The sequence below is a fragment of the Ambystoma mexicanum genome, chromosome 4p (assembly GCF_040938575.1).
Source record: "Ambystoma mexicanum isolate Mex_15411 chromosome 4p, UKY_AmexF1_1, whole genome shotgun sequence".
NCBI lineage: Eukaryota > Metazoa > Chordata > Amphibia > Caudata > Ambystomatidae > Ambystoma > Ambystoma mexicanum.
Window position 1 is genome coordinate 433,551,364 of NC_090927.1, and position 72,089 is coordinate 433,623,452.

A 72,089-nucleotide genomic window follows, 5' to 3' on the forward strand; every position below is an offset into this window, starting at 1 on the left:
AAAGAATAACATATGAACTTTGTTTCCAGGGAGAAGGAAAAACCGAAATGGGAGTAAACAAAAACTGCAACAGGACTCTCACCATCCCAGACATGAGGAAGGGGACAGCAGCACTCATGGACACTTACTGGGTGTGTGGTAGCAAGGCATACTTGCATCTCCCATAATCATGGAGCGGCAGTTGCTCACTGGCCACACTACATTCTGCTCTAATGGTGATACCGGAGAGCCAGATAGGTGGGGGCAGGAAAGGGCAAGATGCCCCTCGTGAAAACAAGGCCAAACCGACAGAAGATCCGCGAATGTATGTTTTGTCCTCTGGCACCAAGGAACAAATGCTGCCCGAAACAGACGATCATCCAATTACATATCCAAAGCATCTTCAGAACTACTGGCACAGATCCCAGATATCGATTGTAAAACTCTGCAGAGACTTTCTTTGCCTCACTCATTCCAAGCATCCAGGCACGGGCAAACGCTATGTGGCTCCAAATAACCCGCTGGGAGCTGATCCAGTTAGCAAACAACGCTGAAGAAGGTTTCAACGTCATCAAGGTAGAGCTGAGAGCCCTGCGGCTAATGACAATGCAAAATAGGTATGTATTAGACCTATTAACAGTGATGGACGGAGGTGTTTGCCGAAAAATAGGAAATGCATGTTGCACTTTTGTACCTTCTGAAGATGCAGATAATGGTACATTGTCCCATGTGATCGCAGCAGTGCACAACCTAGGAGAAAGAATGAAAATGGAAGGCGGGGCAGAAGCAAGCACGTGGTTCGACAACCTCTTCTCCTGGGTCCCATCATGGTTGGGAATGACTGTTAAACTACTGATGCCCACAATAGTGTTTTTACTTCTAATTTTGTGTGTGTGCCAGATGGGCCTTCGATGTTGTGCAAGCACAGTACCAAATGGTACATTGATGATGGTGACAATAGGCAATGCTCGAGGTACAGTGCAAGCTATGCAGGAAGCTCAAGTGCAAACAGGTGAAGAAGGTGGGCCCAAATACCAGATGGTGCCAGTGTACCGCAATGGGGATATAATAGACAGATTATGGCACACAACGATTAGAGAGCCCCGGGAACTTGAATGGTATAAGGAGGTGTGGGTGGATTTGGAAGGGGATAGGGACTGCATATACCTGACTTGTACACCAGACGAATATGCTAGAAGGGGGGAAAGTTTGAGGGGGGTGTGTAGGGCATGGATGCCCATAAAGGGCACCCCAACATGGGACGAAGCGGTGGCTGATGAAAAGGAACGTCAGAGGTTGGGGGAATTACAGTATTCGTTACTTAAGTAATGAAAGGGGGGAAATGTATGGGAGGACAGGTCCAAGAGACCCCCCTACCCTGCAGTCCCCTCCTTGTGACGTCCATGGGTCGTCTGGGGACACCCTGCCACCAGGGCCCAGGTGGTGGGTGGACCACTGGCCGACACATGGACCAAACATACTGTATTAGGCTAGGTCCTGGAAACCATTTTGAAAACCAGAACGCCATTTTAAGACATGATTCCTCGTGCACTGCAGCACAGCCCCACCTTCATAGAGTTCTCGCCTGCCCCTGTTGCCTCCGCTTCCTGGCAGATCTGCTGAAAGCCCGTTCCCACAAATAGTCGGACATGAGCTAGTGTTAGAGCAAACACTGTATCTTTCACCTTACACAGTGCATCATTATCCTCAGCGTGACCCGGGTAGCGGGGCTGGTTTGGAAAATAACTGTACATTGTCATCGATGAAAGAAAAGCCTCAATCTTATACCAAGAAACTGTGCCTCAATCTTATACCAAGAAACTGTTTATACATGATATTCCTTCTGCATGACCCCCTTGTCAGAAACCTACAAACACTGTAAGAATAGAAGAATGTGTTATTGTGTGACAACATGGTCACAATACTCAAGCCCCCTCAGTTATGTGCAACACTCAGTGCCCCTGGCCTCCTACTATTTGCTTCTCTAGGGGTAATGTAAAGAGAGAGTGATACCAAGTCCTTATGCCATGACTACCCTGATGCTGCTAGAGTGCAAAGGAACACAAGTGCGACAGTATTGTGAGCTCATGTAAATTGTTTAAAGAGATACATAGAATGCCATCAAATGTGAATGTACGAGTTTAACGTGTATTACTGCTGTCAACCATATTGGTCTGTTGCTCCTGCGTGCTCCACCAACCCTAATGCTACCTCACGTATCGTGTTTACCATATAATGCAAGAGCTGCTTATTTTGCAAATACTTACCCTGTAGTGATTAATAGAAATGTCGGTATAGTTAACATGTTTTGAAATGACTATGTAATGGTGCAAAAAATATATACGAATCCCTTCGTTTTCAATATAATTTGCAGCATACAAGAAGAATATCATCGTGGGCATATCCAAGGTCACTTCCCCTCCCTTCCCATTGAAGCCTGCAAGAGAAAGCAAAGGCCCGAGCTACACCGCCTCACCTCCCCCAATTCAGCTGGAGCCGCTTCAAGCATTCATGTTCCCCCGCAGCTCACACGGCCACGACCAGCCACCGGAATTATTTACAGCCCAGCAGTAAAACCCGGCCATAACCGAAGGCCAGAGGTGCCCCCTTATAGGTCCCATGACCAACCAGTTAACCCCAGATTAATGGCGCTTGTAAAACAAGACACCTAATATTGCACCAACATTGTGTAGAAACATCTGTCATTACTTATAACGAGACCTAAAGCTCAGACAGCTTACCCCGTGCCCTGAGACCCGACCCCATGGCCCATGATACCTAGTCAACAGGAAAACAGTAACCATGTATTGATGTATCATCAAAGTATTCCACCTAATGTGCATTCCTCCTGTGTTGTATTAACCTATATAATAACCTATTGTAGGATTTACAGGACAACTGACATTGCAGCATTGAATGAATGGGGTGTGCCTGGCCATTAGGGCAGAAAGCCAAGAAAGACGTCCATCAAAGACACTGACCACGCCTGGCCTGACAGCACCTCCTGGATGAGCCCAGCTGACCTGCCCACCCCACGTTGGCACCCGGCGATGTCCACCAACCACGAAGCGACGCATCACAGCTGCACATATAGTTAGTCGACGCCACCCAATCCCCAGGCATATGTGTCCCCTATAGTGTGTAGGTGCCTATGACACTTTTTGTAAATATAAACGCCTGTCTTTGCGATTGTCAGACAGAGGGCTCTCAGAGTTTGCAGAGTTCTTTGCATGCCCTATTTGACTTAGATAAAACTTCCATTAAGATCACCCGCACTTGGTCATAGCCTTATTCCCATTTTGGGAGAATCCATTATTACCTACCATTGCGGGGAGGGTCGTGCTATCTGGGGACGCTCGCTTTCACCTTCAGTAATGTATTGGATAATGCTGTGGACTGGTAATGGCATGCTGTGTGCCTAATAATATGAGGAGGAGGCCCTTCAGTTCTTTTGACTTCTCATATTTATGCTTGGTGCCAGTGCAAATGGGACCACATAGGTGTGGTGCCAGTGTTGTTTGCGATATTCCTCCTCAGAACATAACTTTCTGTCACAGTGTTCAAGTGGCCGAATTCTGTGTATGATGTGTGAGATAGTGCCACACTTCATTTTTCATTTATGGCTAAGAAAACGCAGACTGTGCTCCACTCGGCATGATGATTGTGGCAGCTGTGAGTTGGTGTTCTGGAAACCATGTTACGTGCTCCTTGATCTGTGACATGAAGGCTTTTTTCTCAGAGACTGTACACAGGAGTGGGGTGAGTCTTTACTACTGCAAGAATGTATCTTACTTCTCATTATCACTGGAGTTGGATGGATTGTAGTCTAGGTCTTGATCATGGTCCATGTCATTGTCATACTTATTATCATTAGTGTATGGTTTATCAGTGGATGGGGAAGTGGAGAAAGACACGTCCTATTTCAATTTCATACCACTGTTCAACTATACTGAGTGTTCTGTCCTGATCTTTATTGCATATAGGTTATGCCCCCCTCACGCTTCTGTTCCTGTGATAATAGGATAGACTGAACAATCAACTTTTGGTCCCAGGGGAGATGTTCATCATTGTGGTGCAAAGTCCATTCATGTACTTTGTTGAAGTGAAAGAGTCAGGAGTGTTTCCTGTGTTGGGATTATCAAGACTTTTGGAGAAATTATTCCTTCGTTCCTACATTGAAGCAGTAGGCTTACCCTGATAGTTGCTGCACAGAGAAGGAGTCATCTTTAAAAACACCCTCCACGACTCGGAACGTTGCAGAGTGTCATGAGTGCTTCCTGTGTTCCATGTGTGACCATGAGACCTGAAACCGAAAGGAAACTCTCCTCCTCAGGCTCCTTTAACATAGATGCAGAATCCGGAGTGCCATCTGAATGCCTGTAACGCCTGGTCACGCTGGAAGCCTGCTGGAAGACTGCTTTAATTGCTGCTGGAACGTGTGCTAAACAAACTCCTTTTTTGTGGATCCCGGACTTCTAAGTACGTGAACTCTGATCCTTAAGGAGACTTATATTATCTATTCCGTGTATTAACACATATCCTTCTTTCTATATTCTATAAATATCGGAAAAACTTTACCGGCTTGAGGCCACACTCCCCTGATGGTGCCTTCCTCTATCTAGGCACCGGGCCGCAAAGTGCGCACCCGGAGTGGGTGTGCAGTGCCCTGTTTACATCTTCCTCTGTGATTTGCTGTGTGTGTGCATCCACCTACTTGTAGAGCATGTTAGGAGGGTGTCAGCAGGATTGCCATTATGAAACCTTAACCACGGGCAAAGAAGTGGAAATCTGGGGGGTGTGGATGTAGTATTTACACGCGAAAAACACAATGAGGATGGCGCTGTGCCTTCCCCTCCCGCCCTTCAGTACTTATTTAACCATGTTGGACATTGAGAGAGGAGAGCTCTCCCTTCTTCTCATTGGGACTGGAAGCTCCCCACCTGAACTGTGAATTGAGCAGAGATGTGCTGATAATATTGTGCCAGAAAGTGCATCTCTAAATGAATGGGATCCCCCTGAAGAATGATAACTCCCTCCTGGATACGCCGCCTATATTTTCCACGGGTGAGGTCTCCCTGTCTGAACACTCTGAGGGAGTGAGGGAGGATGAGAAGGCGGGGTACTGTCTGCCCAGCCCCCGGCTAGTGGTGGGTAAGTGGGGGGGTGCAGGGGAAATGCTGTCCTGCCCCGATATGGACTGAATTGAATGAGCATACAAAATGCTTAAGAACCATAATGATACTTTTGACGAATTTCCATAGTGTTGGGGGAGGCAGATTCCACGTGTATCCGTGCATGAAGAAAATTAATACTGAGATTGGGACTGAAGAGAGCGCTTTACGAGTGGATGTTTCTGATCTGTCAAGTGGTGCTGAGGAATAGCCCCCAGTCATATCTAACATGGGGATGGGTGATTGGTTTAAAAATAGTGGTGAACAGGGAGGGGGTGGAGAGGAAGCCCAGACTCGGGCAGGTGATCAGCCTGATGAGCAGGCTTTGCTGAGCATCCTAAAAAGGGGAAGAAAAAGAATACAAATCAGAAATTGATCACTGGAAAAGAGTCTAATAGGCTCTCCCATAATTCTTGGAGGGAGAAGGTGGGAGCAGCACATGATCTTGTTTCTGCCCAGGGGCAGGAAGGAGAGGTGGAGGTTAGTCAATTGCGAGTGGCCCTACTTCCTAACAGGGGAAAAGTCTTCCCAGTCAAATGCATGAAATAAAACATAAGGGAAATAAGTACAATACAATTTTTAAAAAAAAAGTAGTTAGGAGATGAACTGTCCAATGTGACTAAAGGGGCACATTGTATCATCTTTTTAATAAAAAACAAGGAAAAGATGTTAGTACAGGGAGGTGTACTAATCTAAAAGGCGATCAGTAAGCAAACTACGGAAATGGCTCAGTCCACAGCTCCGGCAGATATTGAAGCCTTTGAGACAATTGACCTATCCTGCTCCCCTAAGGGGCCAAAAGAGAGTTCGAGCAACTTATCCCCGGCAGCTGACTCTGTTGAATGTGTGCTGAATGCAAGTGTATCTGCATGTAATGGACTAGTTGTCCCTGCCAGTATCGGGGAAAAAAAAGAATAGCTGTATGGTCTACTCACTAATGAGCAATGGGTGGAAGTAATGGTACGAAATACCCTGTCCAACTTGTTAGCTATTGATTCCCAAGGTCCTCTCTTTATTGTGCCACATGGTGGAAGAGGTATGCGGACAATCAATTTAGATCTTGTGGAAAAGACCCCAGGGGCAGATATGAAGACTCCCTGCACCGCTGGCACCGTAACCGATACCAATGTGGGAGAATACAAAGCGGGGGAGGGTAGGGAGGTACCCAGGGGGAGATCAGTGCTGATTGGGTTCAGGGAAAGTAATCCCACTATAGGGGTCACAGTACCTCAGGAAGGTGCAAGGAATGATTTGCATCTGAGGGGGTGGGGAGGTGGTGACGGAGGGTATAGGAGGAATCACATGTCTTTCTACAACATTAAACTGAGTACCGTACCATGGAGACAGTCACACTTCCCGGATGACCCTAGTATCATCCTTCATTATATGTTTAGCTATGGGGGTCCGGATTCACTGAACAGATGGAGGGTTCTGGCCCTCCTGAATGCAATTTCGGATCTGAGACTAATTACCTCGGCTGACATCAAGCTGGTGGACTTTATCCACCATAAGCACTATGACCATGTCCTTGTCGTCCTATATTTTCGAACTGTCTATGAAGCCCTCTTACATGAGGTGGATAGTTTTAATAAGATTGGGTATGATATCTTAAACTTCAGTGCAGGCTTTGTCAATCCATAGGTAGGAATACACACTGAAAGATCGGATAGAAGGGATCAGCAGGCCCCGAGGGCGGGTAGGAGGGAAAGCCCAGTGAAACAAGAGGCAGAGGACTCAATTTGGAGGTGGCTTGCCTTAACATTGCATGATTCGTTTTTTTCATTTGCAAGCTATGAACTCCAACCTTTAACTAGGGTGAAAAGCATGTCCTTTTATCATGGAACTCTCGTGGATTTCGGAAACTAAGTAGCTTCCATGAACTTCACTGTACCCTGAAGAAAAATTCCATCATTTGTATTGAGAAAATGTGGCTAACTGTCCCCTTTTTTCTGGATGGCTTTGAGGCTCACTTTCAATTGGCCTCCAGGGGACGTTGTCGAAGACCGTTAGGGGCCTTATGGTAGCTATCCATATGGGGGATAACTTGAAATTAAAGGAAAGTATAAATGTATCAAGTTGTTGTTTAGCTGTAGTGGTAGGGATAAAAGTCGGTTCCTCCCATCAATCTGTGATTTTAATTATTATCTACTGGAACCCAGAACTAAATTTGCAGGAAAACCTTGACCTTATTAAATCTTTGATAGAGGATTGGGTGGTGGCTATATCCGGTCTGCAAATTAGAGTTTTGGGAGACTTAAATGCAGAAAACAGGGTTGGGGGGGACTGCTATGGTTTACAATTTAACTTGGGAATATTAACATCAGTAAATGAGAACCATCAAAATCTTATAGTGGGGGGACACCCCAGTTGCTCTAGAAAGGAATTGCATGGACCACTGTCTTATGATCTCTTCTTTAGCTGGGTCTGTACTCAGTGAAGGATCTTATAAAGTAATCTGCGGATTCATATGCATGGACAGGTGGGAACCGGTTCTCTACAATAGATTACATTTTCATGTCCAAGTCCCTGATTGACACAGTTCAAGCCTTTAATTTAAAGAAGTCAGCATGTAGTGATCACCTGATGCTTGAAGTAACCTTATCAGGTGGGACTGCAAATCTTTCCCACAATTTATATGACTTCCCCCTTCTTATTAGTAACACCAATTCGAGAATTTCTTGGCACAAGTAGAATGTGGTGAGACTTAATGCATTTTTCCTGGCCGATTTCACTGTTTCTCGATTCGATACCAAATTGGTCCAGTATTCACAAACAAAGTTTGGTACGCATATAAAATCACTCATAAACAAAGCTGTAAAAACCTCTGAAACCTCATGCAGGAGAACGTGTCATGGGAATGCTTTCAACAGCTTAGAGCAAGCAAATAAAAATCTGAGTCTTAAAGTAGTAAGGAATATATTAAAATCTTCTCTGGTTTGGGACTTGAAATCAAAAGCTATCAGGAAAGAAAAAACTAGATAAAAAACTGGGTAAGGGGCAATCGGGGAGCCATGTATCAAGCGTACAGTGAAGCGTTATTTAGGGCATTGGGGGATGGGACATCCAGACACTTCTGGGTTCTAATAAATGCATTGGAATGCTCCCAAATCTCAGCCCAAACCACTGTCATTTCTGAGGAAGTGTGGGAGGGTCATTTTATTTTCACTTTATGCGGTGAACAGGTGTACTGAGAAGGGGTTGGAGGGTTTAAAAGACCATCCATGGGATATTGAGCTTTCCACTGAAGAAATCAAAGATCAAACTGTGACAGCCAGCCCTTTGAGAGCCACAGGCCCGAATCGGCTGTCTAATTATACCTTGAAAGAAAACCCAGATTTATCAGCAAAGGCTCTTTATCTGCTGTTTTCTGATATTATCTCAACCAGGTCTATACACACATCATGACAGTTCTCTCTTGGCATGCCCATCAACAAAAAAGAAAATAGGACTTGTCCTTCTATTTATAGACCTATAGCTTTGCTGGATGCAGAGTCGTAAATATTCGCTGTCGTAGTATTAAAATACATAGAGGATTGGGCGGAGAATTGTAACATTCTATCTTGCCAGCAAATTGGTTTTAGAAAAGAGGTGGGTACTGAAGTGGGTGGCTTGCTATTAACAATCCTGCAGGAAAAGGTGTGGAAGGATAAGTGTACCCCTACGTCCGTTGCAGCCATGGACTTGTCCCTGGCATTCGATCTTGTATATAGAACAACGTTATGGTGACCATTTTCCAATTTGCGCATTCCTACAGGGCTTTTCTCTATTCTGATCCAACTACATGAGGGATCATTGATGCGGGTTCACTTTAATAAAGGAGGAGCTTTATCTCATCCTATTAACATCACCAACGGTCTGTGCCAAGGCTGCATTTTTGCGCCTATGATGTTTAATATATATATATATATGGCGGATGCAGGAAGAGAAATGAAGAAGGCAGCACTAGCTTCCCCCAAGATAGTGTTAAATTCTGATGGACAGCATACGCGGACGACTTCTTGCTCTTGGATTATACTCTTAGAGGACTGCAGCACCTGTTAAATGCTTTCAGTGATTACATTGTAAGAAATGCCCTTAAAATAAATGCAAACAACCCCAGTAATCATGAGATTTAGTAGTCACACAACTGTCTTGGGCTCTGCATGGTTCTTGAATCACGAGAGATTAGTGGTTCGAACCCCTATGAAGTATTTGGGGTTTCCCATTTTTGCAAATACCAAGAAAGCGTACTATCCGCAGTATCTAGAGGGAAACGTTGCCAAACAAATTACCCAGATACAAAAGTGACCACAAATATGGGAAATTCTCATTACACCCAGCTTTGTGGTATTATAATTCAAAGATATTTCTGCAACTATGTTATGGCCTAGAATTCTTTCCTTTGTGGTTAGGAGCAGAGTTGAAGAAGTATGAAGCACAAACTTGGAGGTCTATTATTTATTGTCTGCCTAGATCCGTCCCATACATAGCCATTTGTACGAGCTCCAGTAATACTCTCTATGCTAGATTAGGGAAGGGGCTTCGGCAAGGACTGCTGGAGAGGTCTTTTTTTTCTGAGTTGATGTTAGAATGTAAAGTCATTTGAGCTAATTTGGACCAAACCTTTGAATCTTTGATAACTAACTCTGGAAGAGTAAAAAACCAGTTCCAATATGCAGATTGGGCGAAAACAACCAAAGCTGTTTCAAACACAAAGCTCTGTTACCAAATGGTCTCACATTACAAAACAATAGGAAGTTTGGAAACATATCTCATGCGATTTCCTGACAAGAAAAAACGAGCTGGGTTTATGTGATTTTGGTTTAACGTTATTAGGACGGGGCGATAAATGATATGAGTCAAGCTTTTTTCCTGGTTTGTCTCCTTGTAGATTGTGTAAATCTTTCGAGTGTATAGAAACACTCTGTCATTTGTTGATAGAGCGTGTGGCACTGAGAAATTAGCATTTTATTTGTTGGAATACATTGGTAACAAATCTTGCAAGAGTTTATTTGGATCTATTGTGGGTCAAGATTTTACACAGAGATTCAGTTTCATTGCAGATCGCTGTGTTAAGATTCCTCTCAGACACCAGTCATGTATTAGAATAGGATGAAATGAATTTCTATCTCTACCTACATGTAAAATATACTTGGTCCTCTGCTATACAGATCTTCATGGGAACCAATGGAGTAGGTCATAAACTGAAGATTTTCCCCCCTTTTGTTATCATTACTTATTTATTTTTAATGTGATATAGTTTTTTAAACAAAAAAACCTTACACATGATTTCATAACATTGTTATCAAATTACACAATACAGTAAATAAAAATAAATATTTTCATCATATGCATTTATCAAGTTACACACATTTCATCTTCATCTATTCTTTCATATAACTTCATCAAATACTCAGTTCAAATTTCATACAATTAGATACAATATAAAAGAGTACACTATCTTCAATTTTATATAAACCTGTGTTGAATAAAATCCATAAGTAGAAAAGAAAATGTTTTTAACCATGCAAGGAGAATGTAATTTATCAGTCCATCCATAATCCATTGATCACTAAACAGTCCCTCCCTTAATTGTTCTTGTATATTGGCTAACCCCCAAAGCCAAAAAGTCACCATCCCCATAAGCAACAGATACTAAGCATCGATCACAATCACCTGTGATTCTTAAGCGAACTTTAGGTGGAGGAGTAACTATTCTTCAAGTTTTCCTTTAACCATATGCCATACTCTGTATAGAGCCAGATGTAAACTTGCATTCAAAGTATTAATACACATATGCCAAAAATCTTTCGTCTTGATGTGATCTAGATTATGGACATAACTACTATAGTGTTTTATATAAGTTAGACTCAGTCTGGGGCATAGCATAAGGACGTGTCTCGCAGTTTCGGGTGAGATTACATTTTTACACATCCTACAGAATCGCTCATGTTTGGGGATGGCCCGTTCAGGTCCTATCACAGTTAAGACAGGTAGGTGATTAATACGCAAGAGTAGTATAAAGCGTCTTAAATTATCCGAAGGGCATAAGTTCAAATATCTGTGTGCCCTTCTATAGGTGTAAAGTAAATGGGATATAAACCCGTAACTGTGTAGGTTTTCCAGATGTTTAAAGTTGTTTTGCCAGTCCCAAATGTTTAGTCTTTCCCCCATTTGAGCTTTCGAGTATTCAAAGTTATCACCCCAGTTGGGTGTCCACTCGATCATCTCAAATAGAGTGGTCATTTCTATCACAAGCTTAACCTGTTTATTCCCAGTTATGTCCTCTTTCATCGTCATCAAGAGTTGATTGGTGTTGTTCATTTGCGTCTTAATGAAAAGGTCAGGTCTTTTCCTTAAGACCAATGCTTTTAACGAGAGTAGGCCTAATTCTAATCTCAGTGTCGCCATCGATATTCCCTGTGGTAAACCTAAAAGCTTACACCAGAATTTACCCTCCAGTTTTTGGAGCCAATCAAGGTTAAGATCGACCAGGGCTTCCAGTCCATATATCACCATAGGGACCCAACTTTGGATGTAGAGTTGGCGAGCCGCCCAGATAGAGAAGCCACTCTGGTTGCGAGAGAACTTACAGATCAGAGCGGTTAATTGGGCTGCTTTTATTTTACGGTTTTGCACAAAAGATTGAAAATTCCCACTAGCATCAAATTCCACTCCCAGGTATTTGTAGCACTGTGTGTATTGAATTTCAGTTCCTCTCAACATCATTCTCGGGCGGCTCACCTTACCATGACTATACAGTATCAATTCTGTTTTCGTGTGGTTAATAGTGAGTTCATTCTCATTTGCATATTCCCAGAGCCTCTCAGCCGAGCGGAGGATTCCACTGAACGTGTGGTCAAAAATAACCACGTCGTCCGCGTAGGCCATAACTAAACAATGTTGGCTACAAACTTTCGGTGGACAGTTACGTTCTGTACGTAAACGTTCAGGGATATCAGAGACAAACAGATTATACAGTGTGGGTGCGGTTACGCATCCCTGCTTCACCCCTCTAGTTTGTTTGATCGCCCTGGTGATTGATCCACCTCCATCAAGCCTCAACTGAACAGAAGTATTCTGGTGCAGGAGTTGTAGGTAATGGATCAGTCCTTCCGGGCATGCCATTCCCCTCAGCTTCATCCACAATTTTTCTCTATTAACTGTGTCAAAAGCTGCCTTAAAAGAAATATATAAGGCATACAAAGGAGGGCTATTAGCGGACAGGGCTTTATCTCTTAGGCTGTTCATAATTAATAAATTGTGCGTAGTTGAATATCCCGTTCTAAATCCACTCTGAAAGCGGTCCAGGATACCAGAATTTTCTGGCCAGGTCTGCAATCTCTGTAGAAGTAAAGATGCAAATAATTTACCTGAACAGTCTAGCATCGAGAGCAGACGGTAGTTTCCTGGATCGGATCTATTTCCTTTTTTAAATACGGGTACCAGAATTGCTTTTTGCCAAGTCTCCGGTATTCTCCCCTCTTGAAGCACTTTTTCAAAGAGTATTTTTAAGAGGTTAGCCCAGAACACTGAGTTTTTCTTCATAAGCAGATTAGAAAGCCCATTCGGGCCAGGATCCCTTGAGGCTTTGAGTTTAGAGATCTTATCTATGAGCTCTTCCAAATTCACCTGGAGGGGCATCGGAGCTATTATAGGTACTCCGGTTATTTCGGAATTAGCAACCCTAGTCCCATTACGTTTCTCAAGGAAATTCACCCATTCCTCTGCATCAATCGGGTTTATTTGCAGAGATTCTCTGCTACCCCTCGCATCCCCCAGAAGTGCCCAAATATTACGGGAATTTCTTGAGCAAATAATCCTCACAGTCTTTTGCCAACATGCCAGTTTTTTCGCCCTTTTCCATTGTTTCAGCCATGATCTATGCCTATTTTTTATCTCTTTAATCCTGGCATGAATAGTAATAATGGATTTTGTGGTAGCTCTGATTTTACGTATCTCTCTTCTAAGTGTGCGTTTAGCATCTCTTATTGTCTTATCATAGGTCTCGGTCGAACCCTGTTCTCTAATAACTAATAAGAATTGTTTGGTTTTATATTTACCAGTGAAGTTATAAATCCACCCTTCCAAGTCCTCCATAGATAATTTAACAAACCTATTATAATGATTATTATCCCAATCACCACAATCCCGGCAAGCTCTAGAAATGTTTTTCTCTGACCATATTAGTCGAGAAATTGAGTGATTAACAAGAAGGCTTCCCGTCATCGTTTTAGGGGGTGATTTGATATAACTATTCAGGGTTAAACTGAGACCATTGTGATCACTCCAATCATTCTCAATCACTCTCATATCACTAACCACAGATGCCACCTCTGCACTAGTAAAACAGTAGTCCAGGGTACGATACGCTACACCCGCTCCCCATGTGAAGTGACCTGGACGGTCACTCATAGGTCTTCCATTTAGAAATTCCAGCTCCCAACTCTTCATGAAACATAACCATTTCTTTCCTTCCTCATCACTGTTATGTTGCATAAGAGGGTATGGGTATAGTAATTTATTATTGGTCGTCCCTCCTTCTCCCTTGATAAGGCAATTAAAATCTCCTGCAATAACAATGAGATTGCTTTTACATTCACTCTTCCAATAGCTCAGCAGATCATGCAATCTATCTTGAATTTGGTCACTCACAGATGCGTCATGGGGGTTATAAAGGTTAACCAGCAATAGCTTAGCCCAGTGGTCCTTAATTAATGTGACCACCTCCACCCCATTAATGTTATCCTCTAGTTCGGTGGGTATTTCTCTTGATGTTATAAACTTGGCCATCCCAGTCATCAGTCCACCAAATGGTCTTCCCATTTGCCCTTTTTTAGCAGGAGGTGGTATAGTTTAAAACCGTCTATCACAATCGGAGCAATCAACCAAGTTTCTTGTAACATAAAAAAAGAATGATTCATAATGAAAGGTAGTGACCCATTAGTTGCAATAAAATGATTAAAACCCCTTGTGTTCCAAGACAACAATGAGCAAGTTCATGGTTTGTTTATAGCCATGGGCAAAGCTTCTGCTAACCACTTAAGTGTATTCTGAATATCACTCATTTGTACTTGCTTACCGGTAATAAGGGGGGGTTTGATTTTGTCATTAATTTTAGTAGATTTAGATTTATCCTTAATCAATGGGTCTTCATCATTAGGATTAACATCCACCCCCAACCCCACCTGCGCCAGGTTGCCTCTATATTTACAGATCAGCTGAGCGGAAGCCAAAACCGTGCAATGGAGTGCCGTTACATTTGGATTGGTGCTGCACAGTGGTTCCACAAATGAGAAGTCCTCTGACCTAATAACTCTTAATTGAGGTATTAAGTGGAGTTTTTCAAGCATAGCCTCTCGTGGTAACCACTTGCCTCCGCATTTTTGATTCAAGTTCTTCACGATGCAGATCCTATTTTCATCTTTAATTTCATCTCTGGCTGGGATTGGACATGCCTTCTCCGAGTTCCTGCTTTCATAGGTACTGTTTAGGCTATTCCTTTGCGGGGTGGAAAATTGGTTATCCTTAGCAATAGGGCTGTCTATAGGAATAGAGTCTTGACTGTCATTACTCACTGCAGATATTTCTTTGGACTTCTCTGGCAATATCCAGCTCGTGAGTGTTGCCGGGCCCTTACCTCGGTTCTTTTCAGAGCCCTTTTTTTTGCTTTTTTAGATTTCTGCTGGGGATTCGCTGTATTAGGAAGTGGAGAGGCCACCTCCACTGGAATGTTTCTTAAAGCCGCTCTCTTAGCCATTCTGCGCTGTTTTTTAGTCAAGTGAATATGATCTTCTTTTGGAGGGGGCTCTCCCCCTTCTATATTAGTTGGAATTATCAGTATATCAGGCTCCTTAATTCCTTTAGACTCCACTCCATGGGATGGGCCTGAGCCAGGTAAATTTAGCTGCAAGACTGTATTTACATATATTTTCCCACATAATTTTAGGAGGATTTTTAACGCAAATTGCAAGGAAGTTAAGGACGCCTGTAGATCGGCAATCGCGGCAGAGTTCAACAGTGATAATTCATTATAACGATCAGCGTCATGTTTTCCAGGCTGATCTATATCAATCAAAAGATTTGGTGATTCCGACAATCGGCCCGAGCAGAGAGACCCCAGAGCGGTATTTTCTGGTTGCAGTACCTGTGCCTCAATTGTCATACTTGCTGCCCTCGTAGTGGGCACCTTCTTGGGATTTCCCAGCACCTCAGAGTTTGTTGGGGGGGCCATTGATTTCTGTATGGACAGACACAAATCAAGTAATTAATTATTATCTATATCATCAAAATTCGTAAGATCCAGGGGACGGCTACCATTGTGAATTATAGGATGAGTCTCCTCCATATGATCTGTAGGACGTACTTGTGGAATTTTTTCAAACAATGCCGGGATAGTGCCTCTAGTCTTGGCTGCGGAGTTCGAACTGACCCCTCCAGGCAGATTATTAACAGGCATCTTTGAATTATTTGTCTTACCTTTCCTCAAATTGTAAGAAGTTTTAGCACTGCTCACTTTTGGCGGCATAATAACTCAAAAAGAGTGGGCTCAATAGTCAGCTAGTGGGATCAAAGGAGAATTTATTCCCCCGCAGTCTCCCCTAGCTTATACGTATATTATGTAATGGCAGCACAAGCAGACTAGACCCACCACAGCAGTCGAGATGTAAGACTTTATGAGTAACTAATAATGCCCCACATTAAGCTATAATTTGAGGATGAGTAGACCCGGCCAGTATCTTTGCACCAGCAATTTTAACCTTCCACGCTTAGTGCCAACAATCAGATACCCCACTGATTAATATATCAGGCAATATATCAAGCAAAGTCAGGCAAGGTAAGGTCAGGGGGGCACCAATCTTCATTCGGCTGCACTTTACTGCTCTTTACCGTGCTTTACCTCCATGTAACGAATGGAGTCCCGTTACTGTAAGGGCCAGTCAGGAGGTCGCGGTGACAGCAGGAAACTGGCTGCAACGCGGCCCGCGTCGGTGGTGAGCAGGTAGTAGGAGCGGCGGGTCAAGATCAAACGCAGGCGCTGACTCGCATCGCTCCCTGCATCTCTCCAACGCTGCGACGCTGCTCGTAGTTCCTCTGCACACTCTTCGTCACGCTCCACGCCGTAGTGGAAAGGACCTCACAAGTCTCACAGATCTCACCAAAACGAAACGAACGTCAAGCCGCACCACGTTCGAAGCTCACAATCTAAAACAGGTAGCCTTATCATTACGAAATGTTGGATCTATGTATTTTGTGTACCTAAGAATGTCTTTTCTCGTCTTGTGTGTTAAACCTACTGGATTTGCTTTTAACTGCTTGCAACATTAACGTAATCAGACATAATTATTATGGTTTTATGGTCTGATTTTGGGTCCTATGTATTATATTAAGTATTTTTTTTCTTTTTAATCCTGTTTTCTTTGCTTTCTCCTTCTTTTGTATGTTAAAGAAAAAGTTCTTGATTTAACATTTTTGTAAAGGTTATATTTTTACTCAAAACAAATAAATAGCATAAATGAAAATATATGCAGAACCGAAGCCGCAGCTGGAGAAAAAGACCTTGATTCAAACGAGATGGCAGGTTCAGCATTGCTTATCCAAACCTCTGCCCAAATCCACTGAATTAACACGTGTAATGATACATCTTAAAAGTGAGACACAACAGAACAAAGAAAATGGCAGCAGAGGTGAAACAGAGGTAAGAATCTGTCCGTCTGTTATCCCCGGGCGTTCATCCCCCGGCCTGACTCTAAAAAGCAGGCAGAATTGGGGGGAGCGCTGCATGATTGACAAATCGTCTGTTAAATGAGCAACAAAGCAGGGGAAAAAAACACAACCCCACTGGCAAACATAAAAGCGGGGTGTACTCAAATAACTGCTCAAGCACAGGCACACATACACTCTGTTCAAACAGCTATGAGGACGAGAAAACAAACACACATCTCCCTTTGATGGAAACTATACTGATCCCCAACTAGACACTCAAGGCAGATTCTCAACCTCTTGAGCCATCCTCAATTGGTGAAAATACTAATACCCCAATCAACGAAGAGGGTGATTATGGTGACGTGAGAGGGGCTAATACAAGATATAATACAGGAATAGATCATTTGCAAGAAAACAGCACAGATGACTTTATATCATCAACTGTTGAAAGCGATACAGAGCAAATTTATAACGTAAAACATGCAAATCAAACTCAGGACCTTGTGGCAAGCAACGCACAAGACACTACTGTGCATGAAGCTGACATCGAACATCAAAGGCATAAAACATCACTGAATCTGATAAAAGGAGCTAGTCAAAATAGGGGCCTTGTAACACCAACATCATCACCTTTGCCAAGTCTATCAAGAACGAACTTGGGAACTATAGTGCTCAATATTCTTGACAAAAACTTTGACAATTGAAAACATGAATATCAAGGAAATCAGCAAGATCAGCACAGCGAAGTGGCTCAGCCCACAGTGGGAGTTCTGGGTTCTCTTACCGTGGTGGAGAAACTGTCATGAGGCATTGCTGGGATCTCTCTGCAGCTGGAGATTGACAGAGCGAGCGAATTGAGGCAGACCTTGCAAGTTGACATTCGTGCATGCAAACAAGTAGTCAATAGCTCAAGTAAACGTAGGAGATTGGACTTGTACACTCCCCTGGAATCAACTGCTCACAATCTACACAAAGAGTTGAAAGAGCAAAAATAATTAATGGCTTGATGTCTATTTCACAAACCAACATGCTACCCAACCTCAATCCTGAAACATCAACAGATTCTGAAGAGTCAGCGACAGACTCTTCTTTCATACAAAGAGAATACCTAAAGGTGAGAAGACTTACCACCACTCAAACGCAAGTTCATGAAAGTACAAAACCCCACTTGCACAAGTCAACACAGGAAGTACATTCAAGTACAATCTCGGCCTTAACAATATCCTTGGACCCATTCCTAAAAATGTACGAAAATATCAATAATAACTATAAAGATCAATCAACTCTTACTGCTATGAAGCACTCAAAACTACTGCAAATAGAATATTTTATGGCTACAATTCAAGATAAATTAAAGGCTAACTCTGACAGAGGAAATGTGACCCAAAAGATGCTGTCAGAACAATTAAAAACAAATGTGTCCTCACATTTGTGTCCACACAATGTGTCCACCCACCCAACAAAGGCTTGTTGGGAGAATGGAACGTTTACTGGTCCTGGGAGCAATGCACCGTCCATAATTATTTTGGCAATTACTTTCTGCAAAAGTTTGTTTTATGCTTTTACTGCATTTTCTACTGCCTCTTTGTCTTTTTCCTGTTTCCTTTTGCAATAATGTACAATAGTCGCTTGTATCTCAGGCCATCCCTTTGCTTTGATCACAGCCACTTTTTCTTAGGAAGCTTGTACATCTGTGGGGATTACCCTCACTAAGATGTGATCAAATAGAGGTAATTTATCATCCCACAATTGTTTATTCTCTTGGGTACACATTTCTTGGATTGATCATATGTACTCTGCAGGGTCCTCATCTGGCTTCATTCTTCGTGCTAATATTGATGCCATATTTGATGTGTATTGGAACTCTCTCAGAGCCTTCCAGACGTGTGTCGGTAATTATTAAATGGTGCCCCATCATGTATGTTGGACCTTAACTTCACCCCTGCATATCCCGCTTGCTGACAATTCTTGTCACTTCAATCCCCCCACCAATACTGCCAACAAGCCCTTAATATCCCCTATGGCTAATGGTATCCCTTCCGTCTCCTTCTCAGTATTTCCACTTGCTGGCCCCTGCATTAGTGAAGCTAGACTGTACACCAGATTTTCCCTATCCATGGTCTGCCGGGTATGTAATTCCCTTCCCCTTTTGCCTTAAGTAGAAGGGGCAACTGTGTCCCCGCTTGGTGCCTAGCCCCCCGTTCTGGTCTTTTTACGTCAGCCATCCCTGCGTTCCTGCTCCGAATCCTACTTCCCCAGTCTCCTGTGCACTCCTCTCTTCCCTCTTCATCCCCCTCTTTTCTCCTGCTACCTCTACTCTCACTCTGTAACTCACATGTGTCAAATTCATAATCCCTGCTGTCATTGTCACTACTCTCTTCCCAGTCTGATGTGGTATGATCACCCTCAGTTGTGTTTAGTTTGTCTTCTTCCATGTTCATGCCCCAGCCATCAATTTTAAATTGTATGCGTCCTGCTGTCCATCCCTGTTTGTCTTCCCTTTTCCCACGTCCTTCTTTTTTCTGTCTATCTCTCTCTCCATTACCTTTTCTGCTTCTCTAAACATTGAGTCAAGGTGTATTTTTCTTAATGTCTCCCCTGAATTAGTTTCTGGTTCTGCTTCTGTTTTGTTTTTCTTTGTTTTCTCCCTCTCCAGGAATACTCGCTTAGGGTTTATGTATCCTGCTGCTGGTTTAAATAATAGATATAACGCATAAGGAAGGGGTGGTCTGCTTACTTTATTTTCTTCCCCCTCTTCCATCTTCATCTCTTCGTTAGTTTCTTCGTACAGTTTCCATAGACCCAGGATATCCTGTTCTTTTTAAGTTTCTCCCCTTTATATGTTGCAGACATGTATGAGTACATATGATATGACGTGATGCAGCATTTATAACGCACCCATACACAAGTGTTTCAGGGCGCGACGAGGCAAGGGAGGGCAACAAAAGGGACGGACAAGGATCCTACTAGGCCAAGTGTCATGCAGATCCTGCAAGTGCATGGGAAGGGAGGATGGGAAAGTGCAGTACATGGGAATATATAATAACAACAAGTAAGTAACGGCCAGCAAGCGGCAAGTGCATGGGTAAATGCGGACATCGGCTATCGAGGTCTGGTAGGGGGACTGTAGGGATACAGAACAGTCCCCAAGTGCAGGGGTAGCCAGGTGGGCAGTGCAGGTGTGTGACGCTGGCAGAAGAGGGACCTGGGCCCGGGATCAGAGAGAGTCCAGGTAGCCAATGCAGTATCAGTTTCAGCCAGGAGGTTACCAGAGGAGAGGAGGAGAGAAAGAACAGGCAAAGAGAAAGGTTTTTAGGTGTTTCCGAAACCGGAGATGGTTCTCCTTGAGTTTAAGGGAGGCAGGGAGGCTGTTCCAGAGGGAGGCACCAGTCGGGGAAAGAGACTCGTTGCTTGGAGAAGCGACTGACCCTGAGGGAGTTGGAGGCAGATGAACAAAGAGCTTGAGAAGGAAGATATTTAGGAAGAGCGAGTTGGAGGTATTGAGGCCCCAGACCCCAGAAGGCCTTGTGGATGATGCAGAGGGTTTTGAACTTAATCCTTGCAGCCACTGGGAGCCAGTGCAGAGATTTCAGGCCTGGAGAGATACGATCCCTGGGCATGAGGCCAAGGACAAGTCTTGCAGTCCTGTTCTGGATGAGTAGCAGAGGGCGGAGAGTAGAAGCAGGCATATTTAGAAAAGAGGCTGTTGCAATAGTCCAGCCTAGAGAGAACCAGAGCTCTGGAGACAGTGAGCTTCTGTTGAAATAAGAGGAAAGTCAGAATACCTCTGAGGAGGTGCAGCTGGTAGTGTGACTTCTTGGAGCCGTCAGAGATGTGAGGAGAAAAGGAGAGTGTGGAGTCGAAGATGACCCAGAGGTTTTTGGCCTTACAGGTGGGAGCGGGGAGAGGACCAAGAGAGGCCAGCCAAAGACCAACAGGAAAGGAGGGAGCGGGTATGCCAATGAGGAGAATCTCAGTCTTACTAGCATTAAGGCAGAGGTCATTGGTGGCACACCACTCCTGGATAGCAGTCAGACAGTAAGAAATGAGGGAAGGAGAGGAGGAGGCAGAGGGTAGCCTGAAAATGAGCTGGGTATCATCGGCATAGCACTGAAATTTGGGGCAGAGAGCGGCGATGCGATGGGCAAGGAGTGCCAGGTATTGTTTGAACAGCCAGGGAGAGAGGTTAGACCCCTGGGGAACACCACAGGTAGAGAAAAAGATAGTGGAGAGGAAGGACCCAATTTGGACCTGGGCGGGTCAGTCAGAGAGGAAAGAAGTCAGCCCCACCAGAGCCTGACCAGTGATAGCCAGGTTATCACGCAGATGGTTGAGCAGGATGGCATGGTTGATGGCAGATGATAGATCAGGCAGGATGAGGACACAAGGGGTGTTAGAGTCAAGGTTGGAGAGCAGGTCTTCACGGATGTTCAGGAGAGCAGTTTCTGTACTCTGGCATCTCTGAAGCCAGACTGATGGTCATGAAGACAACCAACATATTCAGTGTGGCGGTTATGGTGGGAGATGGCAGTTTATCCAGGAGGTTGCCCAGGAAGGGAGTGATGGAGATTGGGTGATAATTAGCCGGGCATGATGGGTCAGCAGAGTGTTTCTTAAGAAGAAGGTGCACAAGGGAGCACTTCAGGGGGGTTGGGAAGACTCCATTGGCGAAGGAGTGATTGCAGAAATTAGCCAGGGCAGGAGCCAGGGAGTCGATGTGGTCTTTGATAGTTTTGAAGGAACAGGGGTGAACCTGTTTTGATGAGAATTTCATAGATTGGACTTGTCTAGAAACCTCATCTGTGGAGAAAAGGGGAAAGGAAGAGATGGAGGGAGGAGGGGGGCTGCAGAAGGGCCAGAGTATGAGCAGGGAGTAGGGGAGGTGAGGGGATAGGAGGAGAGTGAGGACAGGTTGTCCTGAGTTTTAGGGATGAAATGAGAGGCCAGTGCCATGCAGAGGGCCTGGGAAGGAGCGGGAGAGACTTTGGCAGGATTGGGCAGTTCCTTGCAGATTTTAAAGAGTTCAGCTGAGTTGTTAGATGCCGCAGGGACGCAGGCTTGGATATGAGCTCCCTTCTTGGTTAAGACAGAGAGCCAGTATTGCCTTTGTAGCAGGCGGCAGGCCAGTTTGTAAGAGGATGTACATGAAGCACACCATTTCCTCTCGGCCACCTTGCACTTGCGTTTTAGGGTGACAAGGTCGGAATCGTACCAGGAGTTGCACTTGGATTTGGGCTTCAGGCGGATTCTTATAACAGGGGAAAGGATATCAAGAGTATCAGAGATAGCAGAGTGGAGTGTGGAGAGGGCTGTGTCAGGGTGAGAGTCAGCCAAAGGGGAGAGGGGGGTGAGAAGGAGACAGTGATCACTCCAGGAGAGAGGAGTGGAGAGAGAAACAGAGAGAGGAAGGTCTGAGGAGATCAGAGCATCCAGACTGTGCCCTACAGAGTGAGTCGGGCCAGAGGGGAGAATAGTGAGTGAGAGAGAGTCACAGAGGTCACGAAAGAGTACAGAGGAAGGACAGGATGCATCCAGGTGGATGTTGAAGTCCCCAAGAAGGAGGAGTTGAGTGAGGAGGAGAGGTCCGCCCACTCCGAGAGGAAGGAGGAGACCTGACCAGGTGGTCAATAGATAGTAGCCACAGTAAGGGAATGAGAGAGAGCCTGCAGATGAGGCATTCAAAAGAGGAGTAGGCCTGCGTAAGAGTGACAAAGGGAGGAATCCACTCTGGGAAGATCAGAGCTACACCCCCACCAGCGTGGTTAGACCTGGGTGCAGAGAGGATCTTGTAACCGTTAGGTAGGAGCGTGTCAAAGCTAGTAATAGTGCTGGCCGTGAACCATGCCTCAGCAGTGAGATCAAGGTCAAGTTCTTCGAGAAGGCGGCAGATATCTGAGGAGTGTTTGACAGCAGAGCGAGAGTTAAGAGTGGCAATATGGAGAAGGTTGCTATCCTTGAAGGTCTTCCGGGGAGGGTTAAAAATCAGACGTATGCCCTTTGGAGGTGTAGAAGGAGCCTGAGAGGGGGCCGAGAGGGAAGGAGAAGGCATGGTAGCTGAGGAGGAGGAAGAAGTGAGGTGGTTGCGGACAGGGGAGAGGGGACAGCAGGAGAAGAAAGGAAGTTGATGAGGCGCAGGAAGCTTCTATCAAAGAGGTGAAGGTTGGCCTGAGGGCCTTGGACCCAGTCCCATTAGAGTAAACATTAGCAATGACCTTAGAGGAATGGAAGGAGGCCAGGAGGGCGTCTCACTGGATGCAACCATTAATGACAGAGGAAGAGAAAGGCGAGAGCACCAAGACCATATTAAGGGTCCATAGATCTGGCGAAGGAACGACAAAGAGGATGACAGTGAGAGTTTCCTTGGAGGAGGCACTGGTGCAGGTGTCAGCAATAGGGAGGCCTGGGTTGGAGACCAGGATGTCCTTTTAAAACTTCTTCCGACCAGATTTAGTGAGGAGAGCAGGATAGTAAATAGAGAAGCAGTTGGAAAAGATAGGAGAAACAGAGAGCACCATAGAGTAGGTGGGAGAGGAGAGAGGTGGAAGGGAAAGCGGTAGACCTTAGAGCAGGCAGACAGCCAGCATGAGTCAAGCAAGTTGAGCAATGGGACAAGTCAACGACAATCAGGATTAAAAAGAACACAGAATGCACATTGTAAGACAGGAGAGAGAACCCACCTAACTTTGAGAGTCCTGAATAGAGGGAGAAAGGCCTAGGTTACACGAAGCAATTTAACATACTCAAACAGTCATATTAAAAACACCCAGTGGAAAACCACCTAAGTTTGAGAGTCCTGAATAGAGGGAGAAAGGCCTTGGTTACATGATGCAATTTAAGGTACTCAAACAGTCCAATTAAAAACACCCGGTGGAAAACCACCTAAGTTTGAGAGTCCTAAATAGAGGGAGAAAGGCCTAGGTTACATGATGCAATTTAAGGTACTCAAACAGTCACATTAAAAACATACATACTGTCTATTTTTTTGTATTTAACTGTGTCAACAGTTTTTACAATTATAGCCATGTCTTCTATGAATTTGGTTTATTTCTTCATTTTGTTTCTTAAAAAATGTCTTTAGGTCGAATGGCGAGGGCTAGGTCCTTTGGTGTTGCACCTTCTAAGTTCGAGAGTCCCCCTCGAGGCTATGCAAGAAGTTTCCCATTGCTATGACTGGTCTTCGACTTAGCCCGTTCATCAAAAATGTCCACCAGTAATCTTCGTCCATCCTTGAAAATTCTGAGTGTAGTTGCCTGAGATGGATTTCTCTGTTGGAGATTAAGCCTGGGCACTCAAGGGTCAGGTACTTCAAGGTTTCTATTGTATCAGGCGTCACGCAGAGCGACAGAAGTTATCCTCTGATTTACCACAAATTCCCAGTAGTTCATTTGTTTTCAAGATGTTAAGTCTTGCTCTTAGGCAAGTTGAGTGGGTTTTCTTGTTTGGGAATTTCAGTAGGTAACCGACGGGCTCATTTATTTTTTGCGCAAAGAGAGGTAAGTGAGCTGCGGACTTATAGCTCAGCGCTTTCGACTGTGTGTCACACCAGTCTATTACTTTATACTGTCTATTATGTCCTTCTAAATTGTTCCCTCCCAAGGCAATTCCTGATAATACTTTCCCACTGTGTTTTTTACCCACTGAAAATTATATTTCAATATTGGGGCAATGTTTTACACATATGATCAAGGGGGCATCCATAAAATATTATGTCATTATCGCCAGCTTTTCCTAACCTCCTACAGTACCCTGTTTACCCCCTCTAATTCTCTTTGCTATATCTCAAAATCCTTTCACCCATCCCTTGTTCACACTCGCTCATTCACTCTTATACTTACCCTTTTGCTCGTTCACCCTATTTCATTCACACTGGCTTTCACCTCAGACCCTGCCGTTTCACACCACATGCACAATGGCCTTCTCCACAGGCCCACAGTGCTAGTTCAGTAAGTATATCAATGGCTTTCCTCACCATAGGCCCACTACCGTAATAATTATGCACTATGTTAGTGGGCTGTGGGTGTGGCTGCTCCGCCCCTCGTTCAGCCGAACCCCTTGCATGCGCTACTCAGTTCCTTCAATATTTACACGTTAGTTCGGCTACGGACCTTCTTTCTTGCCCACAGTCACAAATAACTAAACAACACACAATCTGCCCTTTGCTGCAACAAACAACTAACTTTTAAATGAAACACCCTATCACACGCCTTTTTCTCTTTTTCTTCACAATACTTTAATACTCTTTTCCCCATAAAAAACAATACATGACACAACTATACCAATTGCCTGCACTACATGCAACTCTTGTGTAGCAAGGCCCGCCACCTTACTACGCAACCCTCTGTTCTAACGCAGATGTGCTAGCACCCACTCACTCCCTATTTGGTGAGTGGACTTAAAATCTATGACTTCTATGGTCTACTGCCCTCCACCTCTTGACGGAGCATCCTATACACCCTACAAATAATCCCTCCCTCTACCTGCACGTTCGTGCATGGGTACACTCATGTTTACTTTTTGGTCGAATTTCGAGTATTCTCGACCCCAGAGTCTCCCTTTAAAGGCCAGTACCCCCTTCCGAGAGCAGGGAGAATTCAGGAAAGGTAGACATTTGTGAACTCAGTGTCTGCTGGGTCTCCTCAGTGTTGCGCTATTAAGACTGGTCTACACTCTGTCCCGCACCTCTCTGGGTGTACGACTGGAATCCCCATGTCTGGTCGGGAAAGCTGAACATCTCCCTGTACGGGCCACCAAAAATATAATGCAGGAGAGTATGCTAGGCAAGAAGTAATACAATTTATTCTTGTAACGCTCACCTGACTCCCATGGAGGCGCTGGCCTGGTTTGCGCTGCTGTGACCTCTTCTAAGGTGATACGCAGGGTTCCGAAGACGGACTGGACCGGGCCCCCAAATCTGGCTTGTCTGGCTCACTGAAGTATCCTTCTGTAGGCGAAAATAGGGGATTAACTGTCTGCGGGGTAATGCAATCAGCCTCCCACTTTCCCCTCTCACCCTCCTCGAAACCCTTCTGTGATTCCTCGTAGCATCTCACCTTAGGGTCTGGAAGGACGAGCTCTCCATCCTGCTTCTGATGCAGGGGCACGTTGGTATCCAGTTACTTCACTGGATTTTCGGATTGGTGAGAACCAAACTTGCTTGGCCTCCAGGTAAGTTTTTTGATAAGAGGTTCCCCTTGTGTCCATGCATTAATGTACTAATGCAAGTGTCTTTTTCCCCATAGGGGCCGGGGTACGGAATGCGGCGGAACAGGCACCGACCCGAGATGAGAGGTGAAATCCTTGTAGAAATCAGGTAAGTCTTTAATGAACGTTTTTGGTAATGTCTTTTCATTCACTCATTAACGCTGATGTCTCTTTTTACCCTTAGGGGTCGGGGTCCGGAAATGCCAGGATGCGGCGCGGACCCGAAATGAAGAGGGAATGAATCAACAAGTAAGTCTTAACATGGAGATTTAGCTTTCCTTATTCCCTTCTCTCTCTCACCTTTTGTTCTGGCTTTTTCTCCCTAGGCGCTGGGGCGTGACTGGGAATCCAGATGATCGCTGCTGAACATGGAGGCGCCCTGTAAAGGTGAGTGGAATGCGGCGTTGCAGCGATCGACGCGATGAGCTTTTAAATAAAAGTCTTCCTTTTCAGGATTGTCGGCGAGATGTCTCCGGGATGCGGATTTAGCAGGTAAGGACTTTTCCTTCTTCTGTTCTCTTCTTCTCTTCCTTTGCAGGTGATCCAGGATGCTGGCAAGCGTGGCAGAAGTCAGGATGCAGGAGCAGACATGGTGAGCGTCCAGCTGCTAGATGCAGAACAACGCGAAGCACGTGTGGCTGTTCGGGTGGGGTTTAAATAGCCTTGGAAGAAGTTCCAGGTATGTATCCTTCCTCCAATCAGGTATGTATCCTTCCCCGACCACGCCCGGATGGTAAATTAGTCCCACAGGTAAAGTAGTTCCTTTCAGGCCTCAAGGAGGCCGGGATCCTGCAGCATGGTCTGCATCAGGTAAGTGCACCCAAGCACTTCCATAATGAGCGGCGCCAGGACTGATGTCTTTTATGAGCCTGGCGCCATAGGTGCCAGGACACTGTCCAAAGGGCCCCTATATGGGGTTGCTGGGTCCTTCCTTGGGGACTGGATGTCTGCTTTCGGGGATGCAGGGCTTGAACCGGCTCCCCGGGAGCGGGCATCATAACAGCACTCCCCCCCAAGGCCCCTCCCAAGGTTGTTCCCTCCGGGGGTTTTGGTTTGTCTGGGAAGAGTTGGTGGAATTTCCTGACTAATCGAGGTGCATGCACATGCTCGCTGGGTTCCCATGAACTCTCCTGAGGTCCGTACCCCTTCCAATCAATTAGGTAGAACAATTTTGACCTAAACATTTTTGAGTCTAAAATGTTCTTCACTTCGAATTCGGGCTCCCCATCTATTAGAATAGGTTCTGGAGGTTTGAGTAGTCGGGTTCCGGGTACCACTGGTTTCAGAAGTGACACATGAAAAACAGGGTGAATTTGCATACTAGCTGGTAAATCAAGTTTAACAGCCACTTGGTTAATTATTGCCGTAATAGAATAAGGTCCCAGATATTTTGGGTTAAAAGTTCGAGGCCCTTTGAGTGGTAAATGTCTGGTAGCTAACCACACTTGATCCCCAATCTGATACGGAGGTGCTTCACTCCGATGTAGATCAGCATTCTCCTTGTATTTTCTCTTGGCTTGTTGTAAATGCGTAGTTGCCTCTTTGAAGGCTTGGGTAATTGTAGAATGCAGATGTTCTACTGCAGGCATTCCGAGGTTCTGAGGTGAGTCAAGGTTTGAGGTTCGAGGGTGATGCCCAAACAAAGTATAAAAAGGACTGTGGCCAGTTCCAGAGTGTACCGAATTATTATATGCGTATTCGGCTATCCAAAGAATGTCTTTCCAGTTGCTTTCAGATTGCTGTAACATACACCGTAAGTATTGCTCAAGGGTCTGATTTGTCCTCTCGGTCTGACCATCGGTCTGAGGGTGGTGACTGGTCGATAATCTTACGTCGATCTGCGCCATTTGACAACATTTGCGCCAGAAGTGGGAAATTAATTGGCTTCCCCGGTCAGAGATTAGTATAGATGGGAATCCATGTAGCCGAACAATATTTTCGAGGAATTCTTTGGCTAGGACAGAAGCTGAAGGTAAACCTTTCAAAGGAATAAAGTGGGCCATTTTGGAAAACAAATCCACAATTACCAGAATAGTATTGTACCCCGAACAAGGAGGCAGGTCCGTAATAAAATCCATTGATAGGGTGTGCCAGGGTGCTGGCGGTATGTTTAGAGGTTGAAGGAGACCAGCTGGTCTTTTCTTTTGACTTTTATTTTGGGCGCAAACACCACAGGACATCACAAAAGATTTAACATCTTTTCGCCAAGAGGGCCACCAAAATTGTCGTTTCACCTTTTCCTCTGTCTTGGCAATATCGGGGTGTCCCTCTATTAATGCATCATGATAACCGGAAATAACTAGTTCGTGTAATTCCTTATGTGGCAGGAATAAGCGTCCTTGGAAATAAGGTAAACCATTATCTATGGTAAAGTCTGATCCCTTTTGTATCCAATCCTGTAAGGTTGTAGGGTCCAGGAGTTGTTTCACTCTGGCTTGAATGTCTTCAAGCGTCTGTAACGCAGTCATGCCTAGAATCCTCTGTTCGGGAATTATTGGTACTGGTTCTGAGTTTGTATCAGATTCTCCCATTCCAATTCGGGATAAGGCGTCTGCTTTGCCGTTCTTGCAGCCAGGTCGATAGGTAATCACGAAATCAAATTCAGCGAAAAACAAAGCCCATCGGAGCTGCTGTGATGACTGAGCCTTGGCGGTTTTCAAATACTGTAAATTCCGGTGATCAGTGATCACTGTGATGGTATGTCGAGCGCCAAGCAGATAATGCCGCCAGGCTTTAAAAGCGGACTTAATGGCTAACAGTTCTTTGTCCGTGATTGCATAATTAACCTCGGGTGCTGAGAATTTTCTGGACCAAAATGCTACGGGATGCAGTTGGTTGGTTTCGGGATCTCTTTGGGACAGGACAGCTCCCATGGCTAGGCTGGATGCGCCAGTCTCGACAACATAAGGGAGATCTGGATGCAGGTGTTTCAATATAGGTGCGGAGGTAAACTTAGCTTTTAAATCCTGAAAGGCCTGCTCGGCTTCTTCAGACCATTCAAAACGTTTATTTTTCCTCAAGAGTGCAGTAATGGGTTGTACCACGAGTGAAAATTCCGGGATAAACCTGCGATAGAAATTGGCAAAGCCAAGCATGCTTTGAACCCCTTTTACACAGCTAGGTGATGGCCATTTGAGGATGGCATCCACTTTTCTTGAGTCCATTCGGACTCCTTTGGGTGTCAGGATGAAACCTAGAAACTCGACTTCTGTGGTATGGAAAACACATTTCTCCAATTTAGCAAATAGTTTGTGTTGGCGCAGTTTTTCAAGTACTGCCCTGACGTGTTTTCTGTGATCAGATTCCGAAGAGGAGTACACCAGAATGTCATCGATATATACGACAACACAAACATCAATGAGTTCCCGAAGGACATCATTCATGAAGTATTGGAAGGCAGCCGGCGCGTTACACAATCCGAAAGGCATCACCTGGTACTCGAATAATCCGTATTTAGTACGGAAGGCAGTTTTCCATTCGTCGCCTTCTTTAACTCGTACCAGATGATAAGCCCCCCGGAGATCTAACTTGGTGTATATGCAAGCGTCCTTCACCTGGTCAAGGAGTTCAGGGATCAGAGGCAGAGGATAACGGTTTTTAACTGTTATCTGGTTCAATGCGCGGTAATCGATACAAGTTCTAAGGTCGCCTTCTTTTTTGGGCACGAAGAACAAAGCCGAGGATACCGGGGACTTTGACGGGCGAATAAAACCATTAGCTAGGTATTGATCCAAATATTGTCTCAAATGCAGATTCTCAGGTTCGGTAAGGGCATAAATCCTGCTACAAGGGGGTTTTGCACCGGGCACCAGATCGATTTGGCAATCGTACGATCTGTGAGGAGGTAACGTGTTGGCCTGTTCCTTTTGGAAGACGTCCTGAAAGTCTTGGTATTCGGGAGGTAGTTGCATGGAGGCAGAGGTTACAGATGCTAGATTAATCTTCAGGTTTTCTGGGTAGCAGATTTGTGTACAATCCGGGAAGGTTATTCTCTTAGCTCGCCAATCAATTCGAGGATTATGTGTCTCTAACCAAGGGATTCCAAGAATAACCTGAAACTGTGGAGCCTTGATTACATCAAACACAACACCCTCCCGATGGCCGTCGGGACCAATAAGAGTCACCTCAGTAGTGGAATGTGTTACCGGTCCAGAGGCAATTTCAGTTCCATCGACTGTGGTGATGACATCTTTGCTGGTTTTAGGACGGAGAGGGAGCTTAATCCTAGAGACCAATTCACGATCCACATAGTTTCCAATAGCCCCACTATCGATGTATGCCTTTATTGCATGCAACCGCTTAGGCTGTTCTGGATCTACGAGAACCATTGGCACAATGAAATGCGAGGTCTGAGAGTTAGTTTTGAAGCTCGCCAAGCGGACCCGTACACTTGTCGGGCGGAGTTGTTTCCCGAAACAGAGTCTTCATGGTTTTTATCAGAGGCTCCCACCGCCTTTCGGGGCGGTTTTGCCGGGCAATCTCGTAGAAAGTGTCCAGAATTCCCACAATAAAGACATAATTTTAACTGCCGCCTCCTTTCACGTTCCTTTTGAGTTAAGGGTCCTTTAACCCCTCCAATTTGCATAGGCTCAGAGACATCAACTCCCTTGGGATTAGCATGGGTCTTGACCAACACCCGGGTCTCAAACCTGGACCGATCTGCTTTTCTGTTTTGAAGTCTGTGATCCAATTGGACCACTAAGTCTATATACTCTGTGCATTCTTGGGGCGGATTTACAACTTGGGCCAAGACATCTTTAAGTTCTCGGCGTAGGCCTCGATAAAACAACGTGACTCTTTTATCCTCTGGCTATCCCGTTTCCACAATTAGTCAATTAAAGGTTGTAATATAGGATAGGAGGTCCTGATTGCCCTGTGGCAGGGATAGAAGTTCGTCATCCAGAGCCTGCCCCTGAGAGTGTCGAGCAAATAACCTTTCCATGCTTGCTTGAAACCTTTGAAAATCACGGAGAATCGGGTCATCATGAGTAACCAGTGGAACTGACCATTCGGCAGCGCAGCCGCTGAGATATGACAATACAAAGGCTACCTTGGTCTGATCATTAGGGAAGGCCCCAGGTCTGCATAGGAAGTGCAAACGACACTGATTCATGAATACAGCGAATCGTTTGGGGTCCCCAGCAAAGCGTTCGGATGGGGCCAGCGGCATGTTTCCAGGTAGATTAATCTGCACAGGGTTACTGGAAACCACAGGAGCGGGGTTCCCTCCGGAACCGGGCAGAGGAGTTTGCCCAGCTTGACCTTGCAAAAGCTGTCTGGCCAGGTCATCAGTTCTTTCCTTTGATATTATTAATTCCCTCCTGAGGGCATTAGTCTCTTGACGAGCGGCATGTACTTCGGCCCGTAATTCCCCCAGTAATTGGGCCAACTGATCAGTCTCAGAACTTTCCATAGCGCCTGGGTGGGAATTTGTAGGAAGGCTTCGCGTTCTGTAACGCTCACCTGACTCCCACGGAGGCGCTGGCCTGGTTCGCGCTGCTGTGACCTCTTCTAAGGTGATGCGCAGGGTTCGGAAGACGGACTGGACCGGGCCCCCAAATCTGGCTTGTCTGGCTCGCAGAAGTATCCTTCTGTAAGCGAAAATAGGGGATTAACTGTCTGCGGGGTAATGCAATCAGCCTCCCACTTTCCCCTCTCACCCTCCTCGAAACCCTTCTGTGATTCCTCGTAGCGTCTCACCTTAGGGTCTGGAAGGACGAGCTCTCCATCCTGCTTCTGATGCAGGGGCGCGTTGGTATCCAGTTACTTCACTGGATTTTCGGATTGGTGAGAACCAAACTTGCTTGGCTTCCAGGTAAGTTTTTTGATAAGAGGTTCCCCTTGTGTCCATGTATTAATGTACTAATGCTAGTGTCTTTTTCCCCATAGGGGCTGGGGTACGGAATGCCGGGGAACAGGCACCGACCCGAGATGAGAGGTGAAATCCTTGTAGAAATCAGGTAAGTCTTTAATGAGCGTTTTTTGGTAATGTCTTTTCATTCACTCATTAACGCTGATGTCTCTTTTTACCCTTAGGGGTCGGGGTCCGGAAATGCCAGGATGCGGCGCGGACCCGAAATGAAGAGGGAATGAATCAACAAGTAAGTCTTAACATGGAGATTTAGCTTTCCTTATTCCCTTCTCTCTCTCACCTTTTGTTCTGGCTTTTTCTCCCTAGGCGCTGGGGCGTGACTGGGAATCCAGATGATCGCTGCTGAACATGGAGGCGCCCTGTAAAGGTGAGTGGAATGCGGCGTTGCAGCGATCGACGCGATGAGCTTTTAAATAAAAGTCTTCCTTTTCAGGATTGTCGGCGAGATGTCTCCGGGATGCGGATTTAGCAGGTAAGGACTTTTCCTTCTTCTGTTCTCTTCTTCTCTTCCTTTGCAGGTGATCCAGGATGCTGGCAAGCGTGGCAGAAGTCAGGATGCAGGAGCAGACATGGTGAGCGTCCAGCTGCTAGATGCAGAACAACGCGAAGCACGTGTGGCTGTTCGGGTGGGGTTTAAATAGCCTTGGAAGAAGTCCCAGGTATGTATCCTTCCTCCAATCAGGTATGTATCCTTCCCCGACCACGCCCGGATGGTAAATTAGTCCCACAGGTAAAGTAGTTCCTTTCAGGCCTCAAGGAGGCCGGGATCCTGCAGCATGGTCTGCATCAGGTAAGTGCACCCAAGCACTTCCATAATGAGCGGCGCCAGGACTGATGTCTTTTATGAGCCTGGCGCCATAGGTGCCAGGACACTGTCCAAAGGGCCCCTATATGGGGTTGCTGGGTCCTTCCTTGGGGACTGGATGTCTGCTTTCGGGGATGCAGGGCTTGAACCGGCTCCCCGGGAGCGGGCATCATAACAGCACTCCCCCCCAAGGCCCCTCCCAAGGTTGTTCCCTCCGGGGGTTTTGGTTTGTCTGGGAAGAGTTGGTGGAATTTCCTGACTAATCGAGGTGCATGCACATGCTCGCTGGGTTCCCATGAACTCTCCTGAGGTCCGTACCCCTTCCAATCAATTAGGTAGAACAATTTTGACCTAAACATTTTTGAGTCTAAAATGTTCTTCACTTCGAATTCGGGCTCCCCATCTATTAGAATAGGTTCTGGAGGTTTGAGTAGTCGGGTTCCGGGTACCACTGGTTTCAGAAGTGACACATGAAAAACAGGGTGAATTCGCATACTAGCTGGTAAATCAAGTTTAACAGCCACTTGGTTAATTATTGCCGTAATAGAATAAGGTCCCAGATATTTTGGGTTAAAAGTTCGAGGCCCTTTGAGTGGTAAATGTCTGGTAGCTAACCACACTTGATCCCCAATCTGATACGGAGGTGCTTCACTCCGATGTAGATCAGCATTCTCCTTGTATTTTCTCTTGGCTTGTTGTAAATGCGTAGTTGCCTCTTTGAAGGCTTGGGTAATTGTAGAATGCAGATGTTCTACTGCAGGCATTCCGAGGTTCTGAGGTGAGTCAAGGTTTGAGGTTCGAGGGTGATGCCCAAACAAAGTATAAAAAGGACTGTGGCCAGTTCCAGAGTGTACCGAATTATTATATGCGTATTCGGCTATCCAAAGAATGTCTTTCCAGTTGCTTTCAGATTGCTGTAACATACACCGTAAGTATTGCTCAAGGGTCTGATTTGTCCTCTCGGTCTGACCATCGGTCTGAGGGTGGTGACTGGTCGATAATCTTACGTCGATCTGCGCCATTTGACAACATTTGCGCCAGAAGTGGGAAATTAATTGGCTTCCCCGGTCAGAGATTAGTATAGATGGGAATCCATGTAGCCGAACAATATTTTCGAGGAATTCTTTGGCTAGGACAGAAGCTGAAGGTAAACCTTTCAAAGGAATAAAGTGGGCCATTTTGGAAAACAAATCCACAATTACCAGAATAGTATTGTACCCCGAACAAGGAGGCAGGTCCGTAATAAAATCCATTGATAGGGTGTGCCAGGGTGCTGGCGGTATGTTTAGAGGTTGAAGGAGACCAGCTGGTCTTTTCTTTTGACTTTTATTTTGGGCGCAAACACCACAGGACATCACAAAAGATTTAACATCTTTTCGCCAAGAGGGCCACCAAAATTGTCGTTTCACCTTTTCCTCTGTCTTGGCAATATCGGGGTGTCCCTCTATTAATGCATCATGATAACCGGAAATAACTAGTTCGTGTAATTCCTTATGTGGCAGGAATAAGCGTCCTTGGAAATAAGGTAAACCATTATCTATGGTAAAGTCTGATCCCTTTTGTATCCAATCCTGTAAGGTTGTAGGGTCCAGGAGTTGTTTCACTCTGGCTTGAATGTCTTCAAGCGTCTGTAACGCAGTCATGCCTAGAATCCTCTGTTCGGGAATTATTGGTACTGGTTCTGAGTTTGTATCAGATTGGTAAATTAGTCCCACAGGTAAAGTAGTTCCTTTCAGGCCTCAAGGAGGCCGGGATCCTGCAGCATGGTCTTCATCAGGTAAGTGCACCCAAGCACTTCCATAATGAGCGGCGCCAGGACTGATGTCTTTTATGAGCCTGGCGCCATAGGTGCCAGGACACTGTCCAAAAGGCCCCTATATGGGGTTGCTGGGTCCTTCCTTGGGGACTGGATGTCCGCTTTCGGGGATGCAGGGCTTGAACCGGCTCCCCGGTGGCGGGCATCATGACAATTCTGTACTCAGTTACAGCTGGGAAAGCGAATATGAAACAGAATGCGGAACAGAACTGCATGAAATGCACTGTCAAAGTTACACATCGAAAATGGAAACTTTTATAATGGCAAAAACTAATTAGCATCACCTTGCAACAACAAAATAATCACCCACGATAATCTAATTGGTAGGGCTAGGTTATTCCCCCATAGTGGGACATGCATTATCCACAAAAGATTGGGTCCTGCAAATGTTGTCACACCACCCTCAATTCCCACTGTGACATCACAGTCCAACCAATGTTTCCCACAACATGGTGCCAGAAGATTGAGACATTTGAGATGCATGGAGGATCTTTCTTCATCTGTCACTGGACATCTCCACCTGCTTCCCATGAGAACACAATCGATCATGACATTACAAGAGCTTTGACATTTTAACAAGTTATGGACTTAAGGTTGCATTCTAGGAACTCTTTGGGCCACATCCCAGGCTGAGATGTGCTAAGGGGCGATTTGAGACTGCAATGGGCATTTCAAAACTGTCAGTAAACCAGTTTCCTGAACTAACATGCTGATTATAAAATGATTGTACAGTTGCTGCCTTCACCTGGCACTCATGAGCTTCATTTCCTGACCTTGAATGTATTGAGAGCTGTTTAGTTCTTCCTGCAGGAACCTGGGACTGTGTTTTTTGCAATGAGCGGTCCAATCCCACTACTGCTAGGCAAATTTATAAAAGTGCACATTTATTTTCTAGTGAACGTGAGCTCCCAGGCCCGTTTGCAATATAAATCTCATTTTATGTTCCACATACTTACCTGCAGTTTATGCCTTGTTATTTGTAAATCATTTCGTTTTTTTTTTAATTTTTATTATTTGTCTTTAGTTTATTTTAAACCTTTAGAAAATATAAAAATTGTTCATAAGCACACACATAAAAATAATTCAGATAAAGTATTGAACAATTTACAATCGAAAACACATGTGGAAAAAAAACTTAAAAGAACACTTCAAATAGCATAAATACCCACATTTCGGAATTTTAACACTAGACAACAACATCCTAGACCGACACCTACCAAGACAAACATCTACATTTCAATATACAACATTTCAATATACCTACTCATCTTCACACTGTTATTATTAAAATTTGACTTTCAAATAAATAGCATTTCAAGAACATTGTTCTTATTTCGTATTACATTTTGCAGAAAAGTTTCTTTAACATTCAGCAACATTTGTTAAGCAAATATTATTTTCGAATACTATACACCTTTCCATTCATTATACAAGAAGAGAATATACATCAAGATTACATTAGATCACGGCTGTTTTTCAAGGAGGCAATTAATAAAGAATGTTTTAAAGCAAATATGTACCCCTACAGCATTTGATGTCAAATTAATTCTCCATTAATTTGAGCCTTATCATTGATTGTACAAGAATAGAAATAAGCATCACAATTACGTCAGCCCACACATGTTTTTCAAAAAAGCAATTACTCCTACATTTAAAGCAATTATGTTCCCATGCAACATTTGATGCCAAAGTATTTTCCTATTAACCCAACAGATAGAGTCTACAAACTGTGCAAAATATAAAGTCCTTTGTGGGAGGAGTACAGGACATACCAGTAGTATGTGTTCAAGAATTTCCTCTAGACCATCAACTTTATAGAGACTGCACCAATGCACTATGTCACTATTCCTATTTCGAATATTAAGTATAACATTGGTTTGCATAACATTCATCCTAAAGCGCATGAATTCATTTTGTAGCTTCCTACATGGGTACTTTCTCAGATAGCCTTCTAATTCTGGGTAGAAATTCCAAAAGGAGTTTGCCTGACAATAGATTCCAGATTGTGAAATAATTATCTTATTATCACACCAATCATAGCCTGTCCATTTCTTTAACCGTATTCGAATTTGCTAGCAATGAGGAAACAGGCACTCCAAGTTTCGCTAATAGATCTTCTGGATCTATTTTCAATTCATTCATAAAGACCCCAGATGTTTCTCCTCCCGCTATAGCGTAAACATCTTCCTTTTACAATGTTAAACATTTCCTTCATAGTAATGCTCTTTTCCATGATACACAGGATTTTAATAACTGTAGTCCATATCATATTCATGCCTTATTAATTCCATTGGCACACTTTTAGGGAGGAAGTACAGCACCCCTCTCCACACCATACCTTCCACCTTCTTTAGATAGTCCATAAACCCATACGCAAAGACCTCAAGTCCATACAACAGCCTCTGCAGAAATTTCAATTTGTAAAATTCTCTCCGCGGTAACATGGAGAATGTGCCGTATTTTCTTTCAATCAGGAGCATTTTCCTCAATGGTATATCTACCTATCTAACTTCAGATAATTTTTATCCATTGTTATAGATCCCATTCCGTGAAAGAATAACCCAAATATCATAAAACATTTTGAGTCTTTACACATTTTCCCTCACATAGCCAGGAAAAGTTAATTTGACTCCTATTTACTCTACCCAAACGCACTATGACGGTCTTCGCCGGATTGATTTTTAGTTGTAATAATCCCACAAATTTACCAAATCCACTAAGTAAGCATTGGAGACCCACCTTTGTACTATCTAGCAGCAATAAATCATCCACATAAGCGATCCAACCCACAATGACACCACCCAATTTAGGAGTGACCATTCCTTTATCCTCAAGGGCTTTACCCGCACTCGTTACTTAAAGATTAAAAAGAGCGGGAGCTAGCATGCACCTCAGTCTTAAGCCATTAGCAATGTTGATTTCTTTAGACAGCAGGCCCTGTGAGTTTAGGTGAATTCTAATTCTTGGTATAGGAGTATAACGCTATGATTATGTCCAATAAACCATGCAGCATTCCCAAGTCTCTTGTTGTTTGCCGTAGAGTTGGATGATCTACCATGTCAAAAGCCATGCTGAGATCCATTGAAGCTTTGAATATTGGCATGGCACCTTTCATCAATGCTTTTTTTGTAGGCTATGAATTATCAGACCCTCACAATCAGTGTCCATACATTTTTTGAAGCCGATTTGTTTTTTATCCAGGATATGATTTTCATCTATCCATTTCTGAATATGTACAAGGACCAATGAAGCATATTAGATAGATTATTGGTTCCTGGAGTCTTAGAATTCTTGGATCTTACAATCAATCTAGCATCATTCTCTACTGTATTTTCCAACCACCATTCTATTTATTCATTGCTATCATTCGAACTCTCCTTATCATTTCCTCTATATAGTTTACAGTAATGGTCTATCTATACAGATTCATTTATAGGATTGATAGTCATTTCTATTTGTGTAGTTTCCAGACTATTGATAAGAATCCAAACATTTGATTAATTCCAGCCCTTCAATGAGTTCAGCATCTCTTCCCCATCACGCTGACACATCATTCCTCTATGCGCTATTAGACAATTCTTGAACTGTTGTTTAAGTCGTTTAATCATAATCAATATATCGGGATCATCTCTCCTCTCTTCCAGGAGTTTCCGCAATTCTTTGCACATTAATGCTTTTTGCGCATGCACCGTGCTATCCGTCTTGTGTTTATGACACTTCTGTTAGGTATATCTTATCAATTTCTTGTTTTCTATTCCATGTATTATTTCATTCAAATAAGGCAAAAAAGTAATAACCGAGTATCTTTCCAATCTAATTTCCAGTGGCGATGAATCATAATCATATATCATGGATGACATACGCTTATCTGTTTTATTCTGGGTCCTCTTAATTTGATTTCCTCTTGGATTTACCAACATCCCTGCCTTAATGTAATTTAAAGTTTCACTTGGCATGATTCTTTCGAATGAACTGACAGCCTACAATGGTCACTGGTGTCGATGTCTCTCAGAACACATGTAATCATACTTTTACTCAATTGACATGACAAAATAATGCATAGTCAATTGCTGAAAATGTTCCCCTTGTTTTGTTTTGTCGGAATCTTATTGTCCACCAATTCAAGACTCCAAATATTAGCTAATGTTAACCACAGTGAACCTCTAAGTTTATTATGACCTCCCTTTGTAGTGGTCATCACCATATTGGATTTCAATTCATCACCTACAGCTGGATTCACATAGCAGTTAGCATTCAGGTCACCAGCTATAACAATTTGCCTCCCGTGATTTTAGTATATCCACTGGTCCATTAGAGCACCCAAAGTTGTTAAATCCCTCTCAAGCTGGTTATCACAATGATCCAATTGATTCCAATAAACATTAATTAGCATTAGCGGAAATCTGCCCCCCAATATTTCTACAATTAATGAGGCTATAAGCATTTAATTTGAGATTCACCATTCATCTCTTTTTTTGATATATGTACCCTGGCAGTAGGCTAATAGCAACCCTCCTTTAGGCCTGCCTCTCACGCTCCTAATAACACAAACATTTATTGTATCAAAACCATCCCATATCAATGTACCTTGTGCCCACCTCTCCTGGAATAATATAAAAGCAAAACAGGGCAGTTATGCATCAATTTGTCATTGTTATAAGTTGGGAGCAGCCCTGTGAGTTCCAACTAAGTAAGAGTGTCCATATTGGGCTAGAGTGGTTTTCCCAATACTTTTAACTGGTTAATTGAATCCTGTAGAGACAGGGTTAGCCATCTCCACTCTTGTTTATCCAAACCCATTAAACTCTCTTGAGTGTTCAAATGTATCAGAATGTACTTGTCCATTCCCCTCTCAATTTTACAATCATTCCTTTCCATCGATTGGGATGGTGATAAGTAGTTTGTAATGTCAAAGCCCCTCCTCTGCAATGCCTATGCCTCTTTCATCAGCAGTGACCTTAACAGAGGAGAAGGTTCAACCAGACGGACATAATCAAATCTATTTTTATGTATAAAATCTATCAACAATATGTCCACTGAAGATATTAAGCTCAATTCTGGAATCACTGCAAGCAGGGATAAAATATATGGTCTATTCAGTGATGGTCGTCCTCCATCCCTGAATAGTGAATTCACTATCAAACTTGGATACTCAGGATAAACTGGACTTCCAAATCTGTGCTTCTCATTCATCTTGTATCTGCTATCCTGCTCATTATGCTGATTCACACCATGGATTATCATTTCTTGCATTTTATCATTGATCACAGTGTATACTCTCTTGTAAATCAGATTTTCTATTATTTGTTTTACTCCTTCTTTATCTAAATTTAAATGTATCCGACCTCTGATTTCTTTTTCTCTAGAACTACTGTTCTCTGTTTTTTCAGGTCTATTGTTCTCTAGAGTATATTCAGACTCCACTTGTTCCCTAGAGTCAATATGGATAACAGTATTAAATTCACGGTTACTTACTTGCACCTTACCCTTATGTCCCAGCCCTGAATTAACAGAATGTACTGACGGCCTTCTTTGGAATGCTATTGGGTCTACTGTTGTCATTCTTTGCTGTAATTTTTTGGCAATTACATCTTGGTTTACGTTACTCTGATTCTTATCTTCAGCCCAACTATTACTGTTCGCAGATATAGATGTTACAGTTCTAGAGAGGGCAGTCAGATTTAAAAGATCTAAAAAATATCATTAATGCCATATTCAATGGTTTTTAATTGCATTTCCAGACTGCGCAAATCTTTTTTTATTTTTCATAGTGTGAAAAGAGAAACAAAATATTGAGGCTGAGTACCCCAAAAGGAAATACACCACACACAGGTTACAAAGTAACATACAAAGAACTTTATTCTCTGTCGAATACAATTACAAAACAGTGCAGTCAGATTGCTATCAGCCCTCAGTACAACACAACGAACTCCAGCGTGGTTCAGTGTGTTCAGTGAGAGACTGTACATTCGAATGCATTCGCTTTTTATACATTTTGTGGGCGCTATGGCCAACCCCTCTCCGGGTTAATATTCTACTTTATACATCACCAATTCTAGGGTTCGTTGCCGAGTCTCAAATAATCCCATCTAACTGGTTTGTTCTTTATTACATGTAACAATAAGCGTATGCATTAACTGTGTATTCTAAGTTTCATATTGCAGGTCTTCTTAAACATTACATGTAACAATAAGCGTATGCATTAACTGTGTATTCTAAGTTTCATATTGCAGGTCTTCTTAAACATTAATACAATATAGTAAAACAGATGTTCTTTGTCCAATGTGTAAATACATTATCATAATACATACTCGTGCATTGGGTTTACTTAAGCGAGAAATCCTTTTACACATATGTCAACGTAGGACGAGGTCTCAGTTCATGACCTCAACAAGTAGCCTGCAAGCAGATTACACATTAGCGATGTACAGAGGTAAAGACGGCCATGTTGTATTTTGCAATGACATCGTCCACCATTTTAGCTCACAGGGTGACTTTTCCACACAAATCCTAAAATGGCGGTTTGACCTAAAATGGCGGTTTGACCTAAAATGGCGGTTTGACCTGAAATGGCGGCCTACAGGGATTAAAGGTGAGGATGTTGTAACACAGATCTCGCAAGTGACTTTCGAGCAGCTTGGCATAGCCCAATATTAATATATTTATTACAATAGGAGGCACGATATGCTTTTTATTCCGACAAACCCTCCCTTTGGTCTATGCCAAGTGCTAAAAACTATTTTGGGTCTCCTTACGAATAACTCCATGCATCAGTATCCATGTACCCTGAATCACTATCTGAAATATCTATTGCCATTAGGTCTTTTACCAGTATATCTTTTAACACATATTCTTTGGACGTTTTATCTGAGGCATGTACCTCATGTCCTATCGAATTTATCGCTTGTGCACAACATCCCCCTAGCATCGAACACATGCCAGGCAGACACTGAATACAGCAACAAAGGAACAACAGAACTCCTAAAATAGTTAATAAAACCGAAAGTACCTTCCAACCCCAAGATCGCAAGAAGTCCCAGAACCAGGCGCTTAGATCCCAGTTTCCCTCGGGAACATGCACTTCAGAACCAAGGACGTGCAGATTTTGCATTGCCTTAGAGATAGTTGGGGAGGAATCTGGTACGAAAACACAGCAAGCAGACCCCACTAATTTGCATACTCCACCACGCTCAGCTAGAATGACATCTAATGTCATTTGATTCTGGAGTGCTACTAATCGTATTGCTTTCTGCTCTAATGTCATATTGTAGAGTATATCTGTGGTCCCGTTGATGGTTCTCTCCAGTACTCTCGCTAGTTTTCTAATATCTTCTGAATTCGCTATCTGCCCCCAAAATGGTACAACTGATTTTGCCATATCTCCCAATACTTGTGCCGGGGTATCACCATTCTCATCCCGTCGTGGACGAGCCTTCGAAACTTCTTTAGTACTCGCTATGAACACCCCAGGTAACAGGATCCCTAAATAACAGGTTCCTTGCCAATCCCTGGGCAACCATGGAAACGCTATATTACCGCAAACAAAATAGACAGGTTCGCCTACATACAAAGTTCTGTCTTCCCCAGTCAAATTTGCAACGTTGGCACAACCTTTGAAATCTCCCATTGACCGAGTGCCATTCCTCTGTATGCAGAAAGAAACTAAATCAGGGCTATGGTTAACAGTGTAAGAAGGAGGCATGACATCCTTATTGCCTATCGGAGCCATTTTAAAGGAAATCAAAGATTGAAAGGGACGAGACATTCTATCAGAAGGCCTAATAGAAGCAACATTCGGTCTACTCCTATTCGAAAAAAGAGAGCATCCCAGGGGAGTCAAAACACGTTTCTCAAAACTATTCAAATTGGAGCCATCAAAGTTCCCTGAGACGCTATCATTCCATTGGCCAAAGAACAGTGCTCTAAGAGGAACATAGCAAGCAGTTGTCAACGGTAAAGGATGAATATACCAACCTAGCCCCTTGTCCCCGTGTTGCGGTAAATGTGAACAGACCCAGCAATTGGATCTATTAAAAATGGCATGCGTAGCATTCATTATAAGTAACAGAGTATTATTATGATACTTTTGTCTGTGCTGGGAATCTCTAGGGGACAAAGTATGTGAATGCACAAAAGGTGTATGAACAGTGGGTACATTTACAGTCGGTAGCGAAAACTCTAAAGGATAAGCTTCTTCTAAATATCAAAGGCCTACAACAGTGCCTATTATAAAACCAAATATTATTACAAAAATACAGCAGTACGTTTCCGGGGCCCAGGCATTTTGTCCATTGTCCCGGTTGGTCACCCCCTTATTTAGAAGTCCAATACGAGCAGAGGCGGTAGCAGGCATTGCAGTCTTCAGACGGAAACCCCAATGTTCGTTGCTGGCGACCCCCTGGTCGCGCGATTTCTGTTTCCTTCCAAAACCCTAGCCAACAGAATCCCCTTTCTCAAATTTGGCCAAAAGTAAGCCCCCGATGATTCTTTTCCTTCCTTGAATGCACAGTCGAACCGTGCCGTATGTCTATTTCCTTGGACGCAAGTGATATCTGGTTTTTCCTGGTACTGATTGATCCGGAAGCAATGTGTCGTCACTCGCCGTTGGAAGCAACATATCCGGGACACACGAAGGGGCTGCGTTTGAAACAGCCGCTCCCGGGTGCAAAATCGGTGGAGAGTGTGGAAACAAAATGGCAGCCTCCCCAAGCCTCTCGAGCTTAGAGATATTCTCTGACACACTCTTGGTGCTGTTTACTGCTTTGGGATCATTGGTTTCAGTAACAGCAAGGGGTTCTGCTTCTTCTGTAACGTGTGGCACAGGGCGAGGAAGTTTCTTGATGTGTGACGCATGGATCCAATTCTTTCGGCCAGCTACCCGCACCGCTGTTTGGGTGACCAACAAGACCTAGAACGGCCCACGCCAGCGAGGCGCGAGGCAGGAGGTGCGCTCAAATGACTTAGTGAGTACCCAGCTTCCAGGTCGTATGCCGTGGCCCGGGCCTTTGTACCGCACAGGTAAGGCCTCTCGTACCTGGTGGTAAATCAAATACAGGTTTTTAGTCAATTGGCTACAATAATCTGAAAGTAATACATTTTCGATATCTCTCAACTTTCGACATTTTGGCAGATGTTGGCCCTCATTACAACCCAGGTGTTAAGGGGTTAACGGCGGCGTAAAAGGTGGCAGCGCCGTTAAACCCTTAATGCCTGATTACGAGGTCCCTTTGCGGGTGGCACTTTAACGCCTGCTTTTAGCAGGCGTTAAAAAACCAACCCGCAAAGGGACCTTGGTGCTAAGTACGGTGCCGCAATTTGCGGCACCGTACTTAGCGCCTTCCCCATTCCCATTGAGCCCTATGGGGCAAAAATGGGAATGGGGAAGGGCCATGGCGGCATGGGGATTTACCGCCCCGCCAACCTCAGAATGGGGCGGTAATTCCCCATTCCGCCATGGCAGAGTTTGCAAGTTACCGGCATGGACCATGGTGCTATTAGCACCATGGTCCAACGCCTGGGTCGCAATGAGGGCCATTGACAGGTCTCTCCATTACCACCTCAAATGGAGAGAGCCCAGTCTTAGTTTGAGGGGTTGTACGCATCGCTAATAACACAATCGGTAAGGCGTCCGGCCATTTTAGTTTGGTGCCGGCGCAAGTCTTAGTGAGTTTGTTCTTGATGATGCCGTTGGGTCTTTCTACTAGTCCGGCGTTCTGAGGATGTCTGGCCGAATGGAACCGTTTGTCAATTTGTAACGCTGCACATATCTGTCGGATTACAGTGGCGACAAAGTGTGGACCATTGTCCGACCAGATAACTGTCGGCAAACCGAACCGGGGAAAGTACTCTTTTAACATAGTTTTCACAGTGGTCATAGCTGTGGCATCTTTAACAGGGAAAGCCTCAACCCAATTACTAAAGGCACAAATGACTACCAATAAATATTTTAAATTTATGCATCGCTCTATTTCAATGAAATCAAACTGAATTACTTCAAATGGGACAGTGGGTGGCCCAAAACTTCCCCTTTCCCACATTATGCTGTAGGCAAATCATACAATTCTGGACATAGTGCTAAGCAATTCTTGAAATTTTGTCATTTACCAACACTCTTTCTAACATTTTCGTCATCTGCTGAGCACACACATGCGTAGGACCGTGTGCCATTACAACCATCATAAGCACGTACACATCTGGGAGTAACCACTTCCCATCCACCGTGTCCACCCAACACCCATCGTCATCAAGTTTTCCCAAGCCCTCAGCCCACCTCTTGGTTTCTTCTACTGTGGCATCGGCTTGGATATCCCGTACAGGCCCCACATCCTCATCCATCACATTAGCATTTTCAGTCTCCCTAGAAACATATATCTCCGTAAGGAGATCAGTGGCAGTTTGTCTTGCTATTTGATCAGTGAAAGCATTCCCTTTTCCAATGTTATCTACAATCTTGCGATGTGCTGCACATTTCACAACTGCTAACTCGGTAGGGAGCGCAAGTGCTGAGAGAAGTTGCACTATTAGGGTGCCATGTTGGATCTTGGTGCCATGCAAGGTTAGGAATCCTCTTTCCGACCAAAGTCTCCCAAAGTTGTGTGCCACCCCAAAGGCATACTGACTATCAATATATATATTCACGGCAAGCCCTTCGGAAAGTTCACAAGCTCGGGTTAAGGCTATAATCTCTGCGGCCTGCGCAGAATTATGCGCAATTCTCTTAGTTTCTACAACCATGCTTAAGGTAGTGATTGCATAAGCGGCTGTGGATGTACCATCCGGAAGTTTAAAGCAAGAGCCGTCACATAACAGCTCTCCTTGTGGATTATCCAAAGGGGTATCTTTCTAATCAATCCTGCCCTTTGTTTCTTGCTCGGTCGTATACAAACAATCATGTGAATCTTCATCGTAGCAAGTAATATCTTGCGGGAAAGGTAGGAGTTCAGCCGGATTAAGAACACAACACCTCCTAATTTGAATGTGAGGGGCAAACAAGATCAATTTGTATCTAGTCAACCGTGCGGAAGTGAGGTGTTGCGTTTGAGTTCGGTTCAATAGAACATCTAGAGAGTGAGGCACCATCAGGGTCAAATCATGGCCTAGGACCATTCCCTCACTCTGCTTTACAGACGCAGCAGCAGCAGCGACAGCGCGCAAATTTCTTGGCAAAGCACATGCTACAGGATCAAGGGCGGAGGAATAGTAACCGCATGGCCTATTCTTCCCTCCATGCTCCTGCGTTAATACAGCCAAAGCACATCCATCAAGTTTATGCACAAACAATACAAAGGCCTTTTCACAGTTTGGCATGCCCAAAACTGTTGCAGAGCATAATGCAGTCTTCAGCAAGTCAAACAATTGCTGGTGTTCTGAAGCCCATGGCAACAGCGACGAAATGCCCTTCTTCGTCAAGGCCAACATTGGTTTTATCACTAGTGAAAAATTTGGGATCCACAACGTACAGTAAGAAGCCGTACCTATCAAGGCCCTAACTTACTTCTGCGTATTTGGGACAGACATGCCAGAAATGTGTTTTATTCTTTCAGGTGTCAATCTTCTTCCCTCCTTTGACAGGAGATAGCCTAAATAGGCGACCGCCTGACAACAATATTGAAATTTCTTAAGCGAAGCTTTATGACCATGCTTAGCTAGATGAATAACTAGTAACACGGTGCCCTCCTTAAAGGCACTCTCAGAGTCTGCATCCAGAAGCAAATCGTCAACGTACTGAAGCAAAGTACAAGTAGAGGGCAATTCAAGGGTATCAAGTTGCTCTTTCAAAGCCCTACTATAAATCCTAGGACTCTCTGTATACCTTTCAGGTGCACAAGTAAATGTAAACGAGCGTCCCCCTAAGGTGAACGCGAACAAATATCTACTATCCTTGTGTATAGGAATACTAAAGAACGCATTCTTCAGGTCCACAACACTAACGTAAGTAGCTGTAGCTGGAATCATGGTTAAGATTGGAAATTGCGGTGCCACAACTTTATTAATAGCACGTAAATCAATTATATAACAAAATGGAATTACATTATCACCTTTCTTGTACACGGGTAAAATCGGACTATTACACAAACTTCCTGAAATTTCTTCAATCACACCACAGTGCACAAAATCAGAAACAATACATTTCAAAGCTCGCTCGCCTTGAACCGAAATCTTATACTGGGGAATACATGGCAGCTCAATTCCATGTTTCAAAACTATCTTAACAGGCTCAATCTGCAAAACACCGACATCATTGTCGTCAACAGTCCATAAGCTCTCTGGTACATCAATGAATTCTGGAGGCAAAGGTCTAGTCAGAAATTGCGAGGCGGAAGATTGCTGCAGTGAAATTGTCAAGTGTACTCCATCAGAAGAACAATAAATCACTGCATTTAATTCTTTTAACAAGTTCAATCCCAGCAAGTTTTCCCCGCAATCCGAGGTCAATAGAAAAGGACACTGGTCCATAAAGGGACCCAAAGAAATAGGTACTGGTATAGAGACCGGACAAATAACTGGAGTACCGGAAAACCCTACAGAAACATTGGTTTGCCCTGAGAGTGGAACCTTTAGAACCCGTGAACGATCAATGGAACACTTCTGCGCTCCAGTATCTCTCAAAAACTGATGTTTCCTATTTCCCACTATCATTTCAACGTAGCAACCTTTCTGATTGACGGGAATAGGTGTAGGTTCCAAACCCTGCTTCGGGCGATCCTAACGAAACAGAATATTGTCAAAAGCTCTTCAGATAAATATGCAGTGGAAGGATGATCGAATATGTTCCTAGTATCCACACACTCGGAGTCTGATTGTCCTGTGAAAAAGGCTGTTGAGAGTCCTGTGTAAACTGACCTCTACCAGGGCCCCCTATGCCCGGGTGACCTCTATATAGCCCACCCATATTATTATTCGACCTCTGTTGAAGGACGGGGCATTGTGCTCGCCAATGACCCTCTCGTCGACAATAAGCACTTTGATTAATGTTCACAGGACCCAAGGGCACATTCCCCTGTGGGACATACTGACCTCTAACCTGAGAGTTACCCCCTCTGGGGCCTCTAACAATTTGCTGCAATAGCACCTTTGTTTTTAAATCACCTGTCACGTTTTCACACTCTTAAGGTCGTGTTTATAGAGCCCCACCCTCCCCTGGTTACCCCTGGGGAGAGCTGAGAACTATATCACAGTTTTAGGATAGCCTGCTCATTGGAAATCTCTGTTTGGAACTGTGCCCGCTGTTCATCCCAGAGCCCGCATAAGTTAGCTAGACATGAATTTATTAAATGTGAGCACTTAGGTTCAAAATACATTATTACATCTCCCACGCATAGATTCACTCAGGAGTTTGAGTTTTATAAAGTATTTATTTTCCTATATATAAAGCTAAGTATCATCAAAATAGCGATGTTACAGAAATAAGCAAAAGTGGTTAATATTAGGATTATAGTTGCGTATAGAACCAGCATATCTTCTGTTGCATTATTTCTCTTCTAAATGATATGCTAGCACATAATCCAACAAGCCTCGTTTGGTATTATCTTATTTCTTTTCCATCAATCACAGTGCATAGCATCGTTGCATAAGGTAAAATATCTCCAACATAACTACTCACATCTAAGCGCTATGCGCTATGCTTTGGCTTGAACTCTGTCCCGGTTCATTGCGCTGCGGGGAAGCACCTGCTCGCTGCCTGTCACCTCCAGCTCTGCGTCTCTCTATGTCTCCGCGCTTGCAGTTTATTTATAGTCTCCGCAGAGATCGCTAGATGACTCATTTGCTGGGGCGGCAGCCAATTTGTCCTGGCTGGGTTCAAGCCAACACTTCGTGTCTTGGCCGCTATCCAACCAGCTTCACTGAAATGCTCTCGAATAACCCCTTCTCATTCCTCGTGTTAATTCAAGACGCACTAGAGTTACCTTTGTACGGCAATGCCCATCAGTAACCTTTGTACAGACAAGTATAGGAAATGTCGGTTGTCCATATATGGTTCTAACCATATATGGCTATCCGGATGCTTAAGACGCCATTTTAAGTAGCCAGTCTAAACGCCGGAATACCTGCCCATATTAGTTATCATGAATCCGACATTTTGTGTCCGGAATCGGATTTCCATATTTGGAACTGCTTAATAGCAAAAGCCAAGCTGTGCGAAGCTGAACATACATATATGCTTTCTTGACAGCACTTTTCTCATATTTCTCATATTACTGTCGCATATATGTTTCAAGGCATGATAAAGCATAACAAACTTAATACTGATAATATGGCTTCAGAACTGCCATAATGCAATATTGCGAACGCTGTTTTAAAAGTGCTGAATTGCTTCAGACTACTTGACACCCCCCCAATGTTCAGTTGAGACACAAGGCGAGGCTAACACACAGTTAGTTCAAGGATCTGAGTTAGCATTAGCCAAAGGCAGTAATTTGTAAAGCGCACGAAAATCGGGTGCATCGTTGATACCACTCTGACCAGACATAATTATATTCCAATACAAAGGGATTCTTGAGTCACCTTCCCATACCATCGGGCCTGATTCTATAATCAATCTTTTAGTACAGAAATACACCACCCATAGATGAGCTTTTGCAGAAGCAGATATATCATATGTCAATATACGAGTACCTAAATCACCTACAGTGACTTCAATATGCATGTGCTCTAAGTTCAGCCAGCTTCCATAATCATATGAAGTAAATGCCGGTCCTGGTCGTGGCTGCAGAGTCGGAAAGTAATATTTTCTCTCGTTACCCACCGCAATCGGTTCTGGAGTGGCGTACGGAAAGTTCTTAAACAATCTGCAATGTAGTATGATTACCAATGTTTGCGGATTTCTCACAATTGGTGGACTCCATAGGCCTCTGTTGACTCCTGGAGCATAGTAACCATTCCTGGCCCACGGACAGTTCTTAGGACGAAGAGGCAATCTCGAGAAGCCAAGTTGCGATCTCTTCTGATGTGATGTCATTCCATGGCGCACCATCAATGTTGAACATGGAGTCTGGCCCATGGGTCTCAATGGATGAAGCAGAGGTTCCATGGTTACATAGGTATCCTCCTGGCGCCGCTGGTTGAAGTTCGGTGAGCACCGTCTGTTGAGACTCGGCGAGCAGCGCTGGTTGAAACTCGGTGAGCACCGCCGGTTGGGTCTCGGTGAGCTCAGAGGACGCCTGCTCTGTCGACGCTTCTCCTGCTTGCTGCAACTCTGACCCATCTTGAGGTGCAGGCAATAGCGGGTTGCCTTCAGCAAATGAGGCTGAACAGAATATTTCAGGATATAGAACTTGTGTGGCACACCAATCACGATGTTGAGAGAGCCAAGTTCTATGTCTGCGTCTAAGCTTGGAGTCAAATGTCAGTTGTCTGCGCACTTCTGGTATTAGCAGAATTCTTTCGTAGCAGAAGCGACAGTCTGCAACCACCTTATGTCTCTCCCGGATGCGTTCTAGAGAGAACATGAAGGTGTCATTATACTCTCTGATAGTTTCATAGCCAAGTATTTCACAAGTTATTTTGCGCATGCGCATTTGTTCACTTGTCAAAGCATTTCCAGAAAAAGCAGCCATTGCTTTTTGTCAGTTTCTTAGCAACAGAAAGAGAATTAAAAGCAACCCTCCTATCAGAGCTATGTAGAACAAAGGTGAAAGGCCGGAAGCCAGAGTCGAGATCAGACCGAGGACACCTTTTCCTGCTGTACTGATTGCACTTGATGCCCAGTCTGTGATGTTGCTTAAAATTGAAGTGAATCCTTGAAACGATGAGCTTTTAAGCAATGCACTCAGGGCCTCGCCCCAAGATGACGTAGCAGCCAAAAGGTTCTCTGTTAGATGCATGGCATTTGATGCTGCTTCTTCGAATGTCTGAGCAGTGCTTTTTATGATTATTTTCATTTTACTGAGTTCAGCCAACCTGAGCGTCAGCACAGGAAAATCCATCGGTTGAAGTACGAGTTTTGGCCATTTAAGTTGGGTCGGCCTGACCTGTACTGGCGGCGTCAACATATATCCACAGCATTTGACTGTTGACGTGACAGTTATCAGCGTTGTTACTCCTTTTGGAATATTACAACATGACGTGTTGAACTGGACGACATATGATCCATTTGGCAGTAGATGCGCTTTGCTCGAAAATGTTCCCATTTTATCTGCATGCAGCACACATTCATCTTGGACTGACTGACTACATGGATTTTTCCTCGTAATTTCCTGACATTGTAATCGTGCTGCCCCTACACAGTTCACTAAAGCATAAAGTCTCACCGTCGGATCTTCATGTGTGACACAAGCGTGAGTGTATGGCACCACGTAGCTGGAGCGTATCCATTGTCCTTCCACTCGATGCATAGTACCCCAGTTCATTAAGGCATGACAGTACATGGTGGAAACGCTTGCTACTGGAATGTCCAAAATGCCATGAATCGTCCATGATTGTACATCGTCTGACCATGCTGATGAAGAATAAAACTTTTTGCTGAGAGTGCTTAACAGCGTTGAAGAAGTCCTTTTCATAGCCTGCCGCTTTGCTCTCTTAGTTAAATTCAGCTCATTCATTTGGTTTGGCCATGTGATTAGAGTCCAGTCTGGCACACCTCTGGTCAGTGTATCCAGAAAGTTTGATACTAAAGTCAAGCTGGAAGCTGCCTGTTGGTCATTTCTGATTGCCGATAGATCATGCTGCAGAGTTCCTATCACAGAAGTAACTACATCTCTTAGAATGTACAATCCCTGTTGTAGCTGGTAGAAGTTTTGATCCGCTGCTTTAAAGCCTTCCTTTACCGCTTCTTGCTCTGTTCTCTGGATAGCTAGAATGACTTCCTTCCAAGTGTATGTGTTACTATCTCTGCTACACGTCTCAGCATCACTCTTGCAGCTGACTTCTCTTTTTGTTCGCTTAGAACTAGTATCCTCCCATTGGGAGACTAGTTTCATGATTTCTGTCCAATTTTCTGATTTTCCCCAGGCTTCTATCGTTGATAATACCTCACTCAGATGTGTAGTGTGAGACATAGCCTGGCACAATTTTCCTATGGAAATTGCATACGTCTGTGAGTTATTGTGCATTGCCCAAGCCCTGTATGGACCTATGCTAGCACCAAACCGTCTCCTGTTACACTCATTAGCCTGTACTGCCCAGAGTACTGGGATCCCTGAAGCGTATGTGATTGGTTTAGAACCATTCAGCTTCATCTTGTCCCTATAGCTGGCATTCCAGAAATCCCCATCTACCAAATCCCAATTAGGGTAGAAAGAGGTATTATGCTTACTACAGGTTGTTTGGTAGTGAGTGTAATTTAAAAAGTACATGAGGTGGGGAAACCTACATGCTAGATCTAAGGATTCATCTCCCCTAATCTGCCAGTGTTCACCCCCCATGTGGAGTTCAACGGTACCGCTTCTTTCCAGGATTCTTCTGTCATGTTCCTATAGAACCCCCTGTCATACACTACTGACTGGGTTGACCAATAGAATGTTTTGCCCTTTGGTTCTGGCGGAAATTCATATTGATTCTCATATCTATAATCTCCCAGTTTATAGACTCCTGGAGTTATATATGGGAATTGAGCTTTAAACTCATTACTTGAAGTTACAAATGGTACCGCACAATGTTCCCAGTGTGTGTGATTTATCCATCTTATAGGTTCATGTTTATAAAGTAGAAAGGTGTCATAGTACCTCACATAGCAAATATGTTCTGCTAGGCTATGTAAATCCTCAATATCATCCTCGGGATCTAGCAGTGCTACTTGTGTGAATGTTACAATCTTATTCCTAAGCATATCCCTGTACATTTGAGAAACTGGAATGTTAGGTGTAAAAAGGCGTGACTCATCTATTACAGATAGAGTATGTACTTGTATTTGCAATGACGGCCCATCAAATGTTCTGTATTGGGGGATCCAGAACTGGCCTAAAGGGAGTGGATATATGCTTATTGTTACGGTTTTATCCTTATCCTTTATTCCCCTTTTATGCAATACATGTGAGGACGCTAATGGTGTTAAATTAACCAAGCTGCTTTCTGGGTGTGGATTGACAGATGTTAAAAAGTGTCCAGTGGTAAGTGTGGCATAAAAGACTATGGGCCTCATTACGACCCTGGCGGAGTGGGTTTACGCCAGCGGTATTCGCGGCGGACCCGTCCGCCCCACTACGAGTTCCCGTAGCGCCATGGAGCGTTTTCCGCCTGGTTTTTCCGGGCGGAGAAATCCATGGCGCTACGGGACCTTGTTGTTAATTACGCCACCGTATTTTACGGTGGCGTAATTAACGCCTTCCCCACTCCCATTATACCCTATGGGGCAAAAATGGGAATGGGGAAGGGTAAAATGGGGAATGGGGATTTACCGCCCCAACCAACCTCGGAATGGGGCGGTAAATCCGCCAACCCCCATGGCGCTATCGGCAGCTTTCCGCCGTGCTCCATGGTGCATTTGGCACCACGATTTCCGCCAGGGTCGTAATGAGGGCCTATAAGACTTAGCCACAGCAAAAAGTAGAATGCTGCTAGTAGTATGTAGATTATCTTCCATCTTCTAGTCCAATACAGTCTCTGAATTTGCTGGACAAATTTACTGCTTTTTTCTTGCAAAAAGGCCACTAACCTTGGTCGGATATTTAGTCCTCGTGTGACACTTGGCACATCACTAGTTCTTACTCGAGGTACCAATGCAAATTCCTCATGACCTTCATTCAGAGTCTGTAGTTCCCTTGGAAACATTGCAGTAACCATCAGGTGCTGGTTTAAGATGATCGATGGACACTTGGCGTGTACCTTTCTTCGGCGGAAGAGCTGGAATTACCACGGTTCTTGTTCCTTTGACACTGATCACTTGAACTGCCGGACGGTAGTATGGACCCAATGGCGTTCTGTCATGGATTTTCTCCAACGCCCAGTCTCCTTTCTTCAGGGTCGGTTCTTCAGGTGGCTCTGAAGTCGTCTCCTGGAGAGAATCTCTCAACAGCGTTGTTAGCAGCAGCTGATCTGGCCTGGTTGAGGGACTGGAGGGATTATGTAAGTCAGGCATATACATTGGGACGCCAAACAAGAGTTCATGAGGAGATTTACCATTGCACTGTGATTGACGAGGCAAGTTGTTTATGCTTCTCATTACCAAGGGTACATGTTCTAGCCAGTTACCTCCTCCAGCCAAAATGCATTTAGTCAGGGCTTGTTTAATAATCCCATTAGCCCTTTCTACAACTCCATTCCCTTCCGGGTGAAAAGGGGTTGAGAAAGACAGTTTTGCCCCCATACTTGTCACAGCCTCCTGAACGGCTTTGCCAGTAAAGGCTGGGCCATTGTCAGCATAGAGGGTTTGTACTGATGTCATAGCAAATAAGGATCGCAAGTCCTTTATGACTGTCCTGCAATCAGCATTCCGTTGAGGGTATATCTAGGTGTACCTGGTACATGAATCAACTATGATGAGTAGATATTTGAATTTATTCACTGGTGGTAATGGACCAATGTGGTCCATAAACATGCACTCAAAAGGTACCTGTGCCCTTGGTAATGGGGTTTCTTTAGGCTTCTTAGTATGATCCACCGTTGTCTGTAGACAAGTGGTACAATTAGAAATGTAGTGTTTTACTTGCTTTCTCAATTCCGGCCACCAGTATCTAGCTTGTAGCAACTGAGTGGTTGCATTTATACCAAAATGCGTAGATGACAGCCCTGCATGTGCTGCTGTTATCATTTTCTCCCTTTCAGATTGGTTCGGTAGAACCCTCTTGATGGGATCGCCTTTCTTCATTGGAATTGTTACTCGCACTACATTATCTTCTTCACTATAACCATAAGTGGTTGGATAGCCTTTAGGGTATGGAACACCCTTTAGGCATGCTTGTATATCCTCATCTATGCGTGTAGCTGAGCGGGTTAGTGCCGCTACCACTAATTTTGTTGACCTTTCCCTTGCGGATAAGTCAGCCAGCGCATTGCCGGTACTGTGCACATGGTCAGTTTTATGTGCTCTAGTATGTGTTACCCATAAAAGAGAGTTTCCCTCTTTTACTTTCCACACCTGTTGCCACAGTTGCTTCGCTGAGATGGGCTTTCTTTTTGAATCTTTAAAATCATTTTTTACCCACCATTGTAGGTCAGTATTGAATGCTCTGACCACATAGTCTGAATCAGATACTATTTATGTTGGTTGGTTCGGTACAACTTGTCGGAGTGCCAATAGTAAACCTTACAATTCTGCTACTTGTGCTGAAGTGTCCCCTAGATGTTTAGTTTGTGTGTCTAAGGGTTCAAATTCATTGTGGTGATTGAATCTTCCTTTCACTACTGAACAAGCTGCTGAGTATTTTGACCTAGTTCCTATAGCCGGTACCGCCGATCCATCGGTGTATAAAACATGAGCATACATCCATAATGGAATGTCTGGTTCTTTAACATCTTCTTCATTTTGTAGTGTCCATTCAAGATTACACATTGGTAATAATTCCTCCTTGTAATGGAACTGTACATCTGGTGCTGCCCTAGTGGACATCCATTGTACCCACCTGGTATGTTGTGCTTTTGAATTAGGTATACTAGCACGATTTGTAGCTTCTAGTTGTGCGATTGGTGTTATTATATGTATGGTCTTTCCGGCTGCTATAGAACGTTCCTTCTGGAGTATTATCTGAACTGCTGCCAGAATCCGCTCCTCCAGTGCAAATTTCTGCTCTGGTATAGTATATATGTGTGACCTGTAGGCTATTGGCCTATTATCCCCTCTGTTACACATAGTGTATGCAAAGGCATTTTTACCTGGCATTAGTGAAACCTCCAAATCCTTTTCTGGGTTTCTGTCCTGCAATGGACCTGTCTGAGTCATTAATGTATATACATGATTCAAAATATTTGCATGTTCTGATTTCCAGTCTGATGGACGGAAATTGGGTTTCAACAGTGCATATAGTGGTTTAATCAATTCCGCATAGTTTGGTACATATGTTCTTCCATAATTTAATAATCCTAGCATAGCCTGTAGTTGCTTCAAACTACGAGGACTCTGCAGATTTGCACATTTCTCTAAGAAATTGGGTGAAAGCCCTCTTCCTTGATCAGTAAGTGTAAACCCTAAAAATGTAACTTCTCTATGTGCTATTAAAGATTTCTTAAAATTAAATATGTATCCCTTGGAAGCTAGAGTACGCACTATCTGGTCTACTCTCTCAAGGTGCTCTTCTAGATCATCATCTGTACAGTATATGTCATCAACATATTGCCAGCAGTTTCCTATATCTGCTAAAAGAGTTTGTATTCTACTGGAGAATATTCCCGGACTATTTTTGTATCCTTGCATTAACCGTGTCATCTGAAAGTGCTTTCCACGGTGCGTGAACGCCGTATACTTGTAGCTCTCAGGTGCCAATGGTTGTGCAAAGAACCCATTTCCTAAATCAAGCACAGTTTTATACTTGTTTCTGAGAATATTGTTCAAGAGTCCAGAACTGTGAAGGTTCTGTACTGCATCAGTGCGTGCATGTGCATTTAATTCTCTATAGTCTAACACCAGACGGTATGTGTGATCTGGTTTAATCACTGGAAGCACTGGAGTGTTATAAGGACTTGTCTGTTCAATTATAACTCCCTGGTCCACAAGCTGAATTATAGTCTTCTGAATATGTGGTACAGCAGGCAGTGGAGTTGGGTATTGTCTCTGAGGCTTGGGCTCTGAATGTATGGGAATTGTATGTGGTGGATACTCAATGTCATACCCTACATGGTTCTTATACAGTTGTACTGCCCCCGACACTGCCAATGCGGCTGCATATTGTTTTGCTACTTCCCTATCTACTTCTTCTGAGAAGGCTGGTTCCACGACTTCTTCCCCTCTAGGAGACTCCCTAACATAGGGTGGTGGCCAATCCTTTGGTGCCAAAAGACCCCCTTGTCTTATATGTAGATGGTCCCAAAACAATGCTTCAATTTCTTTAGGTTGTTCACCTTCCAATTGGATTGTCACTAAATAGACATCATTGTCCTCTAGTACTTGTCCTGTTGGTGTAGTTATTTCAATTCGCTTATTTATTTCAATATAAATCAATACATCTCTATGGATAGTCTTTATGATGGAAATCTCTGAGCCGGAGTCCAATAAGACTTCAATCCAGTCAGTTACCCTCTTTGTTTCTGGTATTATCCTGTGTGTCTGTGGTTTTTCCATCACTGACTTTTAGTGCTGCAACCTGCTTCTTTTCTTTCTTGTCAGCTCTCTGGTCTTTCTTGGGTTGCAGGGCTTGCGATTTCTCTGTCTGTGGATGAGATGAACTAGCATCACTAACCCCATACCTTTGAGGCGGCTTTAGCTTTGTCCTATCCCTAAAGTCATAGCTATCCTGGCGATTATTGTAATACTTATTTTTTCCCCAAGGTGCTTGATTCCTGGGTGTCTCCTGATGGGATCGATTACCATCTCCATCCGAAGATCTTCTCCTATTATCTCCCCTTTACTCTTCTACTGGGCTTAGGTCAGACCTATATTTCCCTTTCTTTTGAGGAAGGGAGTTCCTTCTGCGCCCCCCATCAGATCTACCTCTGGGAGCATTGCCTTTTTCAGGCTGCGCATCTTTGGATTCCTTTCTTACATTTTCCCCTGGTTTCCTTCCCAGGTGGTCTCTGCCTATTGATCTGTATACCGCAGTTACTATGTCTCCAAATTGTTCCTGTTTCTGCTGAAGGGTGAGCGGGTTAAGCCTATTGTTAGTGTCTAACCTGGCAGACTCTCCTCTAAGTAAAGGCATTATTATTCCTTCTACCATCGGGTAATTTCCTCCTGATATTGCCAGTCCTAGGTTCATGGCTGCTGCTGCTCCTTGTGAGTTTATTATATCCTTCAGTATAGTATTCAGGGCTGTTATAGACAGAGTGCCTATCAGTTGTATGTATAGCCAGCTGTACACTGACATCCAGCTTTCACAACTTTCTAACGGCGGAGTACATCCTGCTGGGAGTACCATCGCTAGAGCTCTCTGCCTCTGCAGAGCTGTGACTTGTGGAAATGCAGCTTGTAGTTGCCCTATTTTTTCTGAATACCATTTGGGTAAATCCCCCACTTCCCTAGGCATCTGTCCTAGCAAGGGTTTCAGTGTCTGAAATTGTATTCCTCCCCCATCTGGTGGCGGAACCCCTGGTGGTTGTGCACCCATTGGTATTTGCATGGCATACTCTAAAGCACGATTTCTTGCATTTTCAAAATGTGTAGCCAACAGTCTGTACTGCTCCCTGTCATATGGTCCCTCTCTGTTTGGGTGAAATTTAGCCAGTTGTTGGATTGACAATCCTGCATGTATGAACGGACCATGTCTGGCTAAGGTGTCAGGATACTGCAATCTACCTCCAAACCAATTCAGATGGTCTATGTGTTGCAGAGCTAACTCTGAAAATACATAAGGTCTATACTCTATTGTGTTCAAGTTTTTGTGTATTCTTAATTTATCAAAAACTCCTGCTGCTCTAGCACCGGGTGTTTTCATGTAAGTAAAAAGGGTTTCCCCTGGCAATCCTCCTGGTTGTCCTACTACTACCGTAAAATTTTGATTAATTGCCCTTACTCCTCCATCATCAAGCCAGCGATTCACAGCTGCTCGGCAAACAGCAGGTATGTCCACATCTACATAGGCAGCCATAGCTGCAGCAGTTATACCCTTCTAATGGTTCTTAGAAGGTTTCCTTTTACTGTTAAGCTTAACAACCCTTTTGCAGCCTCTTCAGTCTCCAAAAGGGAGGTATATTATTTATGAATTATCCCTTGAGCTCTAAGGGTTAACTTGACCTTTAACCTTTGATCTAAGGCCCCACGTTGGACGCCACTTGTCACGTTTTTACACTCCTAGGGTCGTGTTTATAGAGCCCCACCCTCCCCTGGTTACCCCTGGGGAGAGCTGAGAACTATATCACAGTTTTAGGATAGCCTGCTCATTGGAAATCTCTGTTTGGAACTGCGCCCGCTGTTCATCCCAGAGCCCGCATAAGTTAGCTAGACATGAATTTATTAAATGTGAGCACTTAGGTTCAAAATACATTATTACATCTCCCACGCATAGATTCACTCAGGAGTTTGAGTTTTATAAAGTATTTATTTTCCTATATATAAAGCTAAGTATCATCAAAATAGCGATGTTACAGAAATAAGCAAAAGTGGTTAATATTAGGATTATAGTTGCGTATAGAACCAGCATATCTTCTGTTGCATTATTTCTCTTCTAAATGATATGCTAGCACATAATCCAACAAGCCTCGTTTGGTATTATCTTATTTCTTTTCCATCAATCACAGTGCATAGCATCGTTGCATAAGGTAAAATATCTCCAACATAACTACTCACATCTAAGCGCTATGCGCTATGCTTTGGCTTGAACTCTGTCCCGGTTCATTGCGCTGCGGGGAAGCACCTGCTCGCTGCCTGTCACCTCCAGCTCTGCGTCTCTCTATGTCTCCGCGCTTGTGGTTTATTTATAGTCTCCGCAGAGATCGCTAGATGACTCATTTGCTGGGGCGGCAGCCAATTTGTCCTGGCTGGGTTCAAGCCAACACTTCGTGTCTTGGCCGCTATCCAACCAGCTTCACTGAAATGCTCTCGAATAACCCCTTCTCATTCCTCGTGTTAATTCAAGACGCACTAGAGTTACCTTTGTACGGCAATGCCCATCAGTAACCTTTGTACAGACAAGTATAGGAAATGTCGGTTGTCCATATATGGTTCTAACCATATATGGCTATCCGGATGCTTAAAACGCCATTTTAAGTAGCCAGTCTAAACGCCGGAATACCTGCCCATATTAGTTATCATGAATCCGACATTTTGTGTCCGGAATCGGATTTCCATATTTGGAACTGCTTAATAGCAAAAGCCAAGCTGTGCGAAGCTGAACATACATATACGCTTTCTTGACAGCACTTTTCTCATATTTCTCATATTACTGTCGCATATATGTTTCAAGGCATGATAAAGCATAACAAACTTAATACTGATAATATCGCTTCAGAACTGCCATAATGCAATATTGCGAACGCTGTTTTAAAAGTGCTGAATTGCTTCAGACTACTTGACACACCCTTTCGTTTTTCAATCCTATCTTTTTCATTGTTGACACGATTCTGATAGTACTGAGCCATATGCAGTACTTCTGATTGCGATTTCCCCTGCCAAGCGCTCTCAGAGGACATAATCTGTGACTGGATGTCAGGCAGCAATCCACGTACAAATTTGTCCACAAATAACCTTTTCCCAGACTCTGTGCCTAAGTCTTGTCCACTGAAATCTGAAAATACCTTTTCGAACCGATTAAAAAACTCGGTGCTACCCTCAGACTTTCCTTGGACACAGGCCGTAAACTTGTCCCAAATAATTCTTTTTTCGGGAATTATGATTTTTAATTTAGCAATGATTCTATCAGGCAAGGTTAATATCACCTGTTGCAGTCTTTCGCCAGCTGGCCTTTCCCCATCAAGTCTAGTTAAATTTGCCCATGTATCTCCCAACGCGGGTACATCGTCAATAGTTCTAACTTGTTTCCATAAATCTACGGGCAGGAGTACTGGAAACAACAAATCAATGTCACCTAAGGTGAACACTGAGGATTGCAAAACGGATTCCATCTCTTTATAGAACCCTGTCAGATGTTTCCTAATATCAGGAATAGACTGTCTAATGGTGTTCACTTCCTGTCGTGAAAACGGGACGTGAACACACTGTGATACATAATGTGCGGGAATCTCCACAGCGACTATACGTCGCGCAGCATCGGCCGCAACCTCAACCTTCCGGACAAATGTTGGAGGAACCTCTCTCATAGGCAACTGAGATGTAGGCAACTCCGAACGCTTACTAAGCAACAGAGCCAAGTCGAGCGATAAAGCAGTCGAAGAAGTGTCAAACGAAAAAAGCTCTCTTATAAATATTCAATAACTCTGTGGGAAAACTAATCTTCCTCTTTACACATTCATCTTGCAGGTACTCTATCATTACCTGTATCACTTTTCTCTGCAATTCCAACGTATATTGATCATATGTGTCATACACTTCAACTGGAGTTATCGATATGTCTGAAATCCATTTAATCACATCTTTCTTACAAATTTGCATTTCCTCTGACATCGGTTTACGACACGGAAGGTACTGTTTCTGTACATACATACTTTCCTCTTCATCATCCTCATTCCGTATCCTTTCTAACTCCTTTCTATACTCAAATAACCTTTCGACATGCTCATTTACCTTCTCCACAGTATCTCTGGAAAGTGCTAAAGTATTTAGATCCCTTAACTCTTGCGGAACATCCGCAATATTTAATCTTCCCCACATTATACATGACTGAATCCCCAAACCTTCAATAAAAACATTTTTCTCAGGAAAATTATCCGTATTAAAAAGTGTGGAAAAAACACTAGCCTGATCATCCTTCTCCATACAATGTTTAGCCCATGCAATTAACTCACGTTTCTTCTCCGGTGGTACAGCACTGCGAGTGACAACCTTCGAGCCTGCACCATGATCGATTACAAGCGGCCCAAGACCACTTGGAAGAGAGATGATAATCAATTTCGATGGAGGAACTATAACTGGTGCGACAGGAAGAGGCAGAGGAGCAGGTGAAGGGACAACAGTCAAAGGAATAGAAACAACAGCTTGAGCAGGAAGAGTAGGAATAACAGCAGGAAAAGGTACAGCAGCGGGAAGAGGAACATACGGAGGTGGCGCAGAGGCACCAGGCCTTCGTTCATTTAATATTTTCTCAAGAAACTCATCAGAATCATGAAGATCTTTGGAAGGATAGATTTTCTGAATACCAAGTGAAAAAGCTGTTTCCATATTTTTAGCCGACTCAGCCTGTTTATCCTGACCATATAATAATGCTTTTTCGGCAACCGTCTTGTGACGGCGCGCATGTTTCTCTCTACTCTTAAGCTGTTGTAACGCTTCCTTTTTCCAATTCTGTAAAACATGAAATGCTGCAGGTCTAGCCTTTTTCTTTAACAATACTGACTCCAAATATTCAATGTGAGGGATCTCGAAACTACCATTGATTGGCCACTGAAGTTCGGAGGCATGTCTGGTTTGTCTGTGCCAAATATCATTAAATACTATACTTCCAATGCCATGCTTACAGTACATAGTACATGTCGGCGACCCCTCCTGTGGTGCCAGACGGCTAAATTCTAAAGATTGTCTATCACTGCGGAATAATGCCCTAAAGCAGGTAAACAATTTCCCAGGCATATCTCAAATTCTTGGTGTTACCTGGTCAATAATGGTGTCTGCAGATACAATGCGCCAAAATTCAAATTGCCAGGGTTAAATTAAGAATCGGGTCACGACTCACCTGGCCAAACCTAAGGAGGACCGATCGGTACTTCTAAGAATCTTACCTAACTAATCTTACCTCGTGTATGGTGATTTCCGCAATTCTGCCCGCCTCGATAAGTGGACTCTCGTCAAGATGCCGTCTCAGACCATAGGCTAGTTGTCCAGGGATCAGATCGTGCAGCGCTGCTGAGGTGTTGCGTCTCATCCAGGGGCCCCTTACTTTTGTACACCATCCGATCCTGGTCCAATAGCAAGTGTCAACCTTCAACAATCCGGCATCAATCTTGAGGGTCCCTATTCGGGCGCCAACTGTGAAAAGAGAAACAAAATATTGAGGCTGAGTACCCCAAAAGGAAATACACCACACACAGGTTACAAAGGACCATACAAAAAACTTTATTCTCTGTTGAATACAATTACAAAACCGTGCAAAGTCAGATAGCTATCGGCCCTCAGTACAACACAACAAACTCCAGCGTGGTTCAGTGTGTTCAGTGAGAGACTGTACATTAGAATGCATTCACTTTTTATACATTTTGTGGGCGCTATGGCCAACCCCTCTTCGGGTTAATATTCTACTTTATACATCACCAATTCTAGGGTTTGTTGCCGAGTCTCAAATAACCGCGTCTAACTGGTTTGTTCTTTATTACATGTAACAATAAGCGTATGCATTAACTGTGTATTCTAAGTTTCGTATTGCAGGTCTTCTTAAACATTAATACAATATAGTAAAACAGATGTTCTTTGTCCAATGTGTAAATACATCATCATAATACATACTCGTGGATTGGTTTACTTGCGCGAGTAATCCTTTTACACATAGGTCAACCTAGGACAAGGTCTCAGTTCATGACCTCAAAAAGTAGCCTGCAGGCAGATTACACATTAGCGATGTACAGAGGTAAAGACGGCCATGTTGTATTTTGCAATGACATTGTCCACCATTTTAGCTCACAGAGTGACTTTTCCACACAAATCCTAAAATGGCGGTTTGACCTAAAATGGCGGTTTGACCTGAAATGGCGGCCTACATGGATTAAAGGTCAGGACCTTGTAACACAGATCTCGCAAATGACTTTCGGGCAGCTTGGCGTAGGCCAATGTTAATATATTCATTACAATAGGAGGCACAATATACTTTTTATTCCGACAATAGCATCCAACAGGTTCTTTCCCCCTCAGAAAATTTGCGTTGTGTGGCTTGGTCTATTCTATTTTTATTGGCTGTAGAGGTAGCAGCAGCTGTCTCATGGGCCGTTGCTACCTTTGCCTTTTCTGTTGATGGTGGACTTCAACTCACCATTTCATGACAAGCTTATTCAATACTATTTGTTAAGTCCTGTCCCTAAGAAATGTTCTTAAGGATTTGTACGCATTTTTTGAGGCATTGGCTTTTTGCTGTTTAAGTTTTTCTTTCTTGTTTTTTAGTTAATTTTACTTTGAATATCATGGCATCCTCTTGATCTATTATCAGGATATCAGGGTTCGGTGCTTCACCAATTTCAAATCCCATATTCATCCCTGTATTCATTTTTTTCTGCCGTTAGATCACTCATTTAATGTCTAGTCTGTAATATCAATTGCTTCTTCAACTCCTGCCAGCAAGCAGGTTGTTTTTCCCTTCTCAGCCCTTTATTTAGGTCTGAGTTGCATGTTTTAATATACTTTGTGCTTTTTGCCACCAGATCTTACATTATTTCTTTTAATTTAATAGGTAACAAGCCAATCACCATCAGAACATTGAACAATGCTTCAGTTTCCTTTCATAGTTATTGCAAAGTTAATCCACTGTGCAATCCCAGCATTTTGGAAAAATCAGACATATTGGGCCTCATTACGACCCAGGCGGTAAGTTACCGCCTGGGCCATGACTTTACCACCATGGCGTAAACTACGTTTACGCCATGGTGGTTGGCGGACTTACCGCCCCATTCCGAGGTCGGCGGGGCGGTAAGTCCCCAATCCCCATTTACCCTTCCCCATTCCCATTTTTGCCCCATAGGGCATAATGGGAGTGGGGAAGGCGTTAATTACGCCACCGTAAATTACGGTGGCGTAATTAACTCCATGGTCCCTTAGCGCCATGGATTTTAACACCTGCTAAAAGCAGGTGTTAAAAGCGCCATGGCGCTAAGGGACCTCGTAGTTGGCGGTAAGGGGTCGGCGCAGCTAACGCTGGCGTTAACCCCTTACCGCCAGGGTCGTAATGAGGCCCATTGTCATTTTTGTTGCACACTTCCTCATGTGCTGAGTAGTTCGTAATGTCAAAGCCCCTCCTCTGCAATGCTCTCTGCAATGCCTCCATCTCTTTCAATAGGATACTCTCACTATTTTGAAATAGTTCAGGTGTATCTGTATGGGATCTATTGGGACTGTTACAGACTTCCAATTTATCACTCCCATCAAGTAGGCTAGAATTAGGTATATAATTTTCGCCCTCATTTGCACGGTCTTCCGCGAATAATGATTGCGAAATATCAACATTTACAATGGAGTAAATTTTGTTTAAATCATTACTTTTTAAATCATTTGAACATAGCAAAGCACATTCCAAAAGTTCATCCTCATTCTCGCAAGGTAATGGCATTGCTGCTGCTCTCACCAAGCTTGCTCTATGCGTGTTGGCCGCAGCGAAGATATCCAACACCACATCCTTTGCCGCAGCGAAGATATCCAACACCACATCCTTTTTATTTGTTGCCATTTTTTTTCTCATTCTCAACTTTGACTACGCTAATCTGAGTAGACTTTTTAGGGCAGCTATGCTGTGTTGCAGTTGAAATGCACCCACACCTCAATCCAACAGTATTGTGTGTCTGCACCACTCTTTTGAGCACCACTATGTATACTACCGTGGTTTTTACTCAAACCACACACTGCTCAATTGTAAATCCACCCCAATTTCGCACAAACTCATATTTTCGTGCCCTTAATACTGTGATGGAAATACATAAATCAGGGCTCAACAGCACACAATCTCTACAATTTTCTAGCGACAGTCGAAACTATGCTGAACAGTTTTCCTCCAATCAGGTGTTTACACCGAAAATCACCAACAATCCATCTCCTCACTGTGCTAAACACAATTCCTCTCAAAGATGTTAAATACTCTTGACAGGTATCAATTTCACTTCCAGCTCATGCCACTTTATGAAACAACACGAAACAACTTATAATCACAAGGCACACCTCCTTGTCTAGCCCTTACCTCACCCCTAGCCCTGCAACACCCGAACAACACGCTTCGGGCTTACTTCTGGTGTGCGCGTGCGCATGATTGAATTAGGGAGGCTGCGTGAGTGTGGGCGGGGCACTGAGGCAGAAAGAGGGCAGGAATTTTGTGGGGAAAAAAAAAGAGGTTTGTTTTACTCGAGGAAGTTCGACGTGAAATCAAACAGAGTTCAGAGAGAGTTATGCCACACCCATAGACCAGTTTAACATTCAAAACCGAGTCACTTTACTTCAAACAGAGTCCAATAAGGTTTTGCCACGTAGCAGGATTGAAGCCCTTCTTCTTGCACATGGAGTATACAACCGGAACTGCGAGACAGAGTTCCCAACCAAACAGCCCTTTTACTTCAGGCTTACTTCTTGTGCGCGCCAAATTATTTAGTTAGAAGAACATCAAAGAGGGGCATTCGCCAGCCTGATGCATTACCCCTTTGTGTCCATCACTAAAGCCCTCTCCCATTTTAGTGGGCTATTCCCAAAGCTGATTAGTTTATGCCTTTTTACAGCACAATATGTGCATCCCCACTACAAACAGAATGAACAGAATCAGGTTGAGTGACGGCCATAGCTAGCACCAAGGGCATATGTATAAACCTTTGGTGTTGCATTAAGTAGTAATAACCTTGTGTGATCTGACATTAAATTACAAGTCACCCTACTAAGGTTTTGTATAATACAGCCAGTTCTAATTATCTTAGAACATGAGTCACATTAGCACTTTATTCAATTGTTGTAGTTTTTTGAATGCCCTTTATTCATACTGTCAATGAGCTACTGATTATTAGAGCCGGTATGATTGTGCATGAGTCTAGCCAATGATGAGGCTTTTAATATTTATTGATTAAAGATGTTCTAAATGTTCTAATTTTTTGCATTTTCCATTTTGTATGGGTTTGTGTACACCTGTCTCTTTGTGGTTTCCCCTACTGCAGATATTCAGTTCCTTCCTTACCTTGATATGATATGATATGATATGGCATTTGTAACGCGCCTATACACAAGTGTTTCAAGGCGCGACGAGGCAGGGAGGGGGGAACAAGGGGAAGACAGACAACGATCCTACTAGGCCAGGTGTCATTCAGATCGTGCAAGTGCAGGGGTAGCTGGAAGGGAGAAAGTGCAAGGGGAAGGGGAGGGGGGAAGTGCAGTACAAGGTAAGTAGAATAAAATAAAATAAATAATTAAGAGGGCCAGCTGGTGGCAAGTGCAAGGTAAGTGCAGACAAGTGCTGGGAAGGGGGGGCTGTAGGGATACAGAAACAGTCCCGCAGTGCAGGGGTTGCCAGGGAGGCAGTGCAAGTGGAGAGTGGCAGGGCCCAGGACCGGGGTCGGTGAGAGTGGCCCAGTTGCAGATTCAGTGCATTTTCAGCAAAGAATTAGCAGGGGAGAGGGAGAGAGAAAGCAGAAGCAAAGAGGAAGGTTTTGAGGTGCTTCCGGAACCGGAGATGGTTCTCCTCAAGTTTCAGGGACCTATGTTAATTTTTTATGGTCCAAAGAGACAATTCCATAGCAGAAGCCTGCCTCACAATAGGGGGGTCACACAACAAAGTGCCTTTGAAATGCAGGGCTAGAGAAGGGAGCATGTTTAGATAGGCAGGCAGAGCCATACCGAAGGGGGAATTATTTCATTATCTAGTTTTCTGTCAGTTTCTCTTTCTTTCACGTCTGTATGATACAAAAAGGCATAAGTCACTTTAACAAGGATTACACCCCTCAAATTAGGTTTGCATTTAACCCATCCCAGTGGCTTGTTGCCTTCGTATGGAAGGGGTATTTCCCCTTTCTATATTTCAAACCTAGATTTCAGGAAGAATTCCTGTGGGCAACCTTTGGTAGAGCAGACATTTCGATAAGTCCTCCAGCTGTGAGGTGAAGAAGGCATGTTCCAAGTCAGAGGCATGCTCTGCTCCCACCCCATCGACAGGCCACATTGGGGGTGAAAGTCTGCTGGAGCAAGACATGCCTCTCTTTCAGCTACACTGGAGCCCAATACCTCACTGGAGGCGAAGACTCCTGCAGGTATTGGCCAGCATCACCCATGTTTGGATAATGAGAAATAGGACTCATCTTGTCCTTGGGCCCCTGAATTAGGACTCACCACACAAGAAGAGGCAAAGTAGCTGACCCCTGCATTTTACTATGTCTAAGCTCTGTCAAACTATCGTTGACTGTATTTGAAGACATTCAAACCAACAGGAGTCAGGGTGCCACTGTTGGCACTACTTCAAACCTCTTTGAATTAATGTTGGATGTTCCCTTAAACCAGTTCTCTGCTCCACCATGCTAGCATAGTGAGACGATTTCCCCCTGGCCGGAACTAGTAGCTTGCGGTTGCAGAAGCCTTTGAACTAACACATCTCAAAGTGTGCTACGAGCCACCAGCATCTTCATCAACAACCCCAGCTCATATGTCAAACTGACCCTGGAGGCCCAATCGACCCACATACTTTAAACGCTACATCGAACCACAGCAAGCTTAATCTCAAACCCAGTGAGAACAACTGCTCATTGTCTGGATCACCGTGACTCGCTGCATCCAAACCTGGTTTGACCCACTCGCAAAATGTTGAGAAGCCTGCTTCGACATAGTTGTACCACCAAGAACTGATTATGGCACTGTTGAAAAGCCAGAGACCCCTTGATTCATTTGTTGGGACCTTAGAGACAGGTCAACTGCCCCTTGTGCACCTTTTTTTCAAATACTTTGGGCCTCATTGGAAGTCTCATGGTATCCTGTTGATAAGTCCAGCAGGATACCACCAAATGGTAATACTGTTACCAGCCCTTGGTCTGATGGAAATACTGGCAGACCAGGTTAATCCCTGTTCCATGGAGTCCCATAGCACTCCATGTGGGGATTGCTGGTATTACCGGCACCAGTAATACTGTCTGTTATTTGCCAGTGGAGTGCCTGACTTTATGTATTTATTTATTTAGTGTACATTTGTGAAGCACTTGTACATCAAGTAAATTGTGTTTCAAAGCACCCACAGGGAAACAGGGAGGGGGCATGGGAATGAGGAACAAATACAACAATGAAAGATAGAGGCAGACCTATGAGGCCTTGTGAACATTCAGAACGTGCAAGTGCAGAGAGAAGAGAGAAGGGATGAGGGAGTGGGGGATAAGTGCTAGGTGTATCAAGAGCAAATGAGTTAGCAGCTGTAAGTGTCTGCTCAGCTGCCAATAAATAAGTGCAGGCCTGTGGTGACATAGGCCAGTGGGTACCAAGGCAAAGTTCTGGGAGGGTGGAGTCTGTAGGCGATTGGGTGTGGGAGGCCAGGACCCAGGAGGACAAATAAGTGCCCTGGTCACCAATCTCAGCAACTTTGGGATTTATCAGAGGAGGGAGGATGGGAACGAAGATGTTAAAAGGAAAGTCTTGACCTTCTGGAATTTGAGGAGATCTGGATCGAGAGGAATAGGGAGGGGAAGGCTATTTCATAGGAGGGAGCCAGCTGAGGAGAGAGACCGGCCACCAGCTGACTGTTTAGCTAAGCCCTTAACACGCAGAGAGTTGGTGCCAGAGGAATGTAAAGATCTGGGGGGAGAGTATTTAGTGAGAGCAAGTTGTAGATAGCATGGTCCCCTGCTCCAGACAGTCTTGTGGATAATGCAGTGGGATTTGCCTGTGATCCTTGCAGCAACCGGGAGCCAGTGGAGAGATTTTAGGGCTGGAGAGTTGCAGTCCCTGGGCTTGAGGCCAAGGATAAGTCTCACAGCCCTATTCTGGATTAGTTTGAGGGGTCTTAGAGATGAAGTGGGTAGATTCAGGAAATGGCTAATGCAGTAGTCTAACCTAGAGAGAACCACAGCAGTAGAGACATTGAGCTTCTGGGGGAAAGTGAGGAAAGGAAAAATTCCTTTGAGGAGGTGGAGTTGAAAGGGGGACCTCTTGGCAAGGTCCTGAATGTGAGGGATGAAGGAAAGAGAGGAGTCAAAGATGACTCCAAGGTTTCTGGATTCAGCTGGGGAGAGCCCATGGATGATGGCCAGATTGAGGGACATAAAGTGGGGCAGGATTCCCAATAGGAAGGATCTTAGTCTTGCTGGCGTTGAGGCAGAGATCATTGGAAGTACACGAGGCCTGGATGACAGAGAGGCAGTTAGGGATGGTGGAGGAGTAAGATAAATATCAGAGGGACATTTGAAGAAGAGTTGTGTTTCATCTGCATAACATTAGATGTTTGGGGAAAAGGTGAAAATGAGGTGTGCAAGTGGAGCAAGGTAGTTGTTAAAAAGCCAGAGAGAAAGATCGGATCCCTGGGGGATGCTGCAGGTGGAGATAGAGGTGGGGGAGGAGAAGGAGCCCAGGATAACCTGGGATGGACGGTCACTGAGGAAGGAGGTCAGCCAGTGCAGTGCCCGCTATGACCATGCTATCTACAACTTGCTCTCACTAAATACTCTCCCTCCAGATCTTTACGTTCCTCCGGCACCAACTCTCTGTGTGTTAAGGTTATCGTGGAGTTGTTTGATGAGGATGGAGTGGTTGACCATATTAAAAGCAGAGGAGACATCAAGTAAAATGTGAAGAGCTGGGGAGTCGGAATTAAGAGATGTCAGCGGCTCCTCACAGGTGTTCAGAAGAGTGGTTTCTGTGGATGGGTCAAAGGGAGGGAGACAGTGACGTGAGAGTGCTCAGGATGTCCTGAGTTTTCTCAGTGAGGTGTGTGGCCATTGTGTTGCAGAGGGCCTGGGAGGTGAGGAGACTGCAGAAGTGCTGTCTAGTTCCCTGCAGAATTTAAACAATTCAGCCGTGTTTACTAGAGATGCAGGCATGGATGTGGGCCCTTAGATGGAGAATCTGTATTGCCTATGGAGTAGGCAACAGACCAGTTTGTCAGAGGGTGAGCCTGAGGACTGCCACTTCCGTTCCATAGCTCTACACTTGCATTTCAGGGCTGCAATTTCAGAGCTGTACCAAGTGTTATGCTTAGAGGCATTTTTCAGGTGGATCCTCGTGACTGGGGCAAGTATGTCAAGAGCATTGGTAATGGCAAGATGGAGGTTGTTGAGAGCTTAGTCAGAGGTAGAGTCTGTAGTGGGGAGAGAGGGGAGATGAAGGAAGTTGTGAAGGCAGCAATCAACACTTGTTTCATTGGAAGAATGTTCTTGAACGAGGGAGGCGCGGTCAGAGTGCCGAGAGGGCCCAGTTGAGAGCAGAGGAGAGAATGGTCTGACCAGGAGATTGGGGTGGTCAGTGGGGAGGAGAGTGAAAGATAGTGTGGATGAAGGCATCAAGAGTGTGTCTAGCCGAGTGGGTAGGACCTGAAGGAAGAATGCAGAGGGAGAGTAAGATGCAGAGGTCATGGACCGGTCCGATAGCACAGTGAGTAGAGCGCTTGCTTTGACATCTGTGCAGAGCCTGCCGACACAGGTTCAAATCCTGGCAGGGCCAAACTCAGCCTTTCATCCTTCTGAGGTCAATAAATGAGCACCACATACTGTGGGAAATAAGCAGCCTCAGATACGCGAGGGATTGGAGCGCTATATAAAATGCTAAATTATTATTATTATGAAAGAGAGGGGACACCTTGATTGAGGAGTCAAGGTGGATGTCAAAATCACCCATGATATGGAGTTTAGTGGTGGTAAACTTATGTCCAGCTCTTGGCTGCAGGTGGTCCAGAAATGTGCTGGTAAATATTATTACTGGCATGTTAATTCCTGGCTGACAAAATTGTAATGACCAACATTGCCTTTTTGACATTATAGTGATTTATTGCTTGCTCATCCCTGCTAAGTATGCAGGGTGCTTGCCTTTCTTTGTCTTCCTTTAAGTGGTTGTTTTTTTAGTGTTTTCTACTACATATTTAGTTGTATGTTAGTGTGATTTATTAAAGATTACAAATTCCTTCATTTTAGACGGTTGTACTAGTACTCTTTGGGATGCTACTGTCTCACATTCGCACCGTTCTTAAGGGTATAGCCTGCCCTTGGCCTACATTGCCACAAAAGGTAAATTAGGTGTCTGTCTTACAGGGCCTGTTTCACCTTTATCATTGGGATCACTATAATTACCCAGTATTCATCCTTAGACCCCTGCTAGGCAGTAGTAATTTCATCAGTATTTGCAAATATCGTCAAGTATTTAAAAAAATTCAAATATCCCAATCACTCCCATTGCAAAACTCACAATCAGAGTGATTGGGGCATCCTCCTATTTGTTGGAGAATTCTGGGAAGTAGGGTTAGGTTGAGGGTTGGAGTGAGCCCTCAACATGCGTCCCAGGTCGTTCATCGGTTGCTGGACCTGTCGCTCCAGCTGCAAGACCTTTTCTGGGTGGTAGAGAGGTCTCGATTCATAACTCTAAGACTCCCAAAAAGGGTAACTGTCCCTTCTCCCAGAGTAGTTTGGGTACTGAAAAAAACTTCAGATAGGAAGGTGGAGAGACACTTCTCTCCTGAGGGAAGTTTGGAGAGATGTTTTCTGGGGCGGTGCTTACCTGGTTGGGTCTCCTCCATTGGTCCAGGGAAGTGTATACATACCCAAGGATTGGTTTGATACCCTTGTACCTAGGACTTATATAGGTAGCAGTGTCAAGAGGATAATTGTTCTGGGCCCCTGCCTGACTATCATTCAATTGGGTCAGGTTGGTGGGTCCCTATGTCCTTCCATTTTGCTTGTTGGCAGGAGGGTTACTTTTAGGCCCCCCTGTCTCCAGGTCCAATTGGGAGGTTGTTTTTATCTCTGCCACCTTTGAGGCAGCAGGGGTGTTCGATGGTTTGGTGGTTTTGGCAGTATTTTTACTCTTAGCAGGCTTTTGGACCTCATAGATCCTGGTGGCCTGTTCAATCACCCAATCCAGGGTCCTGTGCTCATGAAAATCATTCACCAACTGAGTCATGATATATTGGGGAGCACATGGAAATATGTAATTATGAATCCCCAACTACTTGTGTTCTGCTGCCGGGAAGTCTTAGCAAATGCCTGCTTGAACTCCTGCACAAACTTCCTAGGCGCCTGATCCTTCCCACCTTGTAAATTATAGGCAGCCTGATGGGCCTACTATAGGTTTATTTGTGAGGGGAC